The sequence below is a fragment of the Pteronotus mesoamericanus genome, unplaced genomic scaffold (genome assembly GCF_021234165.1).
Source record: "Pteronotus mesoamericanus isolate MK-2021 breed Mesoamerican mustached bat unplaced genomic scaffold, CSHL_Meso_final scaffold_165, whole genome shotgun sequence".
NCBI classification, from domain to species: Eukaryota; Metazoa; Chordata; class Mammalia; order Chiroptera; family Mormoopidae; genus Pteronotus; species Pteronotus mesoamericanus.
In genome coordinates this window covers 6,320,877-6,381,824 of record NW_026555307.1, presented here as the reverse complement: position 1 = coordinate 6,381,824, position 60,948 = coordinate 6,320,877, and the positions used below count along the sequence as shown (strand labels likewise).

At 52.2% G+C, this 60,948-nt stretch overlaps 3 protein-coding genes across 5 annotated transcripts; all 3 read right to left on the bottom strand.

Annotated features, from left to right (window-relative positions):
* Positions 1-905: 905 nt before the first annotated feature.
* HPN (hepsin) lies at positions 906-17,893 on the bottom strand. Its single transcript, XM_054589016.1, has 13 exons — positions 17,737-17,893; positions 17,124-17,193; positions 11,662-11,763; positions 11,544-11,585; positions 5,927-6,056; positions 5,732-5,854; positions 5,557-5,597; positions 4,957-5,122; positions 4,666-4,856; positions 2,136-2,231; positions 1,800-1,942; positions 1,475-1,639; positions 906-1,256 (listed from the first exon to the last, which is right to left on the bottom strand). The coding sequence occupies exons 2-13, from the start codon at positions 17,137-17,139 to the stop codon at positions 1,218-1,220; spliced, it is 1,254 nt and encodes a 417-aa protein (XP_054444991.1). The 5' UTR covers positions 17,140-17,193; positions 17,737-17,893; the 3' UTR covers positions 906-1,217.
* Positions 17,894-19,707: 1,814 nt separating this feature from the next.
* On the bottom strand, positions 19,708-29,035 carry SCN1B (sodium voltage-gated channel beta subunit 1). Its single transcript, XM_054589015.1, has 6 exons — positions 28,676-29,035; positions 26,899-27,065; positions 25,902-26,142; positions 21,042-21,183; positions 20,463-20,534; positions 19,708-20,375 (listed from the first exon to the last, which is right to left on the bottom strand). The coding sequence occupies exons 1-5, from the start codon at positions 28,713-28,715 to the stop codon at positions 20,468-20,470; spliced, it is 657 nt and encodes a 218-aa protein (XP_054444990.1). The 5' UTR covers positions 28,716-29,035; the 3' UTR covers positions 19,708-20,375; positions 20,463-20,467.
* Positions 29,036-31,815: 2,780 nt separating this feature from the next.
* Positions 31,816-55,182, bottom strand: GRAMD1A (GRAM domain containing 1A). Of its 3 annotated transcripts, XM_054589014.1 has the most exons (20): positions 55,099-55,182; positions 53,990-54,312; positions 45,282-45,492; positions 45,179-45,199; positions 44,642-44,726; positions 44,402-44,505; positions 44,228-44,323; positions 43,304-43,384; positions 40,154-40,266; positions 39,860-40,010; positions 39,117-39,315; positions 38,004-38,147; positions 36,774-36,892; positions 36,554-36,696; positions 35,869-35,972; positions 35,617-35,790; positions 35,442-35,529; positions 34,152-34,259; positions 33,948-34,068; positions 31,816-32,266 (listed from the first exon to the last, which is right to left on the bottom strand). In XM_054589014.1, the coding sequence occupies exons 2-20, from the start codon at positions 54,259-54,261 to the stop codon at positions 32,174-32,176; spliced, it is 2,427 nt and encodes an 808-aa protein (XP_054444989.1). In that variant the 5' UTR covers positions 54,262-54,312; positions 55,099-55,182; the 3' UTR covers positions 31,816-32,173. The 3 variants fall into 3 exon arrangements, with proteins under 3 accessions (XP_054444989.1, XP_054444987.1, XP_054444988.1); XM_054589012.1 differs by lacking the exons at positions 53,990-54,312; positions 55,099-55,182 and adding an exon at positions 51,129-51,270; XM_054589013.1 differs by lacking the exons at positions 53,990-54,312; positions 55,099-55,182 and adding an exon at positions 46,357-46,366.
* Between the last annotated feature and the right edge of the window lie 5,766 nt (positions 55,183-60,948).

The following is a 60,948-nucleotide window of genomic DNA, read 5'->3' as shown; positions in this document are numbered from 1 at the left end:
GTAATTTTTGTCGTTGAAAGTCATGGGAAACAGGAACTCCAAGAGTGATTAGCGTTGTCCTGCAGAGCATCTAGTTTTCAGCAACACGTGGGCAAGTCTAGGCAAAAAAAAAAAAGGGCCTAAATTTCTGTTTGGGGGCAGTAGCGCCCCCTGGTGGCAATTTGGGCCCCAAACTATGGGCAGATGCTTTAGAGAACCGCGCGGACGCCAGAAGCTGGGACCCTACCTGCAGCCTGGATGAAGGAAGATGTGAAGGTCTCAGGCTGTGCTCAGAGGGCCTGGTGCTCCTGTCTCCATCCTACAGGGCCCTTTATCCTGTGTTGACCCAAGTTGGATGTCTTTTTTTCTTATGGGGCATCTACGTTCATTTTTTTTTCTGGAAAAGCACCCCATTTTTGGGGTGGGACCCCCATACTCATGTAGTTCTTGGGAGGTCAAACCTCTGACCATATTTCATGTGTCAGGTGCACGGTGATTTGATAAGGGATGAGCAAATGACCCAGATCTGTCCAGTGAGAGCGAGGCCTGGGCTTTTTTGCTGTAGCTATTGGGAAAGAAGCATTCCCTTTCCACTGGGGCTACTAGGTGGTCCACGGCGTATAAGCCCAGTGTTTGGGTGAGTGGCAGGGACACCCCTTGTCTCTGCTTGTAGAGGAGGTTGCTTGGAAGTGAAGCTGACCCAGAGAAAAGCAGATTTGAGAGGAAAAGAGGTACAGTCCTGATGACAAAAATCTGAGCAGTGGATCCAGCAGTACTTGAGGCCAGATGCTTCGGGGCATTTCCAATTAAGTGAAACCAGTGGGAATTAGAGGATCACAGTCTCTGTCTGTTTGTTCCAGGCCCTAATTCCTCATTTCCTTCCCCCTAAAATGTCCACCTTTTTTCTTACATTTGCTAACTCAGAGGCCACATTAATCAAAACCCATCTTTATTATTTAAAGAATAGCCTGCCATCAGAAACACTTAGATAGGGGTCCCCAGATGGCAGAACAATATTTACATGGGGGTCAGGACGGTGAGGCTCAGGTGGCCCCAGGGCTGAGTGGGCCCGCCACTGTGGAAGACGGGACCCTGGAGGGAGGGTATCCTTGGACCTGCCGGCCGGGTCCAAGAAAAACGTTCCATCCCAGGCCCAGGGTGGATCCCACAATGTGGGGCTGAAGCCACCTAGATCAGCTCGGACTCTGGAGGCAGTCACAGCAAAGGGAAGCATCAGGTCAGACCTGAGTCACCATGCCGCTGGCTTCGGAGTGAATCTGGGGAAAGACAATTGGGGGCCTTCTGAGGTCTGAGGGGCTTCCCTGAAAGTCCCACAACTAACTTCCTCTCCCCTAAAGCCCTTTGCAATCCATCTGCTCCACTGGGTGCCTCTCCTAGGCCTGAGCAAAGGTCTCCAGAAAATCCCTGTCTCCCTTTCCCCCATTGGAGTCCCAGGCTTGTCTGTCCTGTGGCTCTGTCTGGGCCCAGCTTTCACCTTTATGGCCTGGAAGATCCACTCCCGGAAGTCACTGACTTTGGTGTAGACGCCTGGCTTCTGCGCCAGGGCACAGCCAGTGCCCCAGCTCACAATGCCACACAGCCGCCAACGTGGGGTCCGAGAAATGCTGTCCTCACAGACGAAGGGGCCACCACTGTCGCCCTGGTGGGGGAAGGGAAGGCGTGGCTGGAGGCTCTTTTGGATGGCCGTGGGCTGTAGCCACAGAGCCCTCTGGCCCTGAGATAGGGAGCCTGACCACCCACTGCCCTGTGTCCCCATCTCTGGAGTGGCAGGGCCAGGGGCTGCCCCCACAATCCCTCACCTGGCAGGCATCAATGCCACCCTCAAGGTAGCCAGCACAGAACATCTTGGGCTTGATCTGGTTCCCGTAGAAGTCAGGGCCGTTGCAGACGTCATTGCTAATTATGGGGACTCGGGCCTCCTGGAGTACTCCGGCCTGTTGGCCTGGGGAGTGTGTAGGCAGGGCTGGCGAGGGCTGGGGAGCATGCACAACTCCCTTCCATCCTGCGCTCACCCCAGGCTCCTCAGAGTACCTATGGCCTGGGGCCAAGAGGCACTCAACCTTCCAGACTGCCCTTCCTCAGCCCAGGTCAGAGTCTTCCTAATGGTGGCTTGCCAGGCAAAGGACAGGACTCACCATAGTACTGCGTGTTGCCCCAGCCAGTCACCGTACAGATCTTGCCATCCACCAGGGCCTGGCCGGCAGCGGGGAGGCACACCGGCTGGATGTATTCTGTGAGAGAGACCACGCCGGTCCAGCCCCACCTGGTACCAACCTCTGTGCAGCTACTTCTGGTGCCCCAGGCACACCCTTTCCTCTGACCCTTTTATAACAACTGCAGAAGAAGTTGGTGTCTACTGAGAGCTCACTCTCTGTTAGGCACCTTCTTGTATCAGTTCCTTTAATCTCCCATCAGCCCAAGAAGGTAAGGGTGACTATTACTCCATTTTGCAGAGGGGGAAAAGAGGCCAAGTCACGTGTCCAAAGTCTCTTAATGAGTCAATGGCTAAGCCAGGATGTGAACTCAGATTGCCCAATTCCCAGGCCTGTGTTCTTAACCATGGCTCATGAGGCCGTACCCCACACAGAATATGACTTCGTGAGAAATAGACAAAGGCACTCCTCTCTTGAGATACTTGACTTCCACTTGTCAGAAAATCCTAACAAATACACAGGCCTACACCAGCCACAGTGAGAATGGTGCCCCTGAGGTGAGGCACAATCCATGCAGCAGTCCTGGCAGCCCTGCCTGAGCCTCAGACCCTCAGGTACAAAAGGGACACAATTGTTTCCCTCAGAGCTTGTAGTAAGAAATCGATGAAACGTTAGTAGCGTGCCTAGCCAATAGGAAATGCTCACATAACCAGTAATAGTAATAAACAACGACAATAGCGGTGGCTGCTAACATTAACTGAGGTCTCACTGTGTGCTGGCATCACTCTAAGCTTTTTACTCATGTTCACCTTTTTAATCATCTCAGTAATACTAGAAAGTCATTCTATAGATGAGGGAAACTGGGGCACAGAGAGGTAAAGCCACAGGCCCCAGATTATACAGCTGGCAAGTATCTGCATCTTAAACCCAAGCTACTCCCATCCCATCTTCCTGTGCCTCCTGAATGTTTCTTACTTCAATGTTAACCTCTCACTCTTTTCATGAAAGAAGAGACTTTATTTTGTTTCAAAGAAAAAATATGTATCTATCACTCTCTTGAATGGAAAACTAGTATCATGAATCATTAAAAAGAAAATAGCCGTGAAAATATAAGTATAATGCAAACCACAAAATGGTCCTGGCCTCCCTGGCAGCACAGGCTCCAGTGCCAGGAGGCCTGGGCTCAAATCGTTGCCATTTGCCAGCTGCGAAAATTTGAGGCATTATGTACCTTGTCTACGTTGGGACCCTTCCCACGTGGAAAAGAGGATCATGAAAGGACCCACCCTGCCAGGCTGTGGTGTGAACTAATGAGCATGTGCACCGGACACGGAGAACAGCGCCTGACACGCAGGAGGCGCCGTGCAAGTGCTGGTGTTCGTTACTCTCATCACTGTAATATTTTTTATTGTACTGTTTCATCATTATTTTAGACTGTTGCCTGCTGGAGGCTCTTCATCATCAGTACTACGGTTTTGTTGTCACCCTCACCACCGTGACTACACTGTGGCCTGCTGAAAGTGAAGCCAGAGGCATGTCCTCAGCCCACAGGTGCCCTGGGGAAGTGTCAGAGACACGCTGGACCCACAGGAGCCTTTCTCATTGGAAGCTCGGGGATGCCATGGGCAGATGCAGGGGATATAGCTGTGACTGCCTCTCTGATTCATTCACATATTTAAAACAGTTTTTCATTTCATTTGGTTATTTCTTGGTAACAGCTTTTTTTTTTTAAAGATATTATTCATTTACCATACAATTCACCCATATAAGGTGTACAAGTCAATGGTTTTTTTGTGGATTCACAGATAGATGTTTAGTAGCATGCCAGGCAATGGTAAGGTGCATCTACTACCACATCAATTTTAGAACATTTGTATCACCCCTAAAGAAACCCTGTATTCTTACCTATCACCCCGTGATTTCCCCGTCCCTATCTCCACCCGGCCTGGCAACCACCAGTCTGCTTCCTTTCTCTACTGACATGCTTATTCTGGACAGACCAAATAAATGGAAACATACACTGGCCTTTTGTGTCTGACTTCTTTTTTAGTGTAATGTCTTCAAGGGTCATCTATTGCATATCATGAATCAGTACTTTGTTCCTCTCTGTGCCCAAATATTGTTCTATTGTATAGATTGACCACATTTTTATCCATTTGTCAGAGGATAGATATCTTGGTTGTTGTCCATCCTTTGACTGATTTGAATAGTTCTGCTGTGAATGTCTGTGTACAAGAGCCCGTGTGAACATGTGTTTTCATTTCTTTTGGGTGTGTCTTCTGAGAGAGTGAATTGCTGGGTCACACGGTAACTCCATTTCACTTTTTGAGGCACTGCCGGATTGTTACAAAGCAGCCGCACTAATTATTCCTTCTTGATGGACACTCACTTGTGACTCTCCTCTCTGTCTAAGGAGAGCGTGCCTTTTATCACCACAGACTCCTAGGCCCCTGGCCCCTCTGACCTTCTGGCCTGTGGAGTGCCCAGGCCAAGGCTCAGCCCCCAGACTCACCTGTGAGGGGCAGGGGGCTGGAGAGGTGGACCAGAGCGATATCATTGCTGTTCTCCTCACTGTTGGGATCTCGAAAGGGGAGGTAGCCCCCATGGTAGACTACTGCCTGAACCCCCAGCTGCAGGCCATGGGGTGAGGCCTGGGCCACAGCACCGGCAAACACTCTCCATCGTGACAGGACCCGGTTCCGCCTACCAGGGAACAGAAGGGGAGGGTGGCAGCCTGCCTGGGCACACCTTCCCCACCTCGCTGACCCCTGCCGCCCTCCTTAGTGCTGTGGGGGTCACTTACTCAGGGAAGCAGTGGGCAGCTGTTAGCACCCAGTCTCCAGAGAGCAGGGACCCCCCACAGAGGTGTGCTCCGTCATAGCGAAGACTGACTTGCCATGGCCACTTGCCCAGGCTGGTGTCCTGGCCTCCTACAATGCGGTCGACAGGCAGCTTCCTGCGGCCACAGTCTGTGGGAGAGGGGCAGTCAGGGCGAGTGGGCGGGGACCTGGAGCCTTTGGGGCCAGCCCTGTCCTAGGTGGTCTGAGAGAACACACCCCACTCTGGGTGTGTGAGGGAGCATGACTGGGACCAGAGGGACCTGAGGAAACATGGCCCCCTGGGGGAGTCTGAGATGACGCGCCCCATCTGTGAGGACCTATGGGGACACAGCCCTGCTCTGGGGGTAGAGGGGATGTGGACGCACCATCTGAGGGGAGTCTGAGAGGACACAGCCTCATCCTTGGAAGATCTAAGAAGGTATGACCCTGCCTGAGGGTGTCTGAAGGGACAAGGCCCTGCCCTGAGGGTATCTGAAGGTGGCATAGCCCTATCTTTGGGTGACCTAAGGGGCCATGGCCTTGCCCTGGTCTAAGGATGAGGGTTCCGAGTTTCAGGGTCTCACCTTGGCAGGTGGTAGCCAGGAAGCGGCCTCTGGGACAGTCACTGTAAGAGGGATAGAGATAGAAACAAAAAGGCCAATTCAGACAGATAGAAGGAAGATGAGGAAGAGCGGGTAGGGCACCTTGGGAGCTGCAGGCCCGGGGTGTGTGCCCCCACCGGCCCGCTGCCCTCCTCACCACACGGAGATGACCTCGAGCAGCCTCTGGGCGTGGGGCAGCCTTCCCTCATCCACGCAGAAGAAGCCTGACGTGCCGTTGGCACCCGCTGTCCGCACATCCAGCTCCGAGTGGGTCAGTGCCCTGGGCAGGGTGGGGGTCAGGCCTGCTCCTCCCACCCTCCCACTGCCACCCCTCCAAGGGGCACCCCAGTACCTGAGGAAGCCCATCTCCTCACAGCTAAGTCCTGCCACCCTGGCATTGGAGCGCGAGGAGCACAGCAGCCGCCACGTCCCTTCCGTCTCGTCAAACACTGTGAGCCGAGCGTCTGCCGGGCTGACCTGCACTGCAGGGGGACAGTATGGGTCACATGGGTCAGCTTCCTTCCCCAGTCCCCCCAGCTGCTCTATGGCCATGGGGTTCTAGTCCAGCATCCTGGCCGAACTGACCAGAGCACCCCACGCCCCCCCGACACTTGTGATTGTGTCCTGAAGGCCACATGACTCAAGTCGGACCAAGGAACAGAGGCCCTGGGGCTTTGGCTGTCCCTGCTGGAACCAGGGATCCTCCTCTTTCCCGGATGATTCCTAAGCTGGTTGCACACGTGCTGTATGTCTGGGACTTCGCTGGGACATTTGGAAAGAGGGAAACTGTTTTAACCAATCTAAGAAAATAGTGTGCGGGAGTGGATCTGCGGGGGCCATGTGTGCCCCCCTCAGGGGGAAAACAAGCCTACAGGGAGGAAAGCCAAGAGGGTTCTGATAACAGTTTTAAAGCTCCTTAATGGAGCCAGGCTTGAAGAGCCCCCTTTTCACTGAGCCAGTTTATTTTTTTTTCTCTTTTGTCTTTTGCATCTGAGGACCCTGAAATAATACATCAGATTGCTAAAATATTTAAATAGATAGCCTATAGTCTTAAATTTTAAAAAAGAGGAAAGGGTAGTTATCTCGTTTGCAGGACTTGTCAGGGCCTTCAATATATTAAAGTGCATAGTAATTTTTCCAAGGAGAGGATGTAGTCTTCATTCATTCAACAAACGTTAACTATTTACTAGACACATACTTCATGCCCAGTCCTGTAAGGGGTGATGCTGGGTACACAAAGATGACCAAGACAGCCCTCACCAAGCCAAAGTCTGAGGGAAACAGACCACAATTAAGAAAGTCCCCCAACCAAGCACATCCTCACAAACAGATGGGGCAGGGCACAGATGCACAGGAAGGCTGGATAGAGCTGGTGAGGGATTCCTGTTGTCTGGAGCTGGTGGCATTGAAAGTGGATGCACCCTCAGCCTCTCCCAGGCCACTCCCCACACAAGGCCAGAGGACGTTTGTTTACACCTAAGCCAGGTCTCAGCCTTTAGTTGTACTTATATACATTCATCAAACACTCAGTACATGCCAGCTCTAGTTTAGGAAATGAAAAAATCAGACAAAAGCCCTGCTCTGTGGCACTCAAAGGCCAGTAGGTAAGATGGATAATGAAAAGGACAAATAAGGAAAATAGATTGTGTGTCACAAAGGGTGGGGCCAGGGAAACAAATCGACCTAGACAGTGTTAGTTGTGCTGATGTGAGCAGTGAGGCTGAGGGAAGGTTGCGATTTTGATAACTGGGAAAAGAAAACCTCCCTGAGAATTGGTAAATGAACATAGATTTGAAGGAAGTGAGAAAGAGAGTTGCAAAGATAAGTGAGGGAACAGAGAACTAGGCCAAGGGAACTGCAAGTACAAAGGTCCTGTGGCTGGGGGTGGGGCCCGAGGAATAGCAGTAGGCTGGAGTGGAGGGAGCCAGGGGAAGGTGACGCAGGAGGCAGGCTGGATCAACACGAGGACTTTGCTTTTACCAAGAATGAGGTGCAGCTGGGGAGGCTCTGGGCCCAGGGAGCCTGACCTGACTCTGGTTCACAGGCTTCCTCGGGCTGCCTGTGGGAAGCAGGCTGTGCGGACAGGGATGGGGGCAGGAGACCAGGGAAGAGGCAGCTGTGAGGTCCAAGTGGGAAAGAATGGAAGCTGAGCCAGAGGGGGCAGTAGAGGGAGAGAAGAGTTTAGGTCCACAGGGTTTGGGACAGACTGGATGAGGGAGAGAGAGAGAGGTCAAGGACAATTCCAAGGTGTTTGGCCTGAGCCACCAGAAGGACAAAGGTGCCACTGATGGGGATGGGGAAGGTGGGGTTGGGAAAAAACAGCTGTGAGTCTCTCCTGCTCTCCTGGGCCTCCTGCATGGCTGGTGTTCTGAGAGCACATGCAGGGAAACTGACTCTGGTGTAGTCACTTACGTATCCTCTCAGGAAAACCCCGGTGAGGCCACACCAAAGCTGAGAGTCTTCCCAAAGCCCTGCAGAATTGGACAAGGACTTCCAGGGAGAACCCTGTCCTGCTGAGGACCTACTGTGTGCCAGTGCTATGCTACATGCGCTCTCTGCCACCTCAACCAAGGTCACCCCCACCTTCCTGATGGGGAAGCAGAAGCTCAGAGAGGTTGGGGTGACTTGCCCAACATCGCTGAGTCAGAGGCAGAGAGAGGATATGTATTTAGGCCCAAGTGACTCTAAACCCCAAGCTTTAATGTTGCCCTACACAGCCTCTCAGGCAACTTCTCTTCCTAAGGGTGAAACAATAATTACACTGACTGTGTTTCACTGTGCGGGCATCTGTGAGCTGGCCTCATGTTATGTGTCATAGCTGTGGGTCCTTTGAATCCCAGCACTATGCTGGGAGGAAGAGGCCATTTCTACACCCATCTCTCAGATGAAGAAACTGAGCCTCAGAAAAGATGTACTTGCCCAGGGGCCTAAAAACTGGCAAAGCCAGGATTTAAACCCAAGCCTGCTGACCTGCACCCTTCTTGCTTCTTCTGTGGGTCTCACAGAGACCCTTACTTGTCTTCACCACAAATACACTCACCCACAGCCCAGACTAGGAGCTTCCTGGATGATAAAGAAAGATGAGATACTGTCATTTGCAACCACATGGATGGATCCTGGGAATACCATGTCAAGTGAAATATGTCAGACAGAAAGTTAAGACCATATGATTTGACTCAGATGTGGGCTACAAAACTAAAAGCAACAAATGAACAAACAAGATAAACAAAGAAAACTTTATAGACACAGACAGCAGTACGGTGGTTATCAGAGGAAGGGGATGGGTGTGTGTGTGTGTGTGTGTGTAGTAAAGGGTACAGGGGATCAAACATATGGTTAACAGAAAGAGATTTGACTTTGGGTGGTGAACACACAATGCAATACACAGACGATGTGTCATAGAAATGTACACTTGAATCCTATATAATTTTATTAACCAATGTCACCTCAATGTATTTAATTAAAAAAAAATTTTTAAGAGCTTTATGGCTGTCTTGTCTTAATCATGGCTCCTTGCTTGCTCTGAGATGAGGGCAGGGGGTACCCACTACCCTATGAATTCCAAAATCAAGACTTGAGATATGAAACACCAACTAGGGTAAGGTGAATTCTTATTTTGAAAAAACTGTTCCAGATTTCCAGAAAGTATGAGATTTTAGGAAAACATTATCACTTTATAAATGTGTTTTGGGGAAGATGGAAGGGGGAGGGAATATAAAATGCCCCCTCTAATTATTTTTAAAGCCACATTCAATGTCACTGTTTCTCACTTTTAAACTCTTTATTTTCATTCGTATAAGTGTAAGCAAGGCAAAATGTGTTTTGGGTCCCTGGTTTGCTTACCAAATTGTTTGATACATTTGGAAGTGTGAGTACCCCAGAAAAACGAGGTGAGAATAGGTTTTTATTTGTTTGTTTGTTTTTGTAACTTCCCAATGCTTTTGAAAAAAGTATAGCTGAAGTGCAGGGATGCCGGCCTTGGCCATAGTTGGGTCACAACTGTGGCCTGGTTACCTTCCTTCCAGGGGAAGCTGAGGACAAGCTAGTTAATCTCGGCGATTTGACTTTGTGCTTATTAGTTAAGCAGAGATTTCCTCAGCACCTAGTTCAGGACACTGTCTGAGGCAGTAAAAAAAAATGCCCCTTCCCTCCTAAAATTCACCAGGTGTAAATAATCCACTGCAACGTGGGAAGAGTTTTACCCGGGGCAGCAGGGATGGCCATGGGCTTGTGAGGAGCATGGAGTCTGGGGGTGCAGAAAGGCCTCGCTCAGGAAAGTTAAAAGCCCAAAGGGTGAGACACAGAAGCCAATGTTCCCCAAGTTGGCAAGAGCCACGCACTGCATGGATCATCAGGCCCTCTGATTCTCACCCCCAGCTGACAGAGGAGGACAGCGAGATTCCGAGAGGGCCCTGCACTCGGCAGTGACACTGCAGGACCCTCAAACCTGCATCTGGGTGTGAGCTGGAAAGAGGTGGGTGAACGAAGGCTGTGGTGCCAGGAGGGTCCTTCGAGGGTGTGGGAGCGCCAGCAGTGAGGGTGAAGCGGGGGCAGACAGGGCCCTTGGCCAGGAGCCTTGGAGCCTATGGGTTGTTGGGATTTCAAGCCAGTGCCAGTGGGAGCCACGGAGGGGCTTTCAGCAGGAACATGATCCCTTGCTCTGCTACTTATGTGACATATGGTCTTGGGTAGGTCAGTTCACTTCGCTGGGCCTCAGCTTCCCCCCATCTGCCACTCGGGGGTGATGATGATAGCCCCAGCGTCACAGGGCTACTGTATGCAAAGGCCATAGCCAGGCCCTGCCATATGCGAGCCCTTGTTATGGCAGCTCACTTGGCTGTTTCTTGAGAAACCAGAGCACGTAGTGGTTCTGCGCAAGAGCTGGATCTAGGTTGCCTGTCTTCAGGTCCTAGAGCTGCTGCTTACCAGCTCTGTGTCGTGCAGCAAGCCACTTGGCCTTTCTGTGCCTCAGTTTCCCCATATTAAAATGGGATGTTGTGAGGATTTCATGAACTGATACCTGCAAAGCCCAAGGCCTGTGCCTGGCTCATATAAATGACCTCTAAGTGCTGGCTATGAGGACTAACTCTGTTGTTGGCTTCCCTTGTTTGGATTTTTATTTCTTCTCTTAGTGTAGGCTGAGTCCTTTATAGAACTAGATGAGGCTCATCGGAGTAAAAAATACATCTCACCACCCAACTTCCCTTTCCTTCCCACTGTCCTGGGCCATGGAATGGCAGCTTGGAGTTGGCCTTTGGGATGATTCATTCATTTATTCCACAATGAGCTTCTGCTTTTATTTATCAGTGTGGTCATTCTCTCCTACCTGCTGCAGGTGCATCTCTATCAGGCAAGCCTAAGAGCTATTCCTGGCCCCATCATTGACCAACTGTGAGACTTTCTAGTCCTCGCTTTCCACATCTGTGAATGGGGATATTAGAAGCTACCTCCTAGGGCAGTTAGAAGGGTTCACTGGTTTCAGGCTTGTTTTGACTATGCCCTGCAGTAAGAAACGATTATGCATTATGATGTGGCCCTAAACTTCTGTTTTCTGGGGCAAAGCATTCCATGGCTCTGAGCCTCAGTTTCCTCATTTTTGAGGTGAAGAGAATAATAGTGCTGCCCTCATAAAACCAAAAGATCGACAAAAGTTTTTCTTACTGAGATCTACTTCAATATTTTCTAGTCTGATCTATTTCATATTTTTAAAATGTGGTTTTCAACTCACTGATTTAATTTCATGATGCATTAATAGGTAGCACATTTAGAGTCTAAGAAACACCAGGTTAGACAAGTGAATTTGCTTGGAATAGCACCTGGTCCAGAGCAAGCACTCAGTATGAGTGCACTTTTATTACTAGCCTTTCTTCAGGTATTCATGCATTCATTCAAAAAATCCTTCCACTGAGCTCCCACCAGGTACAGGTTTCCTCCATAGCTCCCCAGAGGGTCCCAGCCTGTTTACTCACCTGGATACAGTGGCTCCTGATCACTCTTGAGTAGAACGGTCACTGCAGAGAAGGCAGAGGTGAGGGCAGGCAGGCTCAAGGGGCAGGGGAGGGAAGAGGTGCTGGGGGCCACTCTCACCAATGGCCCAGGACGCCGCCCCGATGCCTGTCAGGAGCAGCAGGGTCCCCGCAGTGAGGGCTGCTAACTTGGGTCCAGAACAACATGGCACAGTCTGGCCACCTGCAACAGACACCATGCTGGAGCCACTGCCAGTCCTGTCTGTGTCAGGGCAGGGTCTGGGCACAGGGCCAACTCTGCCCTGCCCCCAGGTCTAACTTAGCATGTAGAGCCTGCCCCACCTCAGTCCCAGTTTCCTGGGGCGGGGCTGTAGCTCCCCCTCCAGCGAGGACAACCAGGTGCCCAGCTCCCCAAGGGTTCCAGCTGGGAAGGGGTGTGGCTGGGACAGCTGTCACCCTCCCTGCCTGCCCTCCTGCCACTTATGGAATTTCTCCTCCCCAATGATGCTACACTTTTGTAGGTCCCTCTTCAAGTCAGGCCATCTCTTCCTGGATCTCTCACTTCTAACTTTTCCAGCGGTTCTTGGAGCCTCTTGGAGCCTCTTGGGGGTTGTGACCCTTGACCTTTGCCCTCTTGACAGCTCTCTTCCCTGCTGTTTGGCATTTCCTCACTGCCTCATTTCTCTCTGTTGTTCCAGACCCTCTGTTCTGGGGTACCCTCCAAAACCAGACCTTTCCCACAGGACCCAGATCTAAGGTCAAGTTTGTCCCTGAAGTCTGGAAACCTGCCAGCCTCATTGAACACTGGCCTTCCCCACTCTTAGCTGAGACCTTAGGCAGGTGACGCCACCTCTTTGAGTCTCAGCTTCCTCATCTACTTAATGGGCATCTATCTAGCACTCCCCTCTAAAAATAATACTTTTAAATAATCAAGTTCTTTTAAATAATAGGGATAGCCAAACTCTTTATCAGATGCTTACTTTGCACTGAGCATGGCTCTAATTGCATTACCTTATTCAGTCCTTATCTCAGTGAGGGCTCCCATTTTTCACACAGGGAAAACAGGCTCAGAGAAGAGTCACATGTCTGAGCGACTCAGCCAGGAAAAGGCAGTGCTGAGCCTTGAACCCTGGGTGGATTTGGATGGAGAGCCCAAATGTACGACCACTAAGCCCTGCTACCTCATCCTGTGCTGTAGTTCCTGGCATATGGCAAGTTCTCAATAAATGCATTTAAATCATTAAAGTTCTGTGGTCCTGGGTAACTTTCTTCACTTCTCTGGGCCTCAGTCTTCTCATTGGTAAAACGGAGCTTCATGCGTTCATTGTCCTGTTAAGCACCTGCTGTGCACCTGGCACCATTCTAGGCTCTGGGGATACATCCAAAAACAAGATGGAGGAGATGCTGGCTCTCATGGGACTCACATTCGCATGTGTGTAGGTGAGGGGGAGAAGTAAATGAGTACACAAGTAAATGAACTTGATAATTTCCAGTGTGACAAAGACAATGAAGAAAATAATGCATGTTGGGCATAGCAGGCGGCTTCTGCGGGGTGCTCAGGGAGGGCCTCCTGAGTAAGTGACTTGAGCGGAGACCTGAAGGGTGAGGCCAGCTGTGCAAGAACTCAAGGAAGAGCATTGTGGACAGAGGGAACAGCACAGACAAAGGCCTTGAGGCAAGAGTAAGCATGATCTGTTAGAGGGCAAGAGAGGCCATTGATAGGGCCAGAATGGCATGCATTTGGGGAAGACAGTGGGACCAAGGCTGGGGCCAGCTAGAGAGGCCCAGTGATATGAGGTAAACACAGATTTTATCCCTAGTGCAACAGGGCACCTGGGGGATTTCAGGAGGAACGAAGAGAAAAGGCTCCTGAAAGCCTTCGGCTGGGCCAGGCAGGTACATGGCTGCCCTCGGCATCTGTACATCCTGGGCTGCAGAAGACCCCACTCTATCATCTGAGTCATGGTAGCACGACTGGTAGGCAGAGGGCCAGGCAAGCACCCGTAACAGAGTGGACAGTGCTTCAGGATCTTCCTGGGATGGCCATTGTCTGGGTGTCTTAAGAATTTGATGTCCATCTGGACATCATTAATATTGTCAACCATTCCCTTCAAAAAAAAGAAAAGAAGAAGTAGAAGAAGAATTTGGGAGCCCATTGGTTTCTGTGGAGACATGAGAGAACATTCCCTCGCTCCAAAGAGGCCCCAAGTGGGCTGGGCCAGCCCAGCCCCAAGCTGGAAGATCCCTCCATGGCTCAAGAGGGCATCTCAACTCCCAACTCCATATCCAAGCATTTTTCCCAGTTCTAGTGGGAGGTCCTGGTTCCTTTGTTTCCAGATGTGCTCTGCCACTCAGAGGCCAGCCTAGAGGCTTGGTTTGTTTGCCAGGGCAGAAAGCACTGCCACCCATGTCTTGGGGTGAGAGGAAGAAACTCCTTCCATGCTCTCTGGTTCAGGGGACTTTGGGCAACCCCAAAACAGGTGCCCCTAGTGGGACAGGAAGTGTCCTCATTCTGTGAGGGGACAATTCTTGATGTGATTCTTTGGGAGCAACAGGGCCTTGGCGATCAGTAAGCCAGCTCCCACGCCATCTCCCAACTTCTTCCAGAGGCTCTGCTCTTCGCCCCTCCAGGGGGACCTGGCTGCTCTTTTCTTCTCATAGGACAGCTCTGTCCCCACCGTTTGAAAGCAAAACCTTTGCAAGTGACGCCTCTAGCTCCTTGTCTTTAAAACTCCACTCAATTGATGGCTCCGTGTCTCAGTCTCCCTCAGACCCAACTTCAACCTTCTGAACAAAAGTTCCCTCGTTTAAATTCTGAGACACCCAGATGCCTTTCCTTCTACCTCTCTGGCAGTGCCTCCGCCAGCTCCTGACCTAGTCGCTCCCTGGAATCTGGAATTCGCAGAGCTGGCCCTGGCCTCCTCCTTCCATGCCTCCCTGCTCCCAAGCCTATCATACCCACCTCCACAGCCTCAGTTTCCCTTCTCTCTCCCAAGCCCTGGACTCTTCTGTAGACCAGTGGTACTGCAGCCTCTGAGATGCCCCCCCCCCCCGCCCCGGAATCCTCTAGGCCTTTCAGGCCCCCCAGGTCCCATACTGGCCTCCATGTCTCCTCAAACCCTCGAGTCCCATCTCAGAGGCCCTCATCCTCAGGACTATCCCTCCTCTGCAGGACACCTCCCTTCCTTTAGAGTTTGCCAGCTCCACAGCCTGCAGGTTCCTGAATGTGTCCTATCTGCTTCTCCTTCCCTGTCCCCAGCCCCATCCAACCCCTGGCTCAGGCACCCCTCTGGGCCAGCCTCTACACGGAAGTGTGAGGGGCTCTTGCCAAATATCAAATCCAATCTGTCCCTTCTTTACTTAGAACCCTCCATGACTCCCTAATGTCCCCTAGAACAGTCAAAGGCCCCCACCCTGTGGTCCCTGCCACTCTAGGATGTAAGCATGGCTGTTAGAGATTTGAGGGTTGAACATGTGTTTCTCCCAATCTCCAGATGGCCATATGGGTCATTATCGGACACCGGAGAGGCTTTCAAAAGGCTACCAAAACCACAGGACTTATAAATACAAGTTAGAAAAAAGAAACAGGATAGCCACCAGTGCCATCTTGTGGAGAGACCCAGCACTACCAAGACATCAACCTGCCCCTCATCAAAAACAGTGGGAAGAGACCTTGGTCCAGCCTGCATACCTCACCACCCTCCCAGTTCCTTTTCAACTTTACTTCCAGAAATATCCAAATTATCTGTGTGCCACTGCACCCCCAGCAGTTTGTCATTCCCCAACATTTAGGCTCTTCCCTCTGAATGGCACACCCTACCTTCATCCTCCTCATCCTGAATGACAACTCAGATATCACCTCTTCCAAGTCTAAGTCACCAGAAGCACCAAGACCCTCGAACTGGACATAACACAAATCCAAGCAGCTACTGCAGCAGCAGCGGCTCTTAAATCACATGTCAGCTTCTAACCTTGTCCTGCGGTTCCTTAAATCTTTGTAACTGTTCATGAGGAAGGCATCACTGTTACCACCACCCTGGGTTACAGGTGAGGATGAGGCCCAGAGGTGCCGGTGCCCACCCTGGATCACCTAGCAGGTAAGCACAGCACCGCAACCTTATAGCATCTGTGTCCAGGTTTGACCACACCCTCCAGCCAGACTCCCCTCCGAGACTGGGCCTGAGCTGCCCGGAGTTGCACTGGAGCCCACTTTGCTTCAATTCTCTCTGTACCCAAACCTGTCTCTGCTCACCCTTACCAGCACACTCTGTTTTTCTTCATTGATTCATTCACTCATAGGCCCCAACCTTGGTGACTCCCTTCAGTCAGCTCCAGGAAGGGATCCTCCAGATGGCGTGGGGCTCTGCTGTCCACCTCTCGGCAAGGGCCCAGGGCCTTCTGAGCCACTGGGAGCCTGGCTGCACTCTGGGCCATAGCAGAATGGTTGGGGGTCTGAGTGGCTAACTGTGCTGAGACCCAAGGAGGCCAGTGACCCACACTGATCATTTCAGATGACACTCAGTGCTTTCTGCATTTAAATACTCACACCACCCTGTGAGGTGTGCATGAGTACCAACTCCATTTTACAGATGATGACACTGAGGACCAGAGAGTTAGGTACACTGCTTGCTCAGGGCCTCATAGCCAGCAAGCACTGTTACCTAGGACCAGATGCAGCTAGCCTAGTTCTAGGAGGAAGAGAGGGAGTCAGCCCATCTGGAGAGGGCAGGAAGGAAAAGCCTCATTTCCTCAGCCCCTCCAGCTGGTTCCCCAGCATGGAAGAGGTTAAGAGGTATCCAGGCTGTGGGAAGCCCTGGCTAGGGGCTGCCAAGAGCCCTTGAGTGCCAGCCACTCAGCAGTGGCTTCTTTCCATCACCCTGGAGTGGTTTCTCTGCTCTCTCTCCTCTCTTCATCCTTCCTGCTGAGTCCAAAGTCCTCCTTCTGCTCTTTTGCCCAGAATGCCAGGAGGTGGGACGAATGTCAGGAATTGGTGGGGGTCTTGAATCCCTGGGTTTCCAAGTCAGCCGGCCTCTGTCACAACAGCTCTGGTTTGTGGCATGCATCTGACGTGCCAAGCCCCCTGCTGTTGTCCCTGATCCCTAAAACCTCATGTAGGTAGATAGCCTTAGTATCTATGCTTGACCCAGAGGGGAATTGAAGCCCAGAAAAATGATGTCACTTGCACAAGATCATACAAAAAAGTGGCAGAAGCAGATTCAAATGCAGGCCAAAAGGTTCAACTCCTGAGTCGGTGTCCTTAACCGTGACAGACAGTCTCCTCACCGTAGCCCCAAGGGGAGGACAGGTCTAGGGTCGGCTGAAGAATTGCTGGGGGGTGAGGAGAAACTGAGGCAGGGAACCAGGAAGGTCATGTAGGGTAGCAGGGAGGCTGAGGGTGGCACAGCCTCCCAGAAAATTTGGTTAATGGTTAATCAGGTGGAGAAGGCTTCGGAGGGGGTGGGGATGGGTCCAGGAGGAGTGCCAGAGAGAGGGGCTCCATGGGGGCAGAGGGCTGGGGAGAGAGCGCAGAGGGAGGGGCGTCAAGCAGAGCCAAAGTCGGGGCTCAGGGAAAGGGGGACTCACCCTCCTTCTCTGCCATGTCACGGCCTCTTGTTAATGATTCCCCGGCTGACCTCTGGGGCCGGGGCAGGACCTGTGGGGAGATAAACGGGGAGGCAGGGCCTGGGGGAGCCCAGCCCAGCGCCAGGGCCCCCAGTCCCCGGCGCCCATCCAGGGAGGCTGGAGGACCTGGGCCCTGGCCAGAGCACGCTGTGATCACGGACACAGATTAGGCTGGGTTCAAGGATGGGGTCAGTGTCTGACCAGTGGCCAGGGGGACACCTGGATTTGCAGGGCTGGGGGCTCCCGTGTCTGAGCCTCGAAAGGAGGGGATTGAAGGTCTAAACTCCAACGTCGAGCATCAAGTAGGGCCTGAAATCCTGGGTCTTGGAGAAAGAGGGCTTTGGGGGCCAGGACTCCATAGTGTGAGTTTGTAGGGGCCTGGACTCCTGGGTCTGCGGGAGGAGGAGTCTGGGGCCCAATCTCTGAATCTGAAGAAGAGGGGGCTGCTCCAAGGACTTTCGAAAGAAGTCAGAGAACCCACTCTTGGGGTCACTCTTGGGAGGTAAGCATTCGGCTGGGTGGGAGTGAGGTTACCCCAGTCCTGGGAAGTGGAACTGAGGGCCCTGGTCCTTACCCTGGGGTCCGGCAGCTGGGGGCGAAGCTGAGAGATGGTGCCAGTTGAGGGTCAGTCTCCAGGCCTGGGCAGGAGCATGATGGCCCCGCAGTAGCGGCGCGGCCGGGAGGCAGAGGCAGCGGCGTGGGGCCTGCTAGGCCTGGCTGCCTCACCTGAGGAGGAGGGGGCTGGGTAGGAGGCGGGGAAAGGGGTGGGGAGGGGCGGGCAAAGGGATTGGCAGCGCCAGAGGCCACCTGGCTGGTGGGGCAAGGTTTGCTGGGGCTGGACCAGGCCAGCCCAGCCACCTGCCTCCCTCCAGCCTGAGGGGTGGGCCCAGGTGTGCCAATCTGAGGGGAGGTGGGAGCAGGGACAGGCTTGGCCTGAGGGTAGAAGTTTGGGGTGACAGAGCAGGCTGGGGGTGCTTACAAGGACTAAAGGATGGGGATATGAACCAGAGGGAGTCAGACAGAGTGCCCCAACTGCCCTGCTACTTCTTCTGCCTCCTGCCTAGCCTCTGCCCAGTAGGCCTAACTCCATCCCTGTTCACCCCTGCCCCTTCCAGTACCCTCTGTCCAGGTCCTGAACAAGGCAGTCCCTGTCCCTACCCCAGTTCCAGGCTCTGCCCCAGACTTCTTCCCCAGCCCCAATTCTTGCTCTAGTCTCTGCCCCTTCCCAAATCCCCAGCCCAGCCCCTGTCTGCTTTGCTCTGCTCACCCTACCCGTTCCCCCCCACCACACACACCCAACACACAACCTCCTCCCCCCAGCTGCTTTCCTACAAGTCACGGGGGCTGGTTTGCTTTGGCAGCCTCTCTGCCGCCTGCAGCAATGACCTCTGGATCCGGTGAAGTCCTAGATATGGGGGAAGGGGGCTTGGCCCAGAAAAGGCAGCACTGAATGCGGAGGCCCAAGCCAAGTGGGCGGAAGTGTCCAGAGGCAGATACACATAGCCCCACCAGCGTTCAAGAGTGATCCATGTCACACCCCAGGGCCAAATAAACACCCAGAAACCCAGGGACGGCATCGGACACCTGGCTGTAGACAGCTACACGAACACAGACCCCTGCTGCTCACCCCAGCTAGGCTGTCCCCGCATAACCAGACCCACCTGTTCACCTCATTCAGCACCACAGCCTCCCACAGCAGTCGCTCTGGTATAGACTTGGTGCCACTCAGCCCCTAGTCTCTCTTGCCCTCTCTTCAACTCCCACCACTCCAGAGAGACCCATGCTGCTGAGGAATGAGTGAAGAAATAAAATGGAGTCTCTCTGTAGTCAGGCTGCTAAATTTCTAAAATCAAGTAGGTTGAGGTATGAGGAAACTATTCTTGCTTTAACTAGACTGAGAACTTGAACTTCTGAGCTGTGTGGCAATGCCTGGAGATATAGATAAATCCTACAGATAACCCTCTGGAGAACTTAGGAAAGAAGGTCCGTGTATCCAAGACCCCTGATATCTGGAAGATCACGATTTCAGACCTGTTCAGAAGCCAGGAGTGCAGAACTGATTTTTTCCCCTCAACATTATACTTTTTACTATAAAAACTGTCAATTTTTCTCTTTTCTTGAGAACACTCTGGACCCAAGACCCTTGAATAAAACTTTGCCATTTTTAATTTTAACAAAGCCTCCTGATTCATTTATAATCCGCAGTTTGGTCAACACTGCTGGCCTGGAACACAAAGAACCCACACCACTGCTGCCTTGCCTCTTCTCTCCAGAGAAGCAGCACCCCTCCCGCACTGCCTCCCTGGCTCCCTCCCGGCCTCCCTCCCAGACTCCCTCCCGCTCATGGTCCCTGCTGAGTTAATGACACTCCCAACCCCACATTAATCAAGCATTAAGTGGATGCACCTGCTGGGCCTTCCGGCTGATGCTGAGCCTGAGATGCCGCACCCACCTGCTCCTTCCCTGTCCTTATCCTTTAACATGTGTAGAGAGGCCCCCCTACCTGCCTGTGAGGGCAGGTCCCTGGGAAAACTGAGGCTCTTGGATTTGGGGGTGGGGTGTAGAGGGTAACTGGGCTCATGAGAGAGACTATGAATCAAGTTCAAGAATCTTTATTTCATGAACGAAACTACCTGTGTAAAGAGACGAGGCTGACTGGGCCCCTTTCTAAGTGGCCACAATCCAAGGCTGGTGAGAGAGGGTGGAGTTGGGCCGGGCAAGAGTGCATCACAGGAGAGGGACCCCAGGTCCAGCCAGAGGAAGCAGGAGCAGAAATGTCGGTGAGGGTTTAAGTGGGTCCCAAAACCCCCTGCCCTGAACTGTTCCGGCCTGTCACGACCCTGCTGGGCAGGGAGAAGCTGGGCCTTGTAGTGCGTGTCTGAGCGGCCAAAGTGTGCAAATCAGCAAGAAGAAGGGGTGCGGAGCTGCTGCCCCCACCTCACCGCCCCCCCCAAACAGGCAGCAGAAGCAAGGGTGGGGGCAGTGGCAGTATTGCTTTACCCATCATGCATGGCGAGAGTGGGCGAGTGGGCAGGAGGAAGAAGGCTGGATTAGGGGTGTGAGCCAAGCCCCCTGCCCCCTCCCACCCTGGAGGCTCCGCTGGCAGGACTCTGAGGCTGTGGAGGCCCAGGAATGGCCAACCCCCATTAGGGGTAGGCTGTGCCCGGATGTTCCCAATTAGGGCTGGCTCTTCCTTGAGGCGAAGCCCAGGGCCTAAAGGTGAGGGAGAGACAGAATCAGGGACCTAATGAACTGACACCCTCCCAGGCCCACCAGCCCCCGCCCACCTATCCACCTTACCGGGGCTATTCAGCCACCTGGACACCCGTACAGTTCTCTTTACTTTCTGAGGTGATGGCCAGGTATTCCGAGCTGTGAGGACAAAGGCCGGGTTGACAGTGACCCCCTCATCAGTTTGGCCCACTGCCAGGAGACTGAGGAGGGTTGTGGTCCCTGCCCCAAGTACATGGGGCTCCAGAGTTAGAGAAAGGAGGGGACTATGGGCCAGACTCCTGGTGACCCACAAGAAAGGTGGACCGGGACCCCTGAGTCTGAGGTAGGAGTGGACTAAGGGCTCAGACTTCTGGGTCCTGGTAAAGAACGAGGCTGGGACCTGGACTCCTGTATCTCTGGGGGATGGGATGTTGGGCCTGAACCTTGGGTCCCAAGAGAAGTGGGGGCTGAGAGTCTGAGGTAGGAGGGGTCTGGGACCTGACCACGACCTTATCCGTCTCTGACAACAAATGCCCCCCTCCAAGAACGACTTGCAGATGGTGCCCTGGGTTGCTCCCCTGCCCCCTCCCCACTCAGCTCCTGCTCCCCTCTGGGACGTCCTGGGTGTCCTGGCTCACCTCATCCATCCTCACCAACCCCACTTACGCATTTTCTTGAGCAGCAGCCTCCGTGGCAGCAGCGATCTTCTTGTAACAATAAACCATCTCTGCCACAAGCCATATGGTCAACACCACGATGAGCACATACATCATGATCTCAGACACGATGGACGCCATGTCTCTGTTGGCTGCAAGGGCCAAGCAGGAGTAAGCGGCAGCTGAGGCCCGGCCCGGGAAGCATGACAGCCTGTGTTCCCTGGGCTTGTTGTGCCAGCGTGGGCAAGTGGCTCGGCCTCCCTGGGCCTGGTCTGCAAATGGGAATATGCTGCTTCCCTGGAGTCATCGCTGTTACTAATCACCAGCTGGGGATGGGCTTCAGGATCATCTCACCCTTCCTCTCTGTGTAACTTGAGGGTGCATCTGTGTCAGTCAGGTGGCTGTAGGTGCCTAAGAGCTATAGCTCTGCAACCAGAAGGCTCAGGTTCAAATCTTGGCTCTGCTACTTGCCAGATGTGTGACCTTAGGCAAATGACTCAGACTCTCTGGGTCTCAGTTTCACAATATCGCTTTCATGAGAGTGTTGTGAGAATTTAAAAAGCCTTAAAAATCCTTAGAAGAGGGCTTGACATATAGATGTCACTCAATAAATGTTTGCCATTATTGCCCTGGCTGGTGTGGCTCAATGGATTGAGTGTCAGCCTGCAACTGACTCGGTCAGGGCACATGCCTGAGTTGTGGGCCAGGTCCCCAGTTGGGGGTGTATGAGAGGCAACTGATCCGCATTTCTCTTGCACATCGTCGATGTTTTTCTCATTCCTTCTCCCTCCCTTCCCCCTCTCTAAGAACAAATAAAATCTTTTTAAAAATGTTTGCTATTATTAATATTATTATTACTGTTATTTCCGGGCAGAATAGCAAAGTAGTTAAGAGCATGGGATTTGGAGCATGACTGCCAGGCTTCAAATTCTGGCTCTGCGTTTTAATAGTTGCGTGACCTTAGGCAAGTGACTCTCCCTCCCTGGGCCTTGACTTCCTCTCTGTAAAGTGGGGATGATCGTACTCATGCCTCCTCACAGGGTTACTGGGAAGAGGAAACATCAGTTAACATCCCTCATGTGCTTGGATACACTCACAGGCAGCACCGCCCAAGTGTTGGTTACTGGCAGCTGTTTTCCAGAAACCCTCTATCTTTCCACAGCACTGGCTCTTGCCACAGTCAGCTTCCTTTCATTGAGCCTAAATTTAAACTGTAACAGGAGCACACTTAGCCAGGGGACCAGAGTTGAAGGCTACTGTGGCATGCTGGGCCAGATTTTGCAGGTGTCCCTTCTGGCTGGCCAGGATCTCATCCTCCCTGCTGTGCCCATGTGGTCTTCCTCCCTGTCAGTGCCTACTTTCTGCTGCTCACCTGTGCAGATGGTGCAGCAGCTTTCTGGGCCAGAGCGAGGGAGGGTGCATGGCTGCATGTTTCTCCCCTAGTTCCCCACAGGAGGAGCTGGGGACGCGGTTCCACACTTCATTCATTCACTCAAAAGATCTCATGAATGCATTTTATGCAGAGAATATGTGCTCTTGGCCAGACTCTGTACTTCATTCTTTATCTGAGCATCTCCATAAATGACTCTTCAGAACAACCCCAAAGACAGAGAGAGTCCTGGCTTCCCATGTTAGCTAACCTTAAGAGGAGCACTGATAATGATATAGGTTGGATATAGCTCACATCACTAGAATTCTCAACCCTGCTTCTGGAACTCAATTCCCAAATGGATTTAAGTCATGGGTTATCTCCTGCTCTCCCAATCTGATTAGGGCAGTGACCGGCACAGCTCTGTAGCCCATTTTCCAGATAAGGATGCTGAGGCCGAGAGGGGGAAAGGTGCTGAGTAAGGATGCACAGCCAGGACTGAACTCAGAGCCAGGACTCAACCCCAACTGCAACTGACTGCCAGGTCTGAGCTCCTATTGGCTCTGTAAAGCTTCCACAGCCAAGGAAAGACTTGGAATAGCTGCTGTACAGCGAGTGCAGTTTCCACCGACCCACACACATCTCAGGAGGGAGGACCATCGTTCCCCCATGTCACAGATGAGGAACTGAGGCACAGGGGTCACAGAAATGCCCAGAGGCCTCTGCTCTGGGGAGATCTCTTCGAAAACTCCAAATTTTCCAGGAGCTTCCCTGGCGTGCCCACACAGGCCAGACTTTTTGCCAGCTCAGACACTGCTGCACCTCAAGACATTCTTCACTCATACTGGGGACATCTGACAAAAGGCTGAAGAAATCAGAGCCACTGTGGTCAAGCTGCTAAATTACTAAAATCAAGTAAACTGAGGCAGAGGAAATGATTCCATTTTTGCTTTAACTAGCCTGGGAATGGAAACTTTTGAACTCTCCAATTATGACTGGAGATAGACTCCATATGTCCTATAGGCAATGCTCTGATTACCCCTTAAGGAGGACTTGGAAAAGAATGTTCACGTGTCCAGACCTACTCACGTCCACTATCCAGACCACTGGACACCTGGAAGATTATCATCTCAGGTTAATCCAGAGGCTTAGAATGCAGGGCGGATCTTTTTCAAGAACACGCTTTTTACTGTAACAACTCTTAGCTTTTCTTTCTTCTTCAGAACATTCTGGATATTGTATAGTTGTGTTTCCAGTTTGCAAATCCTAAGACTTTTAAGTGTATCTTGATCACTTATTTCTAGCCAAAGCCTCCTGATTCACTTCCACTTGGCTGACATATCCAAAATAGACTTAGCCCTCATGTCCTCATCTGCCAGCCCCACTCCTGCTGGGGGACTTCGGGGGACTGCAGATGTTTCCGACCATCTACCCCGGTGCAGCTCTGCCAGGCCGGTGAAGATCTCACAACCAACACCCACTGACCCTCCTTCAGAAGTGATTCAGTTCATTCCTCAGCAGTTGTTAATCACCAGGAGGCAATACAGGCTGATAGATAATGTTGAGACTGCAGTAAGAGAGTGAACTATAATAGAAAAGACTATGGCATGGCCAAGAATGATAATATACTAATATCATGGGTAGTGAAAGGAATACTATTGTGTGATGAGTAATACTAAAAACACTACAGTATGGGGAGTGATGAATATATTATAGTATAACAGATAAAATTTTAAAACATTACAATATGGTTGATATTTTAAAATATTATATAGCATGGTGGATAATGATGAAAATATGATAGTATGGTAGATAGTGTTAAAAATAGTATTATGAATAGTGCAGAGTATAGTATAGTATAGTGGGCAATGCTGAAAGGCAACACTATAATATGGTGGGTAATGCTGCAACCGCAGGCTCTGGAAAAACAACATAAAAAGCCCTACATTACGATAAACATTGTCAAGAACATAGGCCCTGGGAGGTAGTGCAATATGATAGATAACATTTAAAACAGAGGGACCTTACTGAGTCACAAGTGTGCATGAGCCCCAGCATCCACTATGAAGATGAGGGGGGCGGCCTGAGCCAGGCCACAACTGCAAGACGGAAAGAACCTGGGGGTCGATGGGCTCACTGAGCCTCCCCCATCCTGACCCCTCACCCCAGCGCTGATTTGAGAGACAGAATATACACAGACTTTAAGCCACAGTATTTGGGGGCACCTTTGTCACTGCCACTCCACTCTCCCCCAGCTCACGTGGGCGGGGTTCCGTCTCCTGTGCGGGTGGGTGGCTGCCCACCCAGCATCTGTGTTCGACACCAGAGTCTCTCAGACACATCTCCTGCATTGAATTTTGCTAGATCACTTTGATAATAAATGTAAAAATATTAATTATCAAAATAAACCCACAGGCTCTGGCTGCCAGCCGAAGACAGTGAATCACACCAAGTACAGAAACGGCAATCACACAGGCTTGGTTGGCTTCCAGTTCAGGTCCCAGCTCTGTGACCTTGGCCATGTGATCTTATCTCCCTGAGCCTGGGCTTCCCCATCTCAGAGCTCCAGCCCAGAGGGACTCTATGTAAGGCGCTGAGGCCTGTCTCAGAGAAAGGAAAGACCAGGATCATTGTCCATGATGTTGTGTATGTGCTGCGGGCCTCGAGGCATGTCTCTGCCATGGTTTTTTGGTGGTCCAACATCTGGGATCTCTGCCTAACTCTCTAAGCCAATATGGGTCATAGGGCCCTGAAAAATTCCAATTTACATCCATTGGAAGATGGTTCAGAGAAGGGGTCCAATACAGCTGAAACCAAAATAATGAAACAGTTCAAAAACATCTTACATCCTACTGCTCACTGTGGCCCCAGACTGGCAGTGCTGGCCTCTCTCAACAGATTTTCAGAGATGAACCCTGGGCCCACCCATATCTGCTGAGTCAAGACCCGCACATTAACTACACTCCTGGAGCGTCGTGTGCATGGTTGACTTGAAGCACTACTCTAGGTGACACACTCATATCTCTTCTCCCACTGTCACACTCTTGACAAACAGCCGCCACCACTGCCCCCACATACCAAGGCCTTGCTGCCAGGCATGCCAGCAGCTGACACTGAGCATATCACTCAATCCTCACAACCTCCCTGGAACACAGAAACAGTTCAGACAATACCCTGAAAGGTAGATACCACAACCCTCCTCTTTCCTACAGCAAAACCTTCGGCTCAGAGGCAGAAATGCACCTGCCAGAGGTCACACAGCACAGGCAGCAGAGGGTTCACACCCAGAGCTTCCACGGGAGAGGCCTGCTGTGACATCTCTGTGAGTTGAAGGGAAATGGAGGCCAAAGCTGGAGCTGGGGAAAGAGGTGCTGTTCCCCCTGCTGCCATGGTGGTTGGCTGGCCCAGAGGCTGAGCCAGCTCGTTCCCAACCTGCCACCTGTCCCTCCATCTGGCTGCCGGTGGGCAGCAGGGACAAGGGGACAGCAGGGCCTGACTCACCTTTGTCCACCACCTCCACGTGGATCTTTTTGACAATGGTAGTGTTGTGCTCATAGTTGTCGAAGAAGAGCAGGCGGTAGACGTGGCACTCATAGTCGCCTGAGTGGTTGTAGGTGACATTCGTGATGAAGATGGACATGTCCTGCAGGTCCTTGGTGCCCCGGCTGCCATTCCACACCACACGGCCCTCAAAGCGCTCATCGTCCTCCAGCTGCAGCATCTCGTTCTCATAGCGCAGGATCTGGGGGCAGCGATGGGGGCGTCACTGATGAGCCCGTGTCCCCCACCTAGATTTCTATTCTGTCCCTTGCCCTGACACACAGAGAGACAGATGGACACATACATGGGCTGACAGGGAGGGCACAGTGGAGCTCAGGTCATGCCTGGCCTGCCCCAGACCCTGACTGCGCCCCTAGTCCTGAGACTCACAGATATTCATACACGTTCCTCACCCGTTCCCCAGCCCCCATTCAGCTTTCCTGGCCCTGATTCTCTACAATTCTGCCTGGACCACCAGCACATACCTCATGCATGGACAGAGGCAGCCTGATGCAGCTGCTGTAGACCCCAATTCTCCAGTTGCCCTAAAAGTGTATGGTATCACCTCTGATGTAATTCAAAATACACATAATGTAAATGAGGTCCAAATAATTCTGCTTCTCCTCCCTGACGACCACCCAAAAAGCTTTTGCTGGTACTAAATAATTCTGATGACATTGTGCCCACCATAGGCCAGGTGCATCAATTCAATCAACCCTCACACAGACATATGAACTAGAGACCATGACCACCCTCCCTTTATAGAGGAGAAAACTGAGGCTCAGACAGGTTCAGTAACTTGCCCAAGGTCACCAGCTGGCTAGTGGTGGAGATGGAACTTGAATCCAGGTCATCAGTGATAGCACATTATTGAAAGCAAACAATCCCCTCTCCAAATCCTGCCCTCACTCAGACACCTACACCCACCTTCCCATCCCCAGGCTGTGTGCCCACACACCTTGACAAACTCCTCAGTGCCCTTCTGGCGGAAGGTCCACTCCGTGAAGGTCTCGGCAGTGGTCTCGCTGCGGCGCTTGCAGGAGATGCACAGAATTTTGAAGGTTTTCCCATACACGGCCTCTGTCTCGGAGTCCACCTCCACACAGCCCGCCCAGGCTGAGGACACTGCAGGGACAGTGGGGTCACCCATCACCCTAGGCCAAGCCAGACTTGCTGGTTGCTGGCCCTCAGGCCCCTCGGAAACCATCTGTTTCCCCTCAATAACAAATGGACAGACCTGGCCCCTGAGACCGGCCCTGTCACTCGCTGCATGCCCTCGGCAAGTCACCCATCTGCTCTGAGCCTCAATTTTCCTCTGCAGATAGTGAGGAAAGCAATTATCTTTGCTTCTGGAAGCTGCTGAGCAGATTCCATGTTAGGTAAGGTCCAGCAGTGGGCTGACAAAGAGAAGGCCCCAAGTCAGTAGGGCTGTGCTCAGTGACTCCGAGTCTGTGCTGCCCATGCCCATCCCTCTTCAGCACGCCACTTGCCCGAGATACCGCAGCATGGAGGTGGTGTGTATGGAATTCCAACTGCATCAGAAGTTAAAGGTGGCAGGCATTTCCACCATTACTGCTCTGCAAAGCCAGCCAGCCCCAGAGAAGGCTGGGAGAAGACAAGTCCTCAAAGACGGAGGTGGGCACTGGAACCAGGGCAGACCCACACTCCATCCTTGCTCCCCAATCCCTCAAGTTCCTGTGTCATCCACCCCCTCAGCAACTTCTCCTGACTCTGTCCTCAGGCTCCCGCCTCCTATTAGCTTCTCCAAACTCACCAAGCTCTTTCCTGCCTCAGAGGCTTTGCTCCTCCACTGGATTCTAGTGCCTTTGGGTCCCTCCTCCACATTCTTACTTGCCACCTCCCTCCTGCCCTCCGAAGCTCACTAGCTAATGCTGTGTCTCTCCAGCTCCAGCTCTGGGTCTTTTTTCTGTCCTCTACTAATCTAGGGGGTTTCTTGTCCTCCTCCTCTGCTGCCTCTTCCCATCTCTCTAACCCTGACTCCCCCTCTTTATCTCTCCCCTGGGGGTCTCTCCGAAGGTCCCACCATTCTGCGTTCTCTTTCCAGTCTCGGACACTATCGGCTCTCTCTCTCCATCTTTCCCTGTCCCCCTCTAAACTCCATTTCTCCCTCTGTCTACCAGTGTCTCCATCTCTTTCTGCCTCTCTTAATTTTCTTTCTCCACAGTTCAGATGAACTCTCCTTAACCCCTCTCTCTCTCTCTGACAAACTCTGCATCTCTCCCGTCTCTTTCTGCCCGTTCACTTCCATCTTCCCAGTCCCCCAGCGGAGCACTCCGGGGTACTCCGGATGCTTCTGCGTCTCTTGCTCCTTCCCTCTCCTGCCACCATCTCTCTCTGTCTCTCCATCTCTCTCTCAGTCTCCAGGAGTCGCCACCCCTCCCACTCCCTGGTCCAACCCGCCCCCCCCCCCCCCGCCCCACCGCGGCTGTGGGTGTCACATTGCAGCCTGCGGGGTTCCGGGAGCAGCTGACTCCGCGTTTCCTCGCCCCCGGCTGGACGCCCGAAGCCGCGAAGCTATGCCAGCAGGACTCCTGCCGGCTCTGGACCACCGGCACCTTCAACCCTCCCCCCAAGCCCCGCGCCCGGCGCGTACAACTTCTGAAGGGACTCAGGTCGGGGGATGAGCGGGAGCGGCCTTCACCCCACTCTCCGGGGTCCCGAGCGCGAACCCGCTACCCCGCTGTGCCCCTTGTCGCGCGCCCCCGCGCACTTACCCAGCGCCGTGCCGACCACGAAGGCCAGCAGTGTCCCCATGACTGCGCTGCGCGCTGCACCCCTCTCCCTGGCCGCAGGTATTAATAGCCGAGCGAGAGACGGCGGGACCCGGCGGCGGTTATAATGTCCCCGGGAGCGCGCGGGCGCAGCAGCTGCGGCTCTGGGACTACCGAGGGGGGAGGAGGGGGGGCGCGGCCCCCCCGCTCGGGTTACCGCCGGGGGCCCAGCCCCGGGGCCCGGCGTCCGGGCATCCCCGCCGCGGGGGCGGCGGCCGCTGCTCGGGCTGCTGCGCTGGCGCGCGCAGCCGGGCTCATCCACCAGGTGCCCCGACCCAGACCCCCTTAGGTTCGGGCGCTTCGGCGCTTGGGCGCAGGCCGTGCTCTCCTGCGCACTGCTGCGGCAGCGGCGGCGGCGGCGGCGGCCCGGGAGGGAGGAGGGAAAGGGAGGGGGCGGGATGAATCACCGCGGGGGGAGGGCGCGGCCGCCCAGCCTTTGCCGCAGCGGCCCCGGAGGCGCCGCTGCACCGGCCTCTCCGGATGGTGCAGGGACCACGGATTCCCGGCATGGGCGCAAGGCCTGAGTGTCCAGCCCCTCCAGAAGCTAGAAATCTCCAGGGTCAGAGTCTGAGAAAGGTCACCCCCAGAGTCACAAGGGGACAGAGAGGGCGGTTTGGGGGCAGGGCTTCAGACTTCACATTATGGAGATCATCCTCACGGGGTCTAGGGGGTCTTGAAGGGACCTCCAAGTAACCTCTCCCTGAGATCCCTGGCATCGGGGCGTGGAGGTCACTGTGTGAACCCAAGTGAGCATGCGGAGGAAGGGTCAGGGTAGGGCTACCTATGAAACTCCAGACCCCTGCGAAGCAGGATCCAAAGCGGAGACTGCCCTGGGAGTTTGGGTGCTATCTTTCAGGAGGATGCCCCTTCTTTGTCTTTAACATCATCTTCTATTCCTCTTTCCCCACCGCTCCTGAGCTGCTTGCCCAGATCTCTGCTTTCCCAACAGAGCAAGCTCATTTCTGCCCCAGGGCCTTTGCCTTTGCTCTTCCCTCTGCCTGGACCACTCTTCTCCCAAGTAACCAAAAGGCTCACTCCAGGTCCTCCTGCACCTCTCGGCTTCAAAGTCACCTTCGTCAGGTCTTCTGTCCATTCTGAGGAAACTGCTTCTCTGGTCTTTTCCTTGACCTCCTTTACTCCACCCCCCACCCCCAGCAGTTGTCACCAGACACTGTATTCTTTTTTTATGTCATTTTTCTGTTCACTGCCTGTTCCTCTAACCTTAGAATATAAACTCCCCCAGGGTGAGGACATTATTCCTGTGCACCAGTGTCTCCAGCACCGTGAACTGTGCCTGGGTAGGCGCTTGATGAATATTTGTCAAAGGAATAAATAAATGCCAATGCTGGAGCTCTTGTGATGTGCTGAATCCATTTCTACCTCTGTAAACGTGTGCAGCAAGTTATATTATTATCTCTATTTCACAGAGAGGAAACTGAGGCTGAGTCACTTCCTAATCTAGGGTCATGGCCCTGGCCTCAGGTGGATCTGAAATCCCAACTAGTGATGGCAGGTGGCCTGTCTTATCAGTAGGTTCTGCCAAATGGAGAGGATGAGGGTGGGGGCTTTGGGCTGTCAGACCCTGGTGGGAGCGAAACTTCTGGTTGGGGGTCACTGTTCAGGTCCTGGCCATCAGTTTTGGGTGGGGTGAGGCCAGAAACCACCTGGCCTAGCTTTGCTGGCCACGAGGAACCAGGATGTGGCATAGGCCTTGGGCAGAGGGGCAGGAAGCTAGAGACACTGGACACCTTTGTGGTCTGGGCCTCGGTGCCAGCACCGACTTCCTGGCTTGTGAAATTCCCCTACAGAAAATAACCTTCTTGCTGTTCTGAACCCTCTCTCTGGCTGGGTGGCGGGCAGAGGCACGGGGACAGGCCTCAGGCACTGATCGGGAGCACCTACTGACAGCCCCTCAAGCTGATGTTCCCTGAGAACCTGCTATGGGCTTGGTACCGCTCTAAGCACTTTACTAACATTAATTCATCTAATTCTTCCTACAGGTGGGTATGGGAAACTGAGGCTCAGAGTGGGTAACTTGCCATGACCACATAGCTAGAGGATAGGAGCAGTGAGCTCTGCTGTTTGCTACCTGGGGTACATCCCTTCTCCCATCCTCTGCCCCAAGCCATCAATTGCAAAGGCTCATACGGCCTCACTGACATGCTGAAGGTTTCTCTTTACCCCTCAATAGCTCTGGAACTAGCACAGGGTTTGAATGGGCAGATCTGGGTCCCACCTGGACTAGGGACTTCAGCTCTAAGCCTATCCCCTCATCAGTGAGACAGGGGCCCAGGTGGCCTCATGCGGATGGCCCATTGTAGAGTCCTGAAGGGGTTATGACCTTGCATCTACATGTGGAACTACCTGGTTCCAGGTCTCCCTGTTGAAGAATATCAGGCATTTATTTGTCTCCAACTCATAGAGCTAGTATGTGAATTAAATGAACATCAGACCATGGCATTTAGGCTGGTTTGTACTTGGTGCTCAGTATGTAAGAACTTTTCTCCCTTCAACTTTTCTGTGGTGAGTAACATTACGAATAGTCACCCTATTATAAGCTGCCACTTTTATTAACTTCTTGCATCCTCATAAAACAGTTCTCAAAATGGGATCACTGGACAAGCATCACCTGGGAACTTGCTGACAGGACAGGCTGTCAGCTCACCCTGGACCTGCTGAATCACTCTGCCAGTTGGTCTGGTGATCAGCCCTCCATGAGATTCTGATACGGCTTAAGTTTGGGAATGACTCACTTCTAACTACCCTGGAAGACTGGGGCTATTCTTATGTGTACTGAACAGAAGAGGAACTAAACCTGAGAGAGGCTGACCAGCTCCAGGCTACATGCCTAGGTATCAGAGGTAGAATTTGAACCCATGCCACCAGGCATTAGTCTGTCCTAGGAGCCCATGCAATGGACCCCGATGATGCGAAGCTTGTGGAAGGTGCTAGGGAATGCCAGGTCACGTCAGTGACTGTGGCCCCAGAAAATGGACAGATCCCCCTCCTTGCCTTGCTGGATCTGAGTGCAACAAGAGGCTTCCTCCCACTCCCCAGGCCTCACAGAGAAAGTCACAGCCATTTCCAACCCTTTATTGGGGCTCTGTCAGCCCAAATAAATACAATATATTAAACCCAGAGCTGAGGGAATCGTGCACACCATGAGGTGCCCTCCACAGCCCCAGCTGGACAAAATAAGTTAGCGGGGGGCCTGCCGAAGGCCAGGCCAGCTCCCTGGCTGGGCAGGCAATGGCAGCTGGACTAGCACACGCTGGTCTAAAGTGCATCTCGTTCTGTGGTCCCCGTGTCTTCATGGCCCCTGGCCAGGCCTCCGGGATGAGTAGGCAGGAGGTTCCCAGTGCTCACACTGTGCCAGCAGTGGTCACCTAGGTTCTGTGTCCATCTGTCCATTTGGGGGGATAGCTGTGTGGCCAGACGTCCTCAGGAGAAGCTATCATCGGGCTGTGGCTGGGAGTCAAAGGGAGGGTCTGAGACGGTGATGCCTTGATGCAGCTTCTCCAGTGAAAACTTCATCTGGGGGAAGAGGTGGACAGGGTGGGGAGTGAGCACTGCAGGGGCGATGTCACCCCTCATCCTGTAGTTGAGAAACTGGGGAAGGTTCAGAGAGGCCATGTCCCCTGCCAGGGTCACCATGTAACGTGAGCAGAGCCATACTGTACCCAGTTTAACTTCTCACAGACAGCAGATTGAAGGGACCCAGATGGACTGGGTTCAAGTCCAGGCTCTGCTACTTACTGAGAAACCTTGGGCAGGCCCCTTACCTGTCCCAGGTGCCTTAGCTGAAAGAAGGGTCAGTAATACCTGCTTCACTAGGTTATCTCAGGGATTTGATGGCACACAGAAGGTGCTCAATGCGTGTTATTCTTATTCCCTGCTGTGCAACCTTGGGAAAGTTTGAGCGCCTCATGCCTCAGCATCCCTACCTGTTATGTTCTGGGGACAAGAACATCCCCCTCATAGCCTGACCATGAGAAGCAAAGCAATTGGCCATTTCAGCAATTAGAACGGCCCAGCTCAATCAGTGTCTGCTGTTAGCACTCATTTGAGAAGTCAACTCTGTGCATGGCAATTTGAGAGGAAAATAATGAGAATTTAACTCAGGATGGGGAGGTCCTGCCCTCCCTTGCCCTGAGTGATAGGGTCCTAGCTTCAAAACCCCCTACCCTTTCCTTCACAGCCCTTCCTAGAGTGAGCGTCTCTGCCCAAGCATAATTTCAGGGCGCAATGCTGCCCCTCTGGTAAGCCTCAGCATTACAGCCCATAGGGATTTTCACTGTCACCCACCAACCTGGGCTCTGACACCCTTGGGTGGCCAGCCAATGCCAGGCAGTCCCCAGCTTCCCACGCTCGCTGCCCACATTAAGTACTTACCCCAGGTGTCTGAAATTTGTGCTGACCCACCACATTCATTGAGCACCTGCTGTTTGCCTGGCACTGGGCTTACACCACTAACAGCAAAAGCACATGAAGTGTTTGCTATGAGGTTGGCACTATTCCAGCATAAACTCATTTAATTCTCGTAACTGTCTTTGAAGTAATATCAATTACTATTCCATCTACAGAGGAGGAAGGCAAGGCCCCAAGTCACTTGCACAAGGTCATACACCAGAATTTGAACCTGGCTTTCTGAATAGATGCTGTCCTGAATTACAGGGGAGGTACAGGGTAACCCCTTCTAGAGGCGAGACCCAGATATCCTTTGGAAAACCTCCCCCCAACCTTTATGTCACCCCCTTAGTCACCCCAAAGTGGAGAGGGATGCAGGGACCAAGCCTTGCCTACCCGTGGCCTCTGTGACTGGTTCAGGGCTGGGCATGTGACCCCAGCAGCCAGCAAGAGTAAGTCCTTTCTTTTGGACGTCAGCCTAGAGCTGCAGATACCACCTTGGTCATCCTGGGGTAGAGGATGCCCAGAATTAAGCCAACCCTGGGGATGGGCAGAGTCAAAAGATGGCACCAGAGACCAATTCTTACTGCCATTGAGAGGCTGGACCCAGCCAGGCCTCAGGTCAGCTGCACCTGGACTTTTCTCCCAGGATGGGTGTCAATAAATTCATTCTGCTGATTTTTCTGGCAACCCTGAAGGTGGGGATTATGAATGGCTTCCTCATCTTACAGAGGAAGAAACTGAGGCCCAGAGGCATCTGCCACATCTTCCAGTTTGAGTGCAGGGTCCCACAGCCCCAGGGCCATACCTCATCCAGAAGCTCCACCGAGGCCCGCAGGATCTGCCTCCACTTGTGTACCTCAACGCTGTGGAACTGCTTCTGCAGGGCCAGGACCTCCGCCCACTCCGCAGCCGTCTGGGGGAACTTGCTGTGGGGGGTGCAGGGCCTGAGTGGAGCTTTGGCCTCCCCTCACCTGCCCAAGCTCCCAACCACCTCAGGATACCCACTCACTCCTTGGCCAGGGCCAGGCTGTGCCAGGACTCAAAGGTGTGGGCCGTCCTCTCCAGGGACCAGAGGCGGTAAAAGAGGAGGACGTTGAGGGCGATGAGGATGATGAGGCTGGGGGCAGGGGTCAGAGGTCAGGAGTCAGGATTGATGTTCCCACAAGTCGGGCACACACACAACCACACCTTGAAGGGACACCATGACTACCCTCTCTTCAGAGGAGGAAGCTAAGACCCAGAGAGGAGGAGGGACATGCAAAGTCAGGGCTCCAACCCATTCCTGTCTGACACCAACCCCCTTAACTGACACGCCAAACCACCTCACTGGGAGAGCCGAGGATGTGGAATAGAGAAGGGGCGGCAGCCAGGGGTGAGACATGAGGTGAGGGGAGGGGCGGGATGCAGCACCCTACCTCACACAGATCCTGAGGAGGCAGTGAGGGGGAGACAAGGAGATGAGAGCTGCCCAGCCCGTCCTATACACCCCGCCCCCGCTCAACCCCAGCTCCCAGCAGAACATGCCACTCAGCTTCTCACTGGAAAGTGAGGCTGGCCCAGAGAGGCTGGATGCATGGCCGATCTGACTCACCTCCTAAGGTCCGCTGGAAGCATGGATCTCACTTCAACTTCCTCAGCTCCCTGCCCCTCCACACCTCCACACCTTTATGCATGTGGGTCTCCCTGCCTAACCCTCTGAGGTCTCAGCTCAGGAGTCCTTTGCTTTCCCAGGAAGCCGCCCTGACTGTCTGCCTGTTCCGCCTGGAGGAAGCCTTCTTTGGCCTCTCTAGGCTTCCCTACCCAGGCCTTGTTCCCTCTGCCTGTGTTTCCCCCATCACTTTGGTCTGGTGCCAGGACTGTCTCCGCCAGAGCTGCCTGCCACCACTGGGTGCCCAGCAGCACCCAGCTTAGGGTTATACACAGAAAACATGAATGAAATGTGTAAGTAAATTTGCTTCTTTTGCATACCTCTCCTGGTTAACCTAATTTTGCCTCCTTCAGATACCCATTTCTCCAGAAAGCCCTCCCTGCCCCTGGGTGAGGTCAGGTCCATCTAACCTCCCGGAGGCCCAGGGACCCCTTTCCCAGCAGGCAGACTTCTCCATGATGAACAGAGCACTACACTGCAGAGTGCTCTGCCTGGCACATCTCAAACACTGGCCCCTTTAATCCTTGCTATGAGGTGAGCCACATTCCCTCACAAGCTGAGGCCCAGCGAGGCCAGGCACCTGCCCAATATCACACAGCTAAGATGCAGACCCAGGCCTGCCTGACCCCGAAGCCTGGCCTCCTTACTCACACAATGCTGATGAGCACCAGGGCACTGGGGATGCCTGTCCCGGGGCCCTGGTCCGTGGTCGGCTCTGAGAAGCGGGAGCTAAGGGAGCCTGTGGGAGAGCAACTCATAGTCAGACAGTCCCACCCCACCCGGGCCACACTCCACTGCCCGCCCTGCCCAGGCCTGACGGACGCACCTGAGGTGTGCATACCAGCCCGGGCGCAGGGGTCAGGGTCTGGGTGCTGGGGCCCATCACCATGACCCCTCCAGCTCAGGGGCCGCTTCCGCCTCCGCAGGCCCGACAGCAATCCCCGGGAGTCCTTCCCGCCTTCCTCCAGGGACAGCTTCTCGGCCTTGGCAAGCTCTCGCTCTGTGGACAGAGAGGGCTCTGCAGTTCTGTATCCAGTCAGGCCATGACCCCATCATGCCCTGGCCGACGGCCCCCTACCCAGATGGTGGAAATAATCCTCAATGCCGCTCCACGAGTTCTTCTCAATCAGAGACTTCACGAGGCTCCAGGGCTGCTTCCGATAGCGGATCTCGGAGGACACTCTGGGGTTGGGGGGATGGGGTCAGGGTCTGACTCCAGCGTTGCTGCCCCATTCCCAGGGGGTACTTTCCTCTCTAATTCAGAGAGACCCCTGTGTACCCACAGACAAAACAGACGCATGGCTTCCCTATGACATCTGCTCACCTAGGTGCCAGCCAGTCAGCCTGTATCTCCTTCTCTGTCTATACCCACTGCCTTGGCAAGTCTCCCGTCTGTAAGTGCTGCCTCAGCACTGCCCACCTACACTTCAGGCTTAAGACACACCTTGGCCCTGAACCCCCTGCATCTCGCTGCTGCATGCAACTCCACCTGGGGGTCTAAGATAGTTTAACAGGTTCCCAACTGAGCTCCTGATCATCCCCCAAACCTACTTCTCCCCATCTTCCCCATCTTGGTCAATGGCAGCTCCATCCTTCTAGAGGCTCAGGCCAAACACTTCTGGGTGTTCCTGGGCCCTTAAGGACCAACACTTCTGCTTGCCTGCCAGGGTAGCAACCAACATTCAGCAACTGACTTTGGCTAAGGAGCACAGGGTGGAGGCTCCGGGAACACACCAGAGCATCAGGTGGAGGCAGTTGCTCACCGAAGACGGGCCTTGTTCCGGGCAAGGCCCAGGATGCAGTAACGGTGGGCTGTGTAGAAGTAGTCCTGGTAAGGGATGCCCTGCGTCAGCACCTCCGAGTCTACCACACACCCGCCTGCCTGCGGGCCGCGCCGGAACAGTGTCTGCAGGGCAGGGGAGGAGGGAGTCAGGGCTGCCCCACCTGGTCGTCCCACCCAGCTGGCCACCCTGCCTGGCTCACCTGTGTCTCTACCACGGAGGCGCTCTTGGGACCCAATGGGTTACTGATGGGAATGGTGTAGGTCAACACTCGGCGCTGATGGCACTTGCTGTCCCCACTCCAGGGGCTCAAGGTCACGTCTGGGGCAGGGAGAGCAGAATGGGGACAGTATTTGACAGCCCTTTGCCTAGAGGCTGTAGGAGGCTCAGCCTTTTTGGAAGGTTCCAGTCTTCTGGGGCCTTGCCCCCAAACCCACCCTTCCTCCATGTCCCCACCTAGGTGCCTACCCCATTTTCCTTGGGATGCCTAAACCTTTAGATGTTGACGATACTCACAGCTGGAACCTTTCCTCCCCCCTATACTTCTCACCCCTCCTGGGGTCATCTCATCCATTCCTGCAGCCTCAGTTTCCCTCTCTGTACCTCCTGAACACCTTCCTCTCCAAGTTCCCTAGGCCCCTCATATCCACTGGGCCCCACACTGGCCTCAGTATCTTTTCAAACCTGCCCCACCCTCTGGGGCCCTATCTCAGGAGTGGTCCAACTATCCTTCTGGCCCCCCTCCCCTGGACACTCCCTCCCCTGCCTGACTCCTGAGCTCTTCTGCTGTCCCATGGTCGACCCTTTCACTTCACCTGCTGCTATGGCTTCCCTTCTCCACATCTGGCCACAGGGGCCCAGCCTCAAGGGATTTCTCACAGTGCCTGCCTCCAGCCTCAGGGCTTATGTAGGTACCTACCCTGCTGGCCTCCTGAGTTCTTCTCCCCCACCTCCTCCCCTTTCCCTGGAAAAGTTCCTCCTTCAGGCCTTAGTTTCCATTTCATATCCTTCCAGCAGGCTTTCCTAATCAGATCACAGCTACCTCTCTGACACTCACATTTATTTGTGTGAGGATCTATTTACCCTCATTCTCACTAGATTCTAGGGTACATCTGTCCTGGTCTCTGCATAGAGTGGATACTAAAGGTATGTTCGTCATATTTATAAAATGTGTACTACAGGCTACTGTTCTAGGCACTTTTCTAACATTAACTCATTTAGTTCTCCCGAGACCCTGATATGGCATTATGCAGAAGGAACTGAGGCACAGAGAGGCTGGAACCCTGCTCCTAAGAGGCAGGGCACTCTGCTCTCATGGATGCTGCTTTTAACCCCCTCAGCCTACCACACCTACCTGCACAGTGGTGCCTGCCTATCTCTGGGCTTGTCTTCCCCCACCTCCCCTGTGCCTGGGGAATCTCAGTTCCCTAACCTGTGAACTTGCACTGCTCCAGGAAGCCCTGCAGGAAGGGTGAGTCTGAGAAGAGCATCTGCTGGAGCCGTTCAGCGCCCACATGGAAGACAGAATTGATGAGGAGACGGCCAGAGAGGTCAGGGTGCAGGGCGGCCAGGTCCGCTGGGAGACACAGAAGGGCAACAAATGAGGCCACCTGCACTCCTCCTTCCTCAGAGCAGTTCCTTGTTTTCCCTCTGGTGCCCACTCTATCCCACTCCTGGCCTTGTGGAGTGGATGGGCAGACCTATCTGTCTAGACCAGAGTGGACACTATCCCACATGGGTGGCTTTAAGGTGGCATGTTCCCCAAGCCCAAAAAATCAAAGCCATCATGATTGGTTCTGATTGTAGGCCCAGGCAACTATACTCCCAGCAATCACAGGCCTATGAGCCTGTGATTCTTGGCCACAGTGAGGGGTTCAGGGACCAGGCAGCCACAGTGATTGGTTCTGAGGGGTATGCATGACCCCAAACAGCCACAGTGATTGTTTCAGGAGGTGGCTCGTTTTTAACTTAGAGCCAACCCTAGACCTTTCAGTACAGCCACTGGGAAAAGCATCTTTTCTCTCTGCTAGGCTTATCTGGAGCAAGTCAGGGTCTCTCTCTGCCCCCACAAGAGGAAAAGCTACCTGGGAAGGAAGTTGGCACAGAGAAATAGAAATGATGATGATGATGGAAATTATAATAGCCAATCCTTACTAATTGGCCCAAGCACTTTACATATATTAACTCACTTAATTCTCTTAACCACCACCCTATGAAGTGGATACTATTATTGCTAATCCCATTTTCAGATGAGGGAAGTGAGGCTCACAGAAGTTAAATAATTCGCCCAGGTTACGTAGCCAGGAACCACTGCAGCCAGAATTTGAATCCCAGCGATCTGGCTTCAGAGTTTGTCCTCCTTTCTGCCCTGCTCTGCCACCTTTAAAGCAGAGCTAAAGACAGATGTCTAACAACACTATTGAATGCCTTACCTGCCCACTCCCTGGAGTTTTTAGTCCAGTGAGCTAGCAAGTTCCTTGCTTAAGCCAGTCTGAGTAGTGTGTCATGCGCAACTAAAGCAAATGATTTGGGCCACCCGCCTCACCTTCTTCCCCTGTGGATGAGGAAGAGTTACTTGTGTCTGTCAATAGCTCCTCACTGGGCAGCAGATCCAAGGGGCCCAGGGAAGTGGGCCCTTCAGGTGGGGTGGGCTCTGCACTCAGGGATTCAGCCACCGGAGTCACTGTCTGGCTAGAAGAGGCATCTGGCTGTCTGTCTGTCTGCTCCTCCTTGTCCTCCTCTGCCTGCAGAGAAAGACTTATTCTAGGCTTGTCCCACCTCCATCCCAGCCCAAGGGCTTCCTGTGCACCCACAGTGGCCAAAAGAATTCAGACCTGTAAGAAATCCAGTGCTGGAAGGTCACATGTATATGGAGGGCTTATAGCTGAGCTTCAAGGGACCCTTGGGCCACCCAGACAAGCGCTCTTCTCCACCCCTTGCAGGTCTATCTTGGATGCCTGGGCTATAAGCTTTCTTATGCATTCCTGTCCATGTCTTGCCTGTGTCCTACCTCATCCATCCATCCCTCTCTTGTCTCTTCTGTCTCTCACTCTTTCCACCTGTCTGTCTCCCCATTGCCTGTTTCTCTGGTTCCCTACTTGTCCCTGTTTACCTTGACTATCTCCTCAGCTCTGTCCTGTCCCTCCATCTATCCCTTCTCTTACCCCTCCACCCACCTCTTCTCTGTCCCTCTGACCATTCCCTCCCTGGTCCCCACCCCCAACCCTGACGCCTCCTCTAGCCTTCCTCCATCTCTTCCCTTCAGCACCCTCCTCTCCTCCTGCTCACCCCGTGGTCTGCATCACTGCTGGCTCGGGAAAGGTTGGGAGTGATGCGGCCACGGCGCGAACCCACTGGGCTTGGCTCCTGGCTATGGTCGGCTGCCCCTGAGGGGGTGATGTCACTCAGGGCAATCATATCTCCCACTTCCTTGGGGCTCCTGCAATGAAAGGAAGAGTGTGGGATCACTGTATCCCTGAGACCCCACACACCCACCTCAGTCCACCCAGAAGTCCAAGGCTCTTCACTCACTCCCTTCTGTCTCCTCCAACCCCAGGAACCAGCTCTCAATCTTTGACTCACCCCAGACCGTTCAACTGCAAGGGGCAGACATAGTCCTCATCCTCGCTGGTGAGGCCCAGCTCTGAGCCGTAGCACTGATGCACCAGGTGCCAGAGCTCGCGGGGACTCAGCGTCTGGGCAGGCAAGACGTGGTCAGGGTTGGCCTCCACCACACCTAGGCCAGAGCCCTTTCCACCCAGTTCCCACCAGCCTCAGCAGTTCCCCCAGTGCCCACACAGGGCAGCCTGGTCTCCGCTCCCAGATTTCACGCCCCAGGACAGTCCAGTGGGGTGGAGCCAGTGTGCTCAGGACTTTCCCCTCAGGTTTTCACAGTACACAGCTACAGATTAATGGTCCCAGTTTTACTGAGAATAAAGGGCCAGGGAGGAGAAGTCATGTGCTCAAGGTCACACAAGTGACCAGAGGCAACTCAGGGATTCAAACCCAGCCAGCCTCCAGAATCTCTGCTCCCACCCCATCCCCTATGCTGTCCTGCCCCCATCCATTTCTCTAGTGTTCTCAGGAGCCCTGATCTTTCAGCTACCCATGGCCAGAAGGAGTGGATGACAATGATAAAATAGTAACAGTAACAGTAATAATGATAGCAGAAGCAGACACGCACTGAGTTGTTACTATATGCCAGGCATTCTTCTCATTCTTTCATGTGAGCTAACTCACTGAGTTTTTAAAACAATTCTGGAAAAGTTGGTGCTAATATCATCATTTTAAGACAATGACACTCAGGCAGAGAGGTGTCCAAGTGGCAGTATTGAAATGTGATCCCAGGGGCTGGTCTAGCACCCTGGGGTTAACTACTGAACATCCCTGCCTGATCAGAGATGACAATGCTGAGCGCTTACTCTGAGCCCAACTCTGGCTGCTATGAGGTAGGAAGAGTCCCCGTCTGACCAATGGGTTTGGTAACTTAACCAGGTCATGCAGCTCCTCAGTGATGGGGACAGAACTCCAACCCTGCCAATCTGGCTTCAGGGCCTAAGCTCTGAATCCTCCTCTGCGCTCACCCTTCTGGCAGGCTTTGATGCTGCGCTGTCTTCTCTCTCGGGCTCCTGCCCCAGCATTCCTGCCCCTATTGGCCATAGCTGGGGCTGCCCCGGAGAGGACAGGCCATAAGCATAGCACTCCTAGAGGAGCAGGTTTGGGCCTTCTGAGGTGCTATAGGCCAGCAGCAGTAAGCTATGCTAACCTGACATCTAGCCGCCCTCCCTCCCTCCCTGCCAGCATAACTGATTTGTTTGGGGTGAAAGTTTTCTCCAGCCAATTCATCTTTCCTTTGCCACACACTAAACTTCCTTTGCAGCTGGAGGCAGTCATGTGACCCAGTTCTAGCCAAAACAATAGAGAGAGAACTCTGCTAAAGGAAGCTTTTCCTCTCTGACAGAGGAATTTCTGCTTTCTATCCACCCTGTCCCCCTTCATGTTTGGGACACTTATATGAAGGCACGACGCCTGGACTAGAGCAGCCACCTTGTAACCACCAGACAGCAAGCATATGAATAGAACACCACTATGCAGAGGATGACAGTTTGGAAAAATGGGTAAGAACTTGGGTCCTTGATAACACAGAGAAGCCTTCACACCCATCCTGGACCACATGCCTCTGGACTTTTTTGTTACATGAGCATCAGAGTGATGCCATGGTTGAGTGGAGCCTAGAACTAGACTGCAACAGGTGAGAACTCAGCTCTGCCACATAAAAGCCCATGTGACCAGGGGCAAGTCTAATACTCCATGACCCACTGGTGAAATAAAGATAACCACCATACTGCCTTGCAGGGTGGTTCTGAAGATTAAATGAGTTAATTCATGTAATACTCAGATCGATGCCTGGCACTTAGTAGCATCATTAGTGTTAGCTATTACTACTTTGTGGAATGATTCAGTATGTTTGCTTAAACCATTGTCTGGTTAGCATTTCAGTCACTTATTGCCAAATGCATCCTATGTAAACCTACGCAACCCCACTGGGCATCGCAGGAGAGTCTGCCGAGGGCCAGCACTCAGTGGGCTACCAGACTGCAGCAAGTGAAAGTCTAAAATTCCTTACACACAAGCTTTGGGGCAAGACATGATTCAAATTAAGATTTTGGATTTAAGAAAGGTAACAGAGTGCCAGTTGTGTATGCTGCAATATAGCACCAATAATAATAACTATTATATTTTATGTGCAGTGCAGTGTATGACAGAGGTTCTCAAAGTGTGGTCCAAAGAATTCTGGAGGCCCCCTAGACACTTTCAGGCTATCCATGAGGTCCAAATTATTTTCATAAGTATGATAAGTATTACTAGTAGTATAAGATGTTACTTATCTTCTCACTTTTATTCTCTCATGAGAATAGAGTGGTTTTCTAGAGGCTTTTTGACAGGTGACACTGTCATTTTTCTGGTCACCAATGCAATGTGTTATGTATTCTTGTGCTTAAAAATTTCCCAGCCTTAGTTTCTAATACAGTAGGTATCGATAGATATAACCTTCTTACACAAATGCTCTTGGGGATCTATAATCACTTTAAGGAGTGTAAAGGGTTCCTAAAACTGAAAAGTTTGAGAATCATTGGTATATTCTATTAATATATTAGATACTTAACTTTATATTGAATTACATCTAAGATCTACCCCAGTCATGCACATTAACATGAACAGTCATAGTGAGATACAGACCTTTGCTACACAAGAGGCATGCAGGGCTATTTAAGTTTACATTAACTAAAACTAAATTAAATTAAATTAAAAATGCAGATCCTCAATCACACTAGCTACTTTTTAAGAGTTCAGTGGGCGCATGTGGCCAGTGACTACTCTACTGGATGGCACAGATAGTGGACACTTCCATCACAGCAGAAATCTCAGCTTACAGTGCTGATATACATAATAAACACTGTGTTACCAGCTCAGAGCAGATATTGCTGCCACATATAAAAATGTTATGGTGAATAAGGGGCCATGGACACTCATTTCTAGTAGGCAGGGTCTGGCACCGGAGCCCATGGTGGCCCCCCGTGGGGCCCATGGAGGAGGCTGCTGATGCATCAAGCCAGATGCCCATGGAGAGAGGCTGGGCGGCCCTGCAGTTCTGGCATCCCCGGTTCCATGGTCCCCCCAGCTCCACAGTCCCCCCTTGAAGTCCCCTACTCAGGCCTCATCCAGGCCCACCTTTTCAAGCAGCGCATTCTGCCAGAGGCGGAAGAGGAGCAGGAAGCAGCGGTCCCGGGCTCCGAAGGAGGTGAAGAAATGCTGCAGGAGAGAGATGGGCTGTGGGAGACATGAAAGGGTGGAGGGGAAGCTCCATCCCCATCCAGCTCTGTCCTGATCACCATCCTGATGTACATGCATTCATTCATCCCTTCTTTCATTCTACAGAATGTTTATCCTGTGCGCAACCCAGCACTGGACGCTGGAGTCATTGTGATGGGGACATGGCCCCTAGCTCTGTGCCTGGAGCTCACAGGCCAGGGCAGAAGACAGGCACATCTCCAGATGCGGTCAGTCCAGAGTGATTGGGCTGTGAGCGGGGAAGCCCTGGCAATTTCCCAGTCTCCTTTGCCCTTAGGGTGGTCAACTGATCTTCTTTTGGCCGATAAAACACAAAGGGAATTCTGCTGTGAAGTGCTGTGTGCGTGTGCGTGTGCGTGCGTGTGTGTGCATGCGCGTGCGTGTGTGTGCATGCAACCACATTTCTTTCTCCCTTCCCATCTGGGACACTGATGTGAGGCAGCCATCTTGGGACCATGAGTCAGTATCACCAGGACAGGATGGCGTGTCAGGAAAGGCTTCCAAGGTGGGAGGACACCTGAGTTGTAGATACATAGGAGGGAAGAATTTTACTATTAATCCTATCTCAAAGCAGCCGTGTGAAGGGACAGACAGCAGGGATTGTGATAGCAGGAGGCTGGTGTGGAGACCCACCCAGGTCAGAGATGATGGGAACCTGGGCGAGGACAGGGGCAGACAGAACAAAGAGGAAGCCACAGACTGAGGGCAGATCAGGATGCAAAAACAGGCCTTTGGTGGTGGAAGAAGGAAAGAGCTGTCTAAGATCACTGACCACATGGCCTTGTCGCGGATCTTCTCACTCACCTTCTCACTCTCTGTGCAGATCTGGATGGCGTTGGGGATCAACTTGGCTGTCTTTTCCTTTTTCAGGCATGTCACTTCCTTCAACTGGATGGAAATCTAACAAGGACAGGCAGGTCAGGAGGTGCCAGAGCCCTGCCTGCCCTGGGGCCCCTTCTCATCCCTGGGTGGCCTCACTGTTGTCTCCCAGCGGAAGATGTTGCTGTAGAAGCAGATCCAGTTCTCAGAGAGATAGAGGCGGCCCTGGAGGAGGATCTCACGCTGCAAGGCACAGGAGTAATCTGAGGCGGCCAGGGGAGAGACGGGCAGACACCTGAGTCACACGGCTGGCCTGGCCAGAACCCAGGCGGGGAGGTTCGGGAGGGCAGAGATGGGAGCTCTGGGTTGGGTCAGGGCTGGGTGGGTATTAGGACTCACCCACTATGAGGCGTTCAGCTTCAGGGAGTTTGCTGAACAGTTTCCGGAAGTCCTCATTCCGCTGTTTGTATGTGGGGCTCAGCATCTGGGGGAAGTTTGGGAGGTGTGAATCCAGGTGAGGTTCACCCCTAATTCTGCCCCACTATGCTCCTTAAAGCCCCTCAGTCTCCTCTGCCCCAGAGAGGCTGAGGCTTCAAGTCTAGCTCACGCTAGCTTCCACTGCCAGTAATACGTGGCAACCATGACAAAAGCTCCCGTTTACTGATTTCTACATAAGCCAGGTCCTATGTCACATACGCACCAGCATCATTGACTTTTAGTGAAAGTTCCCTTCAGCCTTGTAAGGTTGGGATTGTTTCTCAAGGAGAGAGGTCCAGAGAGGTTAAGTAATTCACTCAAGGTCACAGAGCACATATATAGCAACATAGGTATGACCCAGGGTCTGCTGACCCCAGTTCTACTTCTTGACTGCTGTCCCCCTCCCTCCAACCTTCCTAGCAACACCACCTCCCCGCTCCCCCACCACCCAACACTTACACTGTACCAGCTCTGCATCTTCTGCAAGAGAAAGGAGCAGAATCAGAACAAGGCCCTGGATCCCTGGTTTTCCACCCCTCTCCCCACCTGGGCCTGCACCAACCTTGCTGTTGCGGATGAAGTTCCGGCTGCCCAGGCTCTGGGTGCTGGGCGTCCCAGGCACCCCACCCTTCTCTGAGGAGCTATCTGACCCCTTCTCCACCATGGTGCCTGGTTCTGGCTCAGGAGGGGGTCGGCTTGGGGGCAAGAGCTGCAGCCGCTTACGAAGAGATGGTGAGCTGCTTGGCGTGCTCCGGCCAGAGTGGGGGGTGGTACTGGGGGTAGGGGGTGAAGGAGTTATGAGTCACAACAAGCCGGGGCGTAGAGGCAGGCCTATTTTGGGAGGCCTGCTCATTAGCCCACTGATCCCCACCCATGCATTCTACTCCACTTCCTAGAAGCATGGCCCAGGGCAGGTTCCCCAACTCCGCTGTATCTGTGACCCAGGGATCAGAAATACATGTCCTCATCCAGGTGCCTGGAGGTACATGAATCAATACATGTACAGTGCTTCTATTACAGCGAGCTGTCACTATACCTGCTATATTATGAATTAACTTATTAGTCACTTATATAATAAATACTTATTGAACAGCCCCTTTCCACTTGGTTGCTTGAGCTAAAAACCTAAGCATCTTATTTTCTTTCTTGCTCTCCCTCTTTTCTATTCTGTTAGTAAGCCCCACCTGGTCCACCTCCAAAATCTATTTTCCATTATTTCTATTAACCCCAAGCCCGCTGCTCGTGTCCTGGCCCAGCTTCCATCCTTGGCCTCCTGCACGCGGTGGGTAGCCCTCTACGGCCTGCTCTCCGCACACAGCCAGAGGGCGCCTACGAACCCGAGGCCAGTCAGGTCAGGGTCCTCCTGGGTGAGTTCTCACCAGGCTGCACCTTAATTCAGCTGAAAGCAAAGTGCGTACCTTGGCACCCAAGGCCCTAGTGTGGTCCCTGTAACTCCCTCCATTCCAGGCTTCTTTCGTCCCTGAAGCCCACCAGTGCATTTCTGCGTTAGGGCCTCTGCACTTCTACTCCCTGGGCCTGAATGTCCTTCCACAGCCCCAGCATAAGTGGCTCTGAATTATTCCACTCAAATGCACCTCCGTGGTGGCCCAGCTGGAAGTACCCACAGCTGCACTCACACCATCTCAACTCGTCCTGACCGCTTATCCAGTCTGGCCATTGTCTGCCCCACACTGTGAATTTCAGGAGGTCCTGGTTGCCACTGTGTCCCCAGCACCCAAAACTGTATCTTGCACATAGTGAACTCTGAATACACATTGATGACTATGTGAATAACCCGTGCGCTGCCTAGAGCTGGGAGCAGCAGAGACCACCAGACAAGGTTGCTGCCTTGGGAATCAGCCTGCCCCTGGGAGGCAGCTCCAGAGCCAGTAGAACTCTCAGACGCCTGGGTAAACGCAGACTCTCATAGGGCTGTGGGGTCAGTTTGAGGGGATCTGAAGGGACACTCATTGTTGACTTTGTATCAGGTCCCACTATTGTGGCATGTTCTGCATATGATGAATTGTACTGATCCTCCACATTTGATACTGTTACCACCCCCTCTGCAGAAGAATCTGAGGCCCAAAGTGGAAAACCACTTGTCCGCAGTTTAATTCAGAGCAGGATTCCAACATGGGGCACTCGATCTCCCCTGGGGAGGAGGAGGGAGTTCCTCAACCACTCAGGGCTCCTCACACTTCTCTTTCTTGCCTCCAAGCTTTAGCACATGCTCTTCCCTTTGTCCAGACTGTCCTTCCTCTTCTTTGCCTAGCAAATTCTTATGAATCCCTCAGGACTCTTGCTCCACACCTCCTCCTTCCTGGATACTACCCCCACTTTTGTGGGTCCCCTCAGCTTCCATCCCAGCTCTAACCACTCTGCCTACACTTCCCCATTCTAACCCTGACTACTCTGTGCTCTCACTGTCCAATGGCAACCCCACAGATCAGTAAGCTCCCTGTTGTCTTGGTCACCACTCTGTCCCTGGTATTGCTCAGGAAAGGAACCAGAGTAGGCATTCATGTCATACTTGTGAAATGAATTTGTGGAAGTAAACGAAATAGATGTGACCTCGGCCACCACCACTCCTCCTAGACTATCAAAGACACCTTCTCCTAAGGTCTCCCTGCTCTGTCCCTGTCCCCCCACATGCAGCCAAAGGGGGCCTGTGAACCAGTCAGGCCAGGGCCCTCCTGGCAAGCCCTCCCCTGGCCGCACCTCATTCCCGCTACGGGCTGGATGCTCTCACCTCCCTCACCCTTCCTGAGCTCCTGCCTTGACTGTTCCCTCTGCCAAATGCCCTTCCTCCCAGATGCCTGCAGAGCTACCTTGCCCCTTTCAGGTCTCTGCTCAGTGGACATCTTCCTTCACTTCCCTATTTGAAACACACTCCTCACATCCCACCCCCCTTCCTCCTCCCCTCAGCACTTCCCTGACCCAATCTTCTGTATTTGTCCTTATTTTTTATCCTCCCACGCAGGAGGTGAGCTCCAGGGGGAAAGATATTTAGTTCCCAGCTGCATGCTCCTTGAGCATTTGCTCTTGTGGACAGAATGGCTGAATGACCCTCCACCTCCCCACCCCGACCTAGAACTTGGATTTAACCAGGTGTATGACTTGCCCAATCCTCCAAGGGCTGAGGCTGCAGCAAGCCTCAGCTTGGCCACTTGCCTATGTGACCTTGGGCTAGAGCCTGAACATTTCTGTGAAGCCTGTTTCTTCTAGAGTACAATGGGAATATAACCATCTACCTCACAGGGATGTCTGGAGGACATTTATGCATAAAGTCCACCACATGGAAAGCACTCTGGTTTGATCATTCAGAGCTATCAGACTGAAATGGAGTACATGGCCCTGCCACTGCCCCCGCACACCTGTGTCTAAGATGCTACACTGACCCTGACAGGTATGGCAAGACACCCCAACCTGGTGTGTGGAGCCCAAACTGACCCTCAACTGCAGTCATTCACTCTCTCTAACTACACACTGGCCACCTGCCACACGCCAGGCCCTGAACACATGAAAGTGAGCAAACTAGGTATAATCCCTGCCCACAGGACCAGATGTTCTGTTTGGAAAATAGACAATCAATAAAGGGACATGTAAACAAGGGCAATAATCTCACTGACACTAGTCACATGAACAGCAGCAGCAACACCAGGAAGTTTTGAGAAATACAGATTCTGGGACCCACTATAGACCTCCTGAATCAAAGACAAGGTAGGGCCCAAAGGATGATGCATATTCAAGGTGGAGGACCACGGTGATAAAGGAGGGCTAGGTGGATGGTTGGGGTGTACGGCACACTTGAGCTGAGCCCCGAGGATAAAAAATAGATCTGGCAAAGGGAGGGGGAAGACTGTCTTAGGGACAAGAACAATGAGTTCAGGGATAGAGCTGAAATTGGCAGGTCCAAAGAGTAAGGTGGCCAATGGGGCTGGGAAAGGAGGTCAGGAGGGCACAGGCCTACCCACAGGTACTGTGGGCTCTGGTCAGCTGTGGACGGGTTCTGAAGGAGAGGTGACCACATTCCTCACCTTCCTCCTCTTCTCCCCTCTGGTCTGAACTGCAGACCTCTCCTCACTGTCTTAGTCTCCTGTAGCCACAGGTAATGGGGAGACATCTAAGGACAGCTCTGACACATACAGACAGAGCAAGGCAGAGCCCACAACCCCAGATCTTGCTCCTTGGCAGGAGCAACAGGAAGTGCTCAAGGGCAGACACAGCTCTGAGGCTGCCCAACCAGGCAGACTGCAGCAGAGAGAAGGGAGGAGCCCCAAGAGTCTACAGGACCGTTATGGGGGTGGGGACTCAGAAGAGAATGAGGTTTTGCTACTGCAGACACCTCACCTTCAGCTCTCTGGGCCTAAAGAGGCCCAGAGCTCCCTCTGGTCAGAAAGGACCAGATGCACACACAGGTATGCATTAAAGTGAAACTGGCAGTCAGTGTCCCAGGCAAACTGCAGCTCCCTATAGTTGCAAGGAGTCCTCCCTACACTCCCAACCCCGGCAGTGGCACCCCAAGGATGTTACAGTCATAAACAGCCACAAGTCCCAGCATAATTACACACATACCCTCAGTATAACAAGTATGCTACAGCCACAAAGTCCAAGAAGTTACATGCACACACACGCCACTGCAGAGGGTCATAGAAAACCACAAAAATCCCCAGATATATTACACTCATACATACAGCTACAAGAACATCTCAGCAAAGAGTTGAAAGCAAACAACACTCCCAGTTACAGAGAGTCACTCAAAGAACAGTCACAGAGGACCCCAGCTAACACATGCACAACTGAGGGAAATTAAGTCAGAGGGTCGGCTCGGCTCCTATGGTGCTCACCATCTGTCGGGAAAGACAAAGGCAAGGCCTGCTCTAACATGGCAAGGGATGGAGGTGTAAGCAGCTGTTGCTGAAAGAGAACCCTGACACTCGCATAGAAGTGAAAGACTCAGAATAATGCACCCCTGGGGCTGTGGCCACCTCTCAACAACACAGCCATCAGGGATGTGCTTTATAAACTATAACAGGGGAACAATGTCAGTTATGATTATTGCTCCATGGTCAAGGGTACCCCCAAGGTCTCAGGAGGGAGGGTCCCAGGCCCACTAAGAGCCACAAGGGGTCTCTCTTTCTCTTGCTCTTCATACACACAAAGCCCCAGAGGGTCAGCTGCACACATGGAAGACCAGGGCACATACATACAACAATGTCACCAATGAGCACACACAGGAACTTTCACACAAAGACGGAATCTGAAGTAAATTAGCACAACACCAGAGGATCTCAGTCATACATGTCTAGCCTCAGACACTCATCACACTTGGACACACAGGTAACTGACTTTTGCACACAAAGCTAATAGGTTCAGAGGTAAATTACAGGCAGATTCAGAGAGAGGCAAATGGTTGTAGCACCAAGCTCAGAGCCCCAGACACATACAGTCACACACTGCAGTCAAAACTGGACACACAACTTACAGTGAGAACTGGACAGGCAACTTACAGTGACACTTGGAGCCACAGATGGAGTCAGATATGAATTATACACACACAGCCAGGGAGGATCACAGCTGTCTGCACCCTAGGAACCTAGACAGATGCACACTCACTCCGAAGTCCCAATCTGACTAGAGGTCTGATGGGATGAGATACACCACATACACAACCGCAGAAGGACGTAGCCACACAAGCTGAGTTCAGACAAACACTACAGAGTCATAATCAGACCCACACAATAACTTACAGTAACACATGGAATTCGAGGTAAATTACACACACACAGCCAAAGAGGATCACAGCAGCCTGCAAACTAGGTAAACAGACACGCATACACAAACTTCCAAGTCCCCTACAATTCAGAATCGGAAACACCGGGCCCAGACAGGGTGCAAGAGGACCCCAGGGAAGTTAGGCACGCGGTCGGTCGGCTACACGGAAGACCCCACCCCCCACTAACCCTGACCGAGACTCGCGACACGGGAAGACTGTGGGAGGAGGCTCAGGCCCGGAGGGTCTGCTCCTGGGCCTGCCCCAGGGTCCCAGGCCTGTGAGCTCGCCCTGCCTCCAGCGCAGGCCCAGAAAACGGGGTCAGAGTCGCTCCCACCCCTCGCCTCCCAAGCAAGGGCGAGCCAGGCGGGAGGCCCTTCCTGCAAGCCTCGCTTCCCCTGGAATCTGCCCCGGACCCTAGCCAAAGCACCGTCAACCTGGCGCATCGCACCCTGGCAGCGACCAGCCAGGCCGGACATTCCCTGCCATCAGCGCTCAGTCCCCAGGTGCACCCCAGGACCTCAAGGGCCATCCCCACCCCGGGCCAGGCCCAAGCGCACAGGCTCCCGGACCTCGGCTCTGGCAGCAACCCCCGCCCCGCGCGAGCTACCCCGTCTCCTCCCGCCTGGTCCTTACTCGAACATGGATGCGGAGGCGGGCGCGCCCAGCCGCAGGGCAGGGCTGGGGCCGACTGAGCGGGGCTGGGCCGAACTAGACGTCCCAGCACGACACCCGCCTCGCAAGTCCGAGGCCGCCGCCCCACCAACCCCGCCGCCCGCACGGAAGGCCTAAGCTGCCGGAGGCCGCGGCAGCGTCGCGCACCCCCTTACCGCTCCCGCCCCCACGCGTCACGGCCCCCCGCCCGCGAGGGAGGAGGGGGAGGGACCGGCCCAGGCCGAGGGGCGGGGCCTAGATAATGAAGGCCGAGGCCGACTGGGAGCAAGGGAGAGTGGGAAACGCAAGAGGGTGCTGGTCAAGGCCTTGCAGGGCCCGGGGTCGCGGGGGAGGAGGCCCTGAGGGTGAAGTAGAGACAGAGGGACTCGGGGACGCAGGGGGAGGAAGAGCAAGTCCGAGAAATCGAGGGGGCGGCTGGGACGCCGGAGATACAGGGAGAGAAAGAGACGGAGGCCGAGAATCTAAGGAGACACAGACAAACACAAAGGCCGACTTGATTAAATCAAAACGCCGCCGTGGCAGCTCCCTCGGCACAGGCTGCCACCCTCTCCCCTGGTGCCTGGGAAAGGGGGTCCTCAGCTCCAATGACGCGCTTGGCCGGGAGCTCCCTGCCCTCCAGGGCGGGACCTAAGAGGTGGGGCGGAGCTGGGGGTGGATGGAGATTCTGGGAAACCGAGGTGTTGGGGCGGCGCCCACTGGGGAAGGAGGGGCCTCACGGCTGCTGGAAGGGTTATTCCCCAGGTGGTCTCAGCTACCGTCAGCCATCCCGAGTTCGAATCCAGCCTCCCTGGAGCTTATCTACGGTGTGACCTTGAGTAAGTCATAACACTACTTCTGTGGGTAAGGGCTTTCCCACGGGACCGCGTTGGGAAGGGCAGCAGCAGCACTTTCACAGACAGAAGTCCGGCCTCAAAAGATGGGAAGTGAGTGGACGACGTTACCCAGCCCGAAGGCTGCAGAGTTGAACGCAACCCTGCTCTGAGGCCATAAGCTGCCGCTGTCTCTGCCGCCGCTGCCTGAGTCTGTTGGTCCTGGACTCCTTTGCCCTAGAACACAGAATGTGAGTCCCACGTCACAGCTTCTGGCCGGAAGCATCCTTGCACAGAGAATTGCACCCCATCCCTCTGCGGATAGGTTATTCCTTCCTCTTGAAAAAAACTCCATTCCCATTTCCCTTCCCAGCCTCCAAACAGCCTAACCCCTCCATCTATTGGTAGATGGCAGGCCCCAAACTCGTCTTTCATGACCCCTGTGTTTCTCTCACACCTACACAATCTATGCACAATCTAAACTCTTCTCCCCCCTCCACTGCCCACCCCTCTCCCTTCTGGAGCATCATAGCGACCTGCTCCCTGTCTACTGCTCCTGTTCAGGCCTCCACAGCCCTCTCCCCACAGGCGGCCAGAGGGAGTCTGGTCTCTGAGCCCTCCTGAGGCTTCATCTCATTCCCAGCTAAAAGCAAAGCCCTCGCCTTAACGCCCAAGGCACCATTTTGACTTCACTTCTGTCTCCCCGCTGCTCGCTCCCTCCAGCCTCCAAGCCTCACTGCGTTTTCCTCTAACTCACCAGGTACATTCCTGACCTGGGGCCTTTGCACTTGTGTTTCCCTTTACTCAGTTCTTCCTCGACTGCCTCTCACCCTCAGATCTTAGGGAGGCCCTCCTTCCACCATCTCCCTCCCTCTTGCTACTTTCCTGCCAGTTTCTTGTTTTGAGATACTTTAACATTTTTAATTAGGGAATGTTTATTTCAAACCAGGAAAAATATGAAGTCGTCTATGTTCCCACCACCCATATAGTTGATGTGGACATTTTGCCATTTTTTCTTCAGATCCTTTTTTTTTTTTTTTAAAGAAATAAATGATTACAGTTACAGTCAAAGGCCCAGGTCCCACCCCTGTTTTCTCTACCTCGGCCCCCAAGGTACATACTGCCCTGAAGTTGGTGTGTGTTCTTTCTGTGCACTTTCTCATCCTTTTTCTATGTAAGGAGGCCTCCGCCAACAATACAATGTGTACTATTGTTCAATGTCGTAAAATGATACACAATTAGACCTCTACTGTACCATTTTACAACCTGCTTTCTCCATCATCATTGTTTCTGAGATTTCTCCACATTGACACACAGAGCTCTACTTCATAAACTTTAACTGTTATCATGTGTTCATTGCTGGAAAAAACCTCAGTGGATATTTCTTTTCATGGCCAATGTAGTTCTTTTCCTCTTTTCCCCTGTAGCCTTGAACCTCCCAGTTCCTGTATCCTTGTGCCAGGAGGAAAGTTTCTTTGTAGAAGTTTTGCTTAAACATTTTTTTTTTTTTTTTTTTTTTTGGCTTGTGGGCTGCCACAGGAAATACCTTTTATATTGGCTTCTGGTACGTACTTAGAAATATATATAATGTCACAAAAGCTTCAGGAAACCACACTTATTCATTATACCCCATATGCTATGTATTTTCAGTTCTGTCCTAGTTCTGTTTGGGAACCAGTGCTGATTGCAATGCAATACATTGGTTTAATGGTCCTTAAATGGATCGTGACCCACGGTTTGAAAAAACGTTGGGTGATTTGAAGGGGGTGTCTATCTCCAGTCTGAGTAGGCAGGCAGTGCTCAGCTAGGCTGAGTTGCTTGTCCCAATGTGTACTCCCACTTGCCTGTTTTTGTTTGTGCATCTATTTTACACCTTCCAGTCAGGCTAAGGCCATCTTCTAACTATACTTCAGCCCTACCCTGGACAGTGACAGCCACGGGAAACCCGCTTTTGAGCATGAGTCCCCCCTAGAAAGAGAAAACCCCTTTCCTGTCCCACCACTTGGGTCTCACCTGTCCTGGAGCAGACCATCCAGGTCTGGGGTCACCAGCAGCTGTAGGTGCTGGGGCATTGGGGTGCAGTAGGGTGACTCCTCATCACTTGATGGCGTTATCTGAATGGAGGGCACCTCCAGGAGCCTCCAGGGCTCAGGGGCCAGGCGCTCAGCCCTGCCATCATCCTGTGGCTGCTGGCTCTGCCACTCAGCTGGGGAGACAAGTGAGTCCTGGGAACGACCCTGGGTCAGCGGGGGCACCCCAGACAGCAGGGGCAAAAGCTCAGCCATGGGGAGGGTTCTGCTGGCTTGCTTGGGGGCTGTGGACAGCAGGTGTAGTCTCTGTGGGAGAAAAAGGAGGTGAAGGGGAGAGCTCCCATCCAAGCCCTGTCCCTCCCCAAATGGGAGATGAGCTGAGGTGCAGAGCACTGTGTGAGGGTCAGAGAGGTCTGGGTGGGATTTCTGCCGCTGCCAGTATCCCCACTTCATGACCCTGAGCCTCAGTTTCCTCTTCTGGAAACTGAAGATCCCAATGCTGATATCCTAGGGTGGCTGAGCAGTGTCAGAGAACTGGGCCATATGGAGGGCCCAGCACACAGTAAGTGTCCGGTGAATGTTCATGAAACCTGCTCAGGGCCAGGGTTTATTTTACTGAGTATTCACCAAAGCCAAACCCTGGGTTTTCAATAAACCCATCACCAAGCTCCCTTACACATGCAGGGCCAGGAAGAAGCCAGGCCTGAGGGGTCCCAGAGGCTCAGGCCAGGGTAACGGCTGATCAAGAGAGGCAGAATTCAGGATTTCCCTTCCCTGTTTGCTCAGCAATAGCCCTCCTAAGACAAACAACGGGAGGGTGGCTGGGTTGGGCTGCGGCCTCCTCAGATGGGAGGAAGCCAGGCCGGTTTCTGTGGTTGCAGCTGTGATATTGGAGGCCACCTGGGTCTGGAGAGATCAGATCAGTGTCTGTCTGTCCTTGCAACAAGGGCTTCTTGGCACCCAACTGCCAGAGAATAAGGAAATAGGACCTGTGGTACCCAGAGAGGGTTTCCCCCTGTTCAGGGAAGACTCTGACTCTTACAGGCCAGGCCTGAACCCCAGGGTCCTTTCCCTTCACCCCAATACCCCTACCTTACAGCTTCCACCTCCTTCTGTCCTCACAGCGTTTAGACTTCCAGGGTAGAGGCAAGAGAGCAGGTCCTTCCTTCCCCCAGGAGTCTTGGCTAGGCTACAGAGTCATGACCTTGCCAGTTGGAATAGCATGTCCACTGGAGTCGTATTCCCCTCGGGCCAGCTGGGAGGAAGGACAAAGTGGGGGTGGCAGTGTGCATATCATAGAGGAGACTGAAGTTGGCCGACATGTTGCCCGTCCCTTTTGACTGCCCTATTGAGGAAGGGGCTGACTTCACCCTAGGCCTCTTCTGATCCATCCTCCGATTGGTGGGCAGTGAGCCACGACCTAGGCTCTCCCCCCACTACTCTCCCAGAACTGCTCCTCCAAGCTTAGAGATCCTCCAGCTGGCCAGATCCGACACACTTTCCACTTCTCATCTTCCCACTCTGCTCTTAAAAGCTGGAACCTGGGAGGACCCTTGTCCTTCTGGGAGGTTCTCACAGTCTCCAAAATGTCACAGTTGCTGGCTCTCATCCCACCTCACTTTTGTGTGCAGCTCCGTCTCCCGTACCTGATCTGTGAAAGTGGGTATTCCCCATGGCTTAGGTCTAGGCACTTCTCTCTGACTTTTCCATTTTTATTACGTAATAATCAATACATACTAAACTCTGTCTGTACCATAGATATGAGTTACGAAGTATAACAATAAAATGAACCCCATGACCCCCACCCACCCAGTTTGAGAACCAGCACCCCCTGATGGGTGCCTCCTCCCCTACTGCCTTAGGCCTTCTCCCCTCCCACCCTGCCATCCTCCATCACTCCCTCATTTGTCAGATAGCATCCACCCACATTTCTTACTTTTTAGTTATTTTTTTTAATTTTTTTGTTTTGTTTTCCTTTTTTTCTTGTTCCCCCTACTCATTTTTAATAGTTTTTATCACATTGGTATACATTGTGGTTTGCAGGAGGATGCCTGACCTACTGAGCCACACCAGTCAGGACAGGAGTCTTTCTTAAGGGTTGAGTCATATGGGCACATGGGCTTACAGTTAGGATTGTGTTTACCTTTTCTGATCTCAGCCTTACAGGCAGATTTCTGAGTCAAGTTCGTGGTCGCCATTAGGGCTATGGAGAGAAGGAAACTTAATAGGAACTAATGTCCTTGGAAACATGGGAAGGGACAGTGTGTGGACATGAAATCTCAGAGCAGAGCTACCAAGAACTCCATGTGAAGGCCCCCTTGTTCCTGTCTTAAAAGCTCTGAGGGCTGGAAACCATCTGCTTCTTATTTCATTTTTTCTGCCTTCCCCACATTCAGCAGAGTAGCAGCGTCCTGACACTGTCCACTGGAGCCTCCTCCCAGTGAGGGCAGCACCATGGAGTGAGGGGTCCAGATTTCGTGCCATTTCCATAGCATTCTTCCACATGAAGAGTTGATGCACAGATAGAGTCAATGCTGGCTTTCATTTTCCACTCCTATGTGGGTATTCAATGGAGTGTGGGCGCATGTATTTCTGACAAATAATAAGCAATAATGTGATATTTGCATTCCCCAGATACTTCAAGATTTCCTGACTGTATCTATTTCCATTGAACTATGACTTCTGGTTTTTTCTGTGTCCACATGGGTTTGGCAAGTTGACTTCTTACCTAATCTCACCCACACTCTCTATATATGTAAGCTTTCTTACCCAAGTGTGTCTGATTTTAACAAATTCCTTCCCACACGCTCCACTCTGGAAAGTCCCAAATTCTCTGATATCCTCCTCTTAAATACTTCGCCCAATCTCTGACCTAGACTGTGCCTCGTTTCTATATAACTGATGAGTTTGCAGGTGTTAACTGCAAACTGGCTGTTTCCTCCCAGCCACCTTCTGCCTTGATCTCCCAGACAGTGCTGTTGGGCCTCTGTTTCTCATAAACTTACTTCGTCTCTCTAACATCTCAGATTCACATGTTGGTGCTTCTGTTCTCAGAGCAAAGATCCTCTGTCCAAGACCACCTCCTGCCCTTAAACTTGGGGCTACCTGGGGAGGAAGCTTAGTGTACCTTGCGTTCCCAAGGAATCAGCTCCTTGACAAGAACAGGGCAGGAGGGGTGAAAATAGGTATTTTTGCATTGTGTCAACTAGAGGATTAAAGACTAGGCCTCCCAAGGGCTTCTTCCATCTCCCCAGCTTTTTCACCAGCAGCTAGTTTTATTTTTTGCCTTCTCATTTTATATATTTTATTCTGACCCTAAAAATTGCAAGGAGGGGCACAAACAGCCTGAGAAAGGATGGACTGGTCTACTTCTCAAAACCAAAAGAACTGATTCTTTTTTTCTGACTATGTGGGTTAATTTCTGCAAGGTTGTGTCAGGACCAAATATATTATTTTCTGTAGAAAATAACTGCTTTGGAGGAACCTATAATGCTCTGTGGAACTTCCATCTAGTATTTTGCCCAGACTGAGAACTCTTCAAAGAAATCCCTGGATATTGAAGGCTTCCTTCCAGCAGTGGTGGCAGGGAGTCTTTTGATAAACTGCAATGATTTTCTAGGTTGTCTCCCCTCCCATTGACATACACCTTGTAGGCAGCTCTTCTTGAAAATGGGAATTAGGACAGGTGGGCCCAGTCCTAGTAGTCAATGAGCTTACAGCTGTCATCTGTGAAACGTGGAAACTGTGATTACCCACCTTCAGGGCTTTTGAGAAACTCTAATAAGATAATAAAATTAAAATGCTTAGGTTGGGCTTGGGCACATGCTGAGTGCCCAATCACTGTTTTAGCTATTATATGTTCCAGGAGGTGGGGGAGGAGTGTTTAACTAAGCATCCATGGATCATGATTTCAACAACCATGCTATACAAGATGCTGGAAATCAGATGCTGGGAAAATAGAGCCAGGAGAAACAAAAATCTAGAATGCTTGTCATGTCCCCATGTTGGTTTTGCTTAGCTCTAGGTGTTTTTACACACCTCTTCTTAAGCAAATTCTTAAAATAAGAAGGTGATGCATGCTTTCTTGCAAAGAGACTGAAGAAGGGAGGAACTGGACAGATTTCATTTGGCTCCACAATCAGGCCTGTGAGGACAGTCCTCCAAACAGGATAGATTTGGTATGGCTGATTTTTTTGCTTAATGTATCGATATTATGCATATTTTTGCTTTTATTTTAAAATATTTTTAAAAATTTAAGTGTAGATAATTTTATAGGAAACAACTAGCCTTGCCCCTAAGGCCTGAGAAGAGGAAGGGCAGGAGTCAGGGGACCAGCCGCACAGCAGAGAAAGAAACAGGTCCTGCAAGGAACAGACACCGCTAGGTGGAGCACTTCCTCACAGTGGCCCGTGCTGCAGCAGAGGGGTTTGCAGATCCACACTGATAAGCTATTGGGACAACTCTCCACTCTTTGTTTGTTTGTTTATATTATTCATTTTGGAGGTCAAAGGAATATTTAAAAACTACAGGATTCCATTAAATCAGGGGAGGGGCAAAAGAGAGAAGGTCTTGCTTATGTTACCCAGGTTGGAGTGCAGTGGCTGTTCACAGGTGTAATCCCGCTACTGATTAGCAAGGGAGTTTTGGCTTGCTCCTTTTCTGACCTGGCCAGTTCACGCCTCCTTAGGCAACCTCGTGGCCCCCGACTCCCAGGAAATACCCATACTGATACTGACCTTAGTGTGGACACATGATTAGCATAGTGCACTGCAGTGCAGAACTCCTGGGCTCAAGAGATCTTCTGCCTCAGCCTCCGGAGTAGCTTGGACTACAGGCCTGCACAGCTGTGCCTGGCTCTTCTCAACTCTTGTACATTCAGCAAATCACTACCTGTTCTCAGAAATGAGAGGAAAAGCCTGGCTACCCACCACTACATCACCGAAAGATCCACTGAAAGAAATGTACAAGAATGATAATAGCAGCTTTAGTCACAGTAGCCCAAAACTTGAAACAACCCAATTGTCTGTCAACAATAGAATGGTGAAATAAATTGATATATTCATAAAATTAAATACTGCATGACAATGAAAATGAACAAACTATTGCTACAAGCATCGACATGGATGACTTTCCATTAATAGGAAGTTCAAGAATAGGCAGAACTAATCTGTGGTGCCAGAGGTGAGAGTAGTAGTTACCTCTGTGGCCTAATGATGGGGAGCTTCTGAAGTATGAAAGGTAGTCTGTATTTTAAAATGCATGGTGATGTACACATATGAAATGTTAATTATGCTATACACTTAAGATTTATACATGTTATTGTATATATGTTATACCTTAGTAAATAGTTACAAAATAAAAATTTAATGACAAGTTGCAATATATTATCAACCTTAAAACTATTTTACAGATTTATGGAAGCACAATTGATATATAAGAAACTGCACATATTTCAAGCATGCAGTGTGATATTTGATATTGACCTGGGTGTATACCCATGAAACATCACCACGATCAGGCTAACCAACATGTCCATCACCCCCTAAAATTTCCTTGTGCCTCTCTTCACGTGCCACCCATCCCCATGGCGTTAATATTTTTTATGTTAAAATTTTTCACAAATAAAATTTCTGCTGAACATTTTCTTTCAGGAATTATGTCAGAGAAGCAAGGAGAGCTTAGACTCCACCTCCGGCACAACTAGGGAATGTCTGAAACAGCAGACCACAGCCTGAGAGGAAAGGCTGCCAGTACAATGAAAGCCAAATGGGTCTAGGCCAAGGCCAGAGGGAGTGCCCATGCTTATGACCTTGGAGAGAGCCCGTAGGACACAAAAGGCTCCTTGAGATGAGCAAACAGCAAGTTACTTGACTGGGATCTGAAGAGTGGGATGCACAGCCTCGCAGCTGGAACTTTGCTGGAACTGCCTAGCATTGATTTGGGGACAGAAGAGATTGTAAGGTGCATTGTAAGGGTTCCCCTGCTGCCTGGCCTTCTGGGGCAGGGCAGGCTAAAGAGCTCCGTTAGCACACAGCCCTCTGAATAAAGAACTTCAGTGGAACCCAAGGAGATTTCCTGCAGGGCAGAAACAAAAGCTTCCCTCTGTCCCCCTACATCTCATGGGTCAGAGGTAAGTAGAAGAGGAGTTCAGAGCTGAGGGGTTGCAGTGGAGACTTGATGTTTGCCAGTTACTTTTGATGCATAAAAAGTAAGATGAAGCAAGTACAGTGAAATGTTAATGGCAGAATCTAGGTGGGAGATATACAGGTGTTCGCTGTGCAGTTCCTTTAACTTTCCTGTGTGTTTGACATTTTTCATTTAACAGTTGTTGGAAAAAGGATCTGAACAGAACAAAGATACCAGAAAATAAAAAGAGAAAAGCAATTTCAGATGAAGACTGCTCAACTGAAAAATGCTGCTAGGCTAAGGAGGCCCAACAAACCCAAAGAATAAATAAATAAAAAGAAAATAAATAAAATAGAAAATAAACACATAGAAAGAATAATAATAAAAATTATACCTGGAAACCAGAGAACATGAAAGACAATGAGATGATCTTAAAATCAGTGGAAATAAAAGATAGATTACCGATATGAAACCAAAATTTCTGCTGATTTCTTAACAGCAAAAAAGGAACAAGAAGCCGGAAGAGTATGCCTCCCACATGCTGAGAGAAAACAGTTGCCAGCCCAGGACTGTCTTCCCCATAGCCTCGCAAAGGTGGAGATGAACTAAATACACTTCTGGATGAATAAAAACTGAAATATTGCTTTATAAACATCTTCAGTAGAGGAAATTCTGAAGTATTTGTGTCTGCATAAAGGAGCAATACTTGAGAGAAGATATGAGCTATCAGGTGCAATAATGAACAACTGAAGTGACAAATGTGTGGACAGATCTAAATGGACAGTGAGAGAATAAAACAACTAATTTTTCTTTTTC

Bases quoted from the DNA above. Each gene is read 5' to 3' on its own strand.
- SCN1B (XM_054589015.1), bottom strand. From the start codon at position 28,715: ATGGGGACACTGCTGGCCTTCGTGGTCGGCACGGCGCTGG. The intron at 26,143-26,898 runs GTGTGTGGGCAC...CGCTGCCCCCAG, and splicing joins GCACTGAGGAGTTTGTCAAG to ATCCTGCGCTATGAGAACGA. The intron at 21,184-25,901 runs GTGAGTCAGGCC...TGGCCCTTGCAG, and splicing joins CGTGGAGGTGGTGGACAAAG to CCAACAGAGACATGGCGTCC.
- HPN (XM_054589016.1), bottom strand. The intron at 6,057-11,543 runs GTGAGTAAACAG...GTCCCCCTGCAG, and splicing joins TCAGGAGCCACTGTATCCAG to TGCAGGTCAGCCCGGCAGAC. The intron at 5,598-5,731 runs GTGAGGAGGGCA...TCCCTCTTACAG, and splicing joins CTCGAGGTCATCTCCGTGTG to TGACTGTCCCAGAGGCCGCT.
- GRAMD1A (XM_054589014.1), bottom strand. From the start codon at position 54,261: ATGGCTGAGCTTTTGCCCCTGCTGTCTGGGGTGCCCCCGCTGACCCAG. The intron at 36,893-38,003 runs GTTAGGGAACTG...TCCCTGCCCCAG, and splicing joins GGAGCAGTGCAAGTTCACAG to ACGTGACCTTGAGCCCCTGG. The intron at 32,267-33,947 runs GTATGGCCCTGG...CTCTTCCCCCAG, and splicing joins CGGTGGAGCTTCTGGATGAG to ATGAAGTTTTCACTGGAGAA.